Raw genomic sequence first — 70,614 nt, forward strand, 5'->3', positions numbered from 1 at the left:
TTGTGTCGCCACACATTAGCTGCGAAGATTCAAGCTGAGCGTTGTCGCCGTTGGCTTCTCTGTGTTTTGTAAATGAACACGAAGAGCAGTTAGCAGACTTGAAACTGAGCATACTATGTGCTCAAAACGTACCCCTGCATTGTATTCCTAACATAGCGTTCAACAAGACTAGCATGTAGTCACCAGGGCAGTGTTTATTGTGTTTTCCGGGGTGCTGTTCAGCTGTGTGCTGTTAATGTTTAGTTGTTTACAACGATCTACAATCTACATCTTAAATGTCAGACATTATAAACTGTCCTCACCCAGGAAACAACCCCTCATAATGTGTGCTGTTGTCTTCACCTTGAGTTGGGAGAGGACTTTACACCCTGGTATCCTAGAAAAATGACATTTCTAATGCTTTAATGTTGAAAAAAGCTACTTTAACCCAAACTATGATCTGTTTCTAACCTTTAGTTTAGGTTCCCACCTGTCATAGAATGAAGGGCGAGGTAGATCCTGGACTGGTTTCCAGTCTGTCACACGGCCGACCTAATAAAACAGAGTGGAAATCTGGGCATTAGTCAACCAATATGATTGTTAAGTTGGAGAACTTGTCGGGGTATTAACTGATTAACACTAAACTGTACAGAGTCGAATTTTGAGCTAACAGTGGCACAAAATGAAACGCTGAGAAATCACTGAAGTATAATCACTGTATTATACTGCGCCTGCTCATTTGCCATAACTGGCTCAGGAAGTGGGGCCTGGATAATGGGAACTGTTGAACTGGGAGTTGTTTAAATCTTATCTGCTTCAGCAAACCATGTAACATGTCAAAGTGGTCAATTCTTTATCCAGAGCAGCTCTTTAGTTATATTCTGCCCCCAGCATGTCTCCTACTGTTATTTATCCTGATGATTCACTGTTGTATCTTTCTTTGTTTCTTTCCCTGAAGCTCCACATAATCCAGTACAACCTTACTGCGGTTACATAATCATCCCCCATTTCCAAAGGCTCCAAATGAATTGAACAAACTAATATGAGCACTGTTTTAATGCTTGGATGAAAACCCTTTGCAGTCAATTGAATGCCTGACATGCAGAAGTCATGAACAAGACCAAATGCTGTGTTTCCCCCCTTGAGATGCTCTGCTGGGCCTTCACTTCAGCCTCCTTCAGCTGCTGCTTGTTTGTTGGTCTGAATTTAGCCTTATGAAATTTCCCCTAGTGGGACTAGTAAAGGTATATCAAATTCAGTTTTGTTTTTAATAATTGAACAGCATGTTCTATTGGATTGAGATCAGGTGTTTGATTTGGACACTGAGGAATATCCAATTTCTTTGCCCTTAACAATGTTGGGTTGCTTTGGCAGCATGTTTTCATCATGCATTTTTACTGTGAAATACTGTTTTCTCATCCCATCATTCCATCATTTTTCCAGAACCTGGCTGACTCTTTTAGATGTTTTTAAAATCTTATCTGGCCTTCCTGTTTCTGAGTGTACCAGTGATTTGCACCGTGCTATGAACTCTCTATAGTTCCATTCTTGAAGCATTGATTGAGTGTAGATTTTGACAGTGACAAAATTACCTCCACAAGTTTGTTATCAACTTGTTTCAACGATGCGAAGACGTTTTTCTTAACCATGTAAGCAAATCTCTGCTTTGATCTTCTAGGCCTATTGATTTAGGTTTCTTCCTGTTAAATGGGAGTTTCTTTTTACAATACAAAAGTGACTGATGCTGTGAGTTGGTGCTATATAAATAAAATTCAATTAAATTGAACAGACTGATGATTTGGCCACTCTTTGAATTTTGCCATTTCTGATAGGAGGATGTGTATGTATGTGTGGCGTTGATATTTATTTGGAACTCAAGTTGAGAGTTACAGTGAACAGCTACCAAATGAAAGTTCAGCTAATTGGGCACTGTAAGTAAAAATTTATGTAATTCACAAGGAGGTAAAGTAATACTCTTGCTAAATCCCTGAATTGAATATAAGTCTGCACTTAAATCACATCATGATTGCTTGATTTACGATCCACTGAAGTGGTGTGCAGACAATAAAATACAAAAATGTGTCATTGTCAATAAACCTATGAACATCATTGCATATATGGCACAAAAAGAAATGCATTTTTGGCTGGCCACTCCATTTCCTTGGCTCATGTGCAACCCTGCCCCTAAATGTATTATGTGAAAACTGGTACTGCACAAGAGTTTAAACACTGTTTATAGTAATTACCTGTTTTGCAATGTAACAAACCAGGTATTAAGAGCTTTTCGTGAAATAAAAATCATTATCCAACTTAAGTAATGTAACAATACTCATTTCTTCAGCACCAAAATATGCTTAAACTATCTAAAGCAGGGATGTCAAAACGATTTTACATCATGGGTCACATTTTGTTCTTTAGTGGGCCAAACCAGTGAAAGTCCCCTTTCTGTCAGTCTAAAGTTATTTAAATCCTCATTTAAAGCCAAATTAAAATAATAAGAAAAAACCTGCAATTTCAGAGTGACATAAATGTTTTACAGTTGATAGTGAAAAAACAGGAAGTTTTCTGTCATTTAGTTGTTTATCTCTTACATGATTAGTTGTTGTAGTATGAATAGCAATGGCAATGACAGAGGTCTATATCAGTGGAGAACGCTGTAAATAAAATACATTTTAAACTTATGAAATTACAGTTATATGTAGTCAAAAGTCCAAAGTCCATGCTCTCCTTCATATATTCCTAAGCCATTTAGTGGGCCAGCTTGGCGTCCTTGCTGGGCTGATTTTACATTTGACACCCCTAATCTGGTGTTTAAGTCTGACGTCATTAGCCGTGTCTGGGCCCAAACTCCGCTGCAGATCACACGATCACTGCGGCATTACTGAGAGTTTAAAACTGTCTAAATTCTTTCATCTGTAATAAAATGATCACCAGGTGTAACAATTAAGTTTAACATCCATTCATCCATGAAAACCAAATTTATGAAATTTAACAGAGTTAAAAGTTAGCAGGAAGTTAGCTTGCTAGTTTCCATCTAAATATAATATAGCATATTCTGACTGAGGAATTTCCAAAACAAATTAAGACGTACATCTCTGCTATCACTTCTGACATAAATGAAGACACGAAAGTAAACAGCAGTGACGTTTGTAAGGTTACTGAAGTTTGGCTAGCTGGTTTATAATAATGTGCTACGTGATTGCCAGTGACACAGCTATGTTAGCATAACAAACACTGAAGCTGGAGGATGAACGCCAACCTTCTTCCACTTGATAAAAGTTAATGTGAGGGTTCCCGAAGGTTAGGGGCAAATGCAATCGTATGGCAGGATGCTATAAACGGACCAAACTTCAGTTGGGAGAACAGCTGAGATAATGCATCCACAATATGAGAAAAGTGCGATCCCCCTTTGTTTTCAAACGGGTCTGTGCAAAGTATAACAAGATACAAGCACTAAAACATGTTAAAAACACAACAGCCTTATTAAATGCAGAGTAGTTTGTGCCCAGAAGCAGGATTCATCACATCATCACTTAAAGACCCCATAGCAGTAATCTGGGGGCACCAGAAGAATATATTGTATTCCAGTGGGGGTAGTGCCAGCCCATGCACACACACCCTCTGGACCCGCCCCTGTTAAGGATGATAAACTTTTCACTTGTCAAACGTCATAATTAAGAGAAAAACGCGTAAGTTTTCCTATTAATTATGGAAATGGAGTAACAGCCACTTTGTCTCTACTGTGTGCAGTGCTCATGCTTACTGTGGTGTTAACCCGCCCCTTTAAGTGCAGAAATCACACGTGTAATAAATATCATGGAGCCCGTTACGCTGCTTTATCTCGCTTACACACGTGGGGGCGTGGCTATATCGCCCGCGTCATCTTATCAGGAAGAAAGGCTCCAGTTTACAGAAAGCTCTGTGGAAGCGTGGAGCCTGAACACCTACACGCGAGTAAACAGTGTGCCTGTAAGTATTCACAGACGATGTATTATGTCAGACAAGCTGTTATTTTACCAAAATGCTCGTCTTCGTTTTGCCTGCGTTGGCTTGTGTAACTTTCTTCGGAGACAAAGTTTCCCCGAGTTGACTCAAGGGCATCAAGCAAAGTAGCTTTCTATCCTCTTTTCCGTTTTCATGCCAGAGTCTGTGCGGATTTCAGTCTGTTTAAGTTCTTATCGTTCTCCGAACCACTTTTAGCAAAAGATACACCATTAATCGAGACAGCCTCTGAAGTATTGGCTTTTTAAAATAAATTCGGCATGTATCACTGTGATCATTAGGTGATTATTAAAGTGCTTCAAAGTGTGTTTTCATATTTTTCTCGAATCCTTCCGCGTGAGATAATCCCATCAAACGTGTTTCAGTAAAGTTGAAATAATTAAAGTGAAAGCTTCCTGGGTTAAATGTTTGTGATTGTTTTGTTTTTAATTAATTTTTTTTTAGTCAGCGTGTCCAGGAGTAGCAGCAAAATTCGCAGTTGCTATATTTGGGCTGCCATAACATCCATTTACGCTATTATTGGACAGTAACTTTGCTTTGATAGTGCAGAGTTGTGGATCTAGGACATGCCAGCTGAGATTCACAGATAATGGGTATTAGACATCTGTGCTCTGCAAAGGTGCAGCTAGAAAGCTACCGTTAAATTCAACCTGTTGTAACTCTGTTATTAAGATTCGTGTTTGTTTTAGGTCTCATCTGCTGCTCTCTCTGCTGGTTTGTCAGTGCACTATGCCTGATGATATGGCGAGGCCTTTAATCCGAGAAAGAGCTGGGGGCTCCAGACACCTTGAAGCCTCCATGATGATGCCCAGCACCCTGTTGATTGGCATCCTGGGCACCGGCGACTTCTCCCGCTCTCTGGCCAGAAGGCTGGTGGCCTCCGGCTATCAGGTTGTGGTGGGCAGCCGAACCCCCGCGCGCTTCACGGCTCTGTTCCCCGAAGAGGCGGAGGTGACATATGCAGCGACACTGACACTCACGTTCACACTCACAGTGTAATTGGTGTTTTTGTTTCCGTCCCTCTGGTGGTAATTATACATTCCTTTGACTTTTCCCCCAGCAGTGATAATGGATGTTGTTGCTTTACCTCATAAACATAGCTACTAGATAATCTCAGTTGATTGAGAGAAGAAGATGAGAGGCAGTATGGGAGGAGCATACAGCAGTCAATCCATCAGCCTGCGCCACAATACATTTGCACCACAAGATGACTTCTTGTCAGCCCCTGATTAAGTTCCCATCTGCAGCTTGAATCATTTTTTAAGGTGTCTTCACCACAGGCATACAAATATGGATGAGGAACAGAGAGTGCTATTGTTATGTTTTTCACATGCTTACAATGGCTTCTATCAAATGCGTTCAAGTAATCCCTCTCAGCCAACAGCTTCAATTTAAGTCTTCTCTCAAGGCTCATTTTAACACAGTTGTCTTTACTCTTATGGGGTGTGAGCAGAAAGCCCCACTCAGCTGCTGTTAAAACCCCTCTGTTAGTGAAGGGCAGCCAATCAGAAAAAGGTTGGCTTAAATTGAGATGAAAGGCTGCACCAAGGTCCAATATCCCCTTATCATTTGTTTCGCTAATTTAGTGTTAGTGCCTCCTAGAATTCATGCTCAGTAATCAACCTGTCTTTTATAGGATCTGGAAGTTAGAGTTGGGCTATGTTGTAAACTTTATTGTTGCTCTGCCAAAAAATTGCTGACTAAAATCCATAAGATTGCTCGAGTTATGGTCTCATGTCAATGTTAGGTCTCACACACTATTTGACTAGATCCACTTCCACTACTGTCACCAGTGTGGAGCCTTTTACTAGTGTGTTTTCAGCTCAGTATAGGCACCTCGAAGCCACAGGGGGGGAAAAAAAAAAATCTAAGGGTCAATTCTTCTTTGGAGTCAAGCCATGTGATGAAAATGTGTAACAGCTGAATAACCTTTAACGTTGCCTTAAAAGCTCATGTATGAATATAGGGTCAGAAATAGCACTTGGGAATTTAAGTAAGACGTGTATGTAATTATATACTCCTTTGCCACATGGAGTGTTTAATACATGGTCAAAGCACACTTAAAAACCACACACATACATTCATCCTAGTAATGCTACACCCCCCCCTTCTTTAAGGACTTTCAAGGCTCTTCTTTGGATGTTGGCTACCTTTTCATCTGCTCACTGTCAAGGTGATCCCACACTGCTTCAATGATGTTGAGGTCTGGGGAGACACTCCATGATTGTCATAGACGTTATTGTTGCACTGCCAAAAACAGCACTGACTAAAATTACAGTAGATCCATTTAGCCATGGTCTCATGTCTCACCCAAACCGTGACACGAGACCATGACTGTTGTGTTCAATTGTATGTTCCTCTTTTCAAGCATTGTTTAGCACTGTGTTTGGGATCATTGCTGTCAAATGAAGTTGTTGCCATTCAGATGCTTTTTAAACTTCTTTAAATTCATAATGTCATCGATTTTGTCAAACCAGTGTCCAAAGAAAGGGTTTGATAGACATTCAGAAAATCTGGAGAACTCTTGCTTAAGACTGCTTTTAATAACTACAAGAAGGTCTGGTGAAGAGTTTTAAACAGAACTGTAATAGCATATATTATTACTGCCTGTTTATTCATTTGCAAGCTGCAAGAAAGGACTTCCTGGCTTATTTGAGTTTGAAATTCAAATAATCCCAATAAAGCTTTTTGGAGGTTTTTTTTTGGTTTTCTTTCATGGCGGTTTTCAGTAAACATAGTTTGTGGTTAATGGGAACTGTGCAAAGCATTCGACTGAGACTGACAGCGGTGAGCTACAGGGTTTTAATTCAAACATACAATTTATCTGTCGCGTTCAGAGGTATGTTTTTAGAGCCAAATATGTATTAGGGTCAAGGAGATGCTTAGTGTAAATACTGTAGGCAGAGGTCTATGCTATGCTACGTTTTACTAATATTTGACCAGGCTGTATTTAACAATACTAGGAAATCAACTAATGAAACAAGCTAAATATAAGGGAAAGTTTTGATATCGAGCGTGAACGTTTCTGTCTTTGTCCGTCAGGTGACCTCGCAGATGGAGGCTGCAAACCAAGCAGACTTGCTCTTTGTTGCCGTGTACCCTGAGCACCACTCTACATTGTTCCACCTGAAGCCAGCACTAGCTGGAAAGACTCTCGTGGATGTCAGCAACGGTTTGCAAATCAAGCAAGAAGGGCCTTCCAATGCCCAACAGCTGGCTGATCTATTTCCTGAGAGTTATGTGGTCAAGGGGTTTAATACCATATCAGCCTGGACGCTACAGGCAGGACCACGGGATGGGAGCCGACAGGTAGGGGACGTCATCACCACTCTAAGACTATTCGCATTCATGGAGGTCTGGTGGTATATGCGGTTTCAAATGAAATCGGTTTCTAGCCTCTAAACATGTTTGTCTTTATGTCGTCTTTTTCTCCAGGTTTTCCTCTGCAGTGACGATCAAAATGCCAAGAGCTCTGTGATGCAGCTTTGCCGCAGGATGGGCTTCATCCCTGTTGACATGGGCCTCCTCTCCTCTTCACTAGAGATCGAAAACCTCCCGCTGTATCTGTTTCCATCTTGGCGCACCCCCATCATCTGCGCTCTGGCCCTCTTTGTCTTCTTCTACCTGTATAACTCCGTCCGTGATGTCTTGCATCCCTATGTGACTGCGAAGAAGAACAATTTATACAAGTTGCCCATTGAGATTGTGAATATCACTTTCCCATGTGTCGCCTTGGTGATGTTATCACTGGTCTACCTGCCCGGTTTGATTGCCGCCTTCCTCCAGCTGTGGTGGGGCACCAAGTACAACCGCTTTCCTAACTGGCTGGACCATTGGTTGATCCAGAGGAAGCAGTTTGGACTGTGCAGCTTCCTGTGTGCAGTTCTACATGCGATTTATAGCCTGTGTCTTCCCATGAGGAAGTCCGCCCGCTTCCAGCTGATCAACAAGGCCTATGAACAGGTTGGATGAAGAAGAAGAAGAGAGGTGTCGGTTCAGACGTTCCATGAGTCTAACAAACAGGACAGAATAAATATAATATACATATATATACAGAATAAATATACATAGTCTGTAATTAAATTTTCCAACAAACGGATGTATTCTGGTAAACTTATATTTAATCTGTTAAAATACATAGCAGTGGGTGTGCGGTTTGTGGAAGCAACAATGTTCCCCCATCACATTTGAATACAATGACCAGGAAAGACGTCTCCCTTTGTGCTAGTCTCTAGCCAAATATGCCCAAGGCAGAGGAGAAGGGAACTCATAGGCATTTTGTGCTGAAGAGGGGACATTTAAATTTGTGTCTGCATCTTACATCAGGCCTACGCTTTATTGTTGGACGAGGAGTCCTCTTCACCAAAGAAATGAAAATGCAAAAGAAGTGACACCATCTGCATCTTAATAAGATGTAATCTTCCTCGTAACCTTAAGCTTCATCTCCTGAGCTAAAGTCAGGGCTCTAACACACGAAACATTCATAAACCTCCTTATTTATTTATAATAACAGATAGTCATTGATTACTCGGTTATTATCTGCCCAGGTAGGCTGGTTGCTCTGTTTGTGGCAAGTTACAAAGCGCCCCCTAATGGACAAACTATGCAACATCAGCAATCAGAACATGGTTGAAGGGTGTTTGTACCGTCTTATTAAGTGCTTTTCTTCAACACTTCTTTAGCACTTGAGAGTTAAAGGATCTGAAAAGGCAGTTGTCAGTTTCACATTTTTGTCATGCTCTTGAATATGTTGCTGTTACCCTTGCATTGACTGCATGTCTATCAATGTTGCTTGTTACGCAGGTGAATGCTGGCCACCCAGATTCGTGGGTTGGGGAGGAAGTTTGGAGGATGGAGCTGTACCTGTCCGTGGGCATCATGGCTCTCGGGCTGCTCTCTCTGCTGGCTGTCACCTCGCTGCCCTCAGTGGCCAACACTGTCAACTGGAGGGAGTTCACCTTCGTTCAGGTACGCACCCACACATACAGTGGGGCAAAAAAGTATTTAGTCAGCCACCGATTGTGCAAGTTCCCCCACTTAAAATGATGACAGAGGTCAGTAATTTGCACCAGAGGTACACTTCAACTGTGAGAGACAGAATGTGAAAAAAAAAATCCATGAATCCACATGGTAGGATTTGTAAAGAATTTATTCGTAAATTAGGGTGGAAAATAAGTATTTGGTCACCTCAAACAAGGAAAATCTCTGGCTCTCACTGACCTGTAACGTCTTCTGTAAGAAGCTTTTCTGTCCCCCACTCGTTACCTGTATGAATGGCACCTGTTTGAACTCACCATCTGTATAAAAGACACCTGTCCACAGCCTCAAACAGTCAGACTCCAAACTCCGCCATGGCCAAGACCAAAGAGCTTTCGAAGGACACCAGGAAAAGTATTGTAGACCTGCACCAGACTGGGAAGAGTGAATCTACAATAGGCAAGCAGCTTGGTGTGAAAAAATCAACTGTGGGAGCAATCATCAGAAAATGGAAGACATACAAGACCACTGATAATCTCCCTCGATCTGGGGCTCCACGCAAGATCTCATCCCGTGGGGTCAAAATGATCATGAGAACGGTGAGCAAAGATCCCAGAACCACACGGGGGGACCTGGTGAATGACCTGCAGAGAGCTGGGACCAAAGTAACAAAGGTCACCATCAGTAACACACTACAACGGCAGGGAATCAAATCCCGCAGTGCCAGACGTGTTCCGCTGCTGAAGCCAGTGCATGTCCAGGCCCGTCTGAAGTTTGCCAGAGAGCACATGGATGATACAGCAGAGGATTGGGAGAATGTCATGTGGTCAGATGAAACCAAAGTAGAACTTTTTGGTATAAACTCAACTCGTCGTGTTTGGAGGAAGAAGAATACTGAGTTGCATCCCAAGAACACCATACCTACTGTGAAGCATGGGGGTGGAAACATCATGCTATGGGGCTGTTTTTCTGCCAAGGGGACAGGACGACTGATCCGCGTTAAGGACAGAATGAATGGGGCCATGTATCGTGAGATTTTGAGCCAAAACCTCCTTCCATCAGTGAGAACTTTGAAGATGAAACGAGGCTGGGTCTTCCAACATGACAATGATCCAAAACACACCGCCCGGGCAACAAAGGAGTGGCTCCGTAAGAAGCATTTGAAAGTCCTGGAGTGGCCTAGCCAGTCTCCAGACCTCAACCCCATAGAAAATCTGTGGCGGGAGTTGAAAGTCCGTGTTGCTCGGCGACAGCCCCAAAACATCACTGCTCTCGAGAAGATCTGCATGGAGGAATGGGCCAAAATACCAGCTACTGTGTGTGCAAACCTGGTAAAGACCTATAGTAAACGTTTGACCTCTGTCATTGCCAACAAAGGTTATGTTACAAAGTATTGAGTTGTATTTTTGTTATTGACCAAATACTTATTTTCCACCCTGATTTACGAATAAATTCTTTACAAATCCTACCATGTGGATTCATGGATTTTTTTTTTTTTCACATTCTGTCTCTCACAGTTGAAGTGTACCTCTGGTGCAAATTACTGACCTCTGTCATCATTTTAGGTGGGGGAACTTGCACAATCGGTGGCTGACTAAATACTTTTTTGCCCCACTGTACTTCAGCCAGATACTTCATGCTAGCATGTGCTGTCAAATGGTTTTGTTCTCCGTGCTTGTAGGATGATGGTCAAAGACGTTGGAGACAGGCAGGACGTTTGAGTCGCACGCATACGAACAGACAGGCGTCACTCTGATGTGCAGACAGATGCACGCTGTGTCTCTTACACCACATAGTGAATGTGTGGCAGTAAGACACATATACAAACACTGACTCTTAGTGTTTGCAGTCCCGCAGCTGCCCCAGATTTGCTGTTAAACTTGTGCTGTGACAAAGCCGTTAGGAGGGTTGTGACTCAGTTTGTACGCACACTTCCTCCTCTCCTTAACCCCCCCCCCCCCCCCCAATGGCCTCCAGTTTTCCAGGACGTGAAGTCTGTTTGTGCCACTTTTCCCATTTCATCTTCCTTTAATTCGGTGGCCTTTAGATTAGTCACATGTCAACAGTTTGTGCGATTAAAGCACTTCTAGACTTGTTGTCAACAGCATGGGTGCACAATTAGTTTGTTTTTGTTTTTTTTCTCTCTCTCCTCTTTTTTTTTTTTTATAAATGCATAAACACTGTCAGAGCTAGCAACTGTCAAAGTATCCAGAACCCTGTTTTTGGGGTCTATTTTTAGTTTCTGCTTCAGTGTGGGCGCTCTTGGACAGTTAAGGAACCGTTGAGTGATCTAGGTGTTTAATTTATATAAATTATATAGTCAATTGTGGTGGCATTGAGTTGCTATATCAGTTCTCAGCTGGCTAATATTTTAGGTGCTTTAGATGTAAAGTACACTGAGTTCTCGGGTAGAGCAGAAAAATGCTATATGTAAACCAGTCCATTTATAAGTTGCTGCTGTTACCCAGGCATATGCAAATTGTTAAGCCCAATGTGTGACCCACCTGCCACTGGGACACTAACTTCAATATAAGAGCAGTAAATTTAGGTCATAGTAATGAGTCAGGCTAACCACCTCCTATTACCAGTTTAAATTCCCTTTTTTTAAATAAATAAATGTATGTAAATATGTAACCTGCCAAGGGATTGTAGATGCAAATTAGCTGTAAGATAACAGTGTTACAATGGATCATGGCAGCCTTTATGTTAATTTTGCACAAAAAAACAAACAAATAAACCTATGCGTAAGGAATTTTGACTTTCAGTCCCGATCAAAAGTTTAAGAGCACTTGAAAAATGGCAAAAAATTATATTTTGCATGGTTGAATCTCAACAAGGTTCCAAGTAGAGCTTCACATGCAACTAGAAGAAATGGGAGTGAGACAAAACATATTTTTGAGCATGCAATTTATTGAAAACATCTTTTGATCGGGACTGTTTGTTATTAATGTGGCTTGCCTGCAGTACCGTTACAGTCCACCAGGGCTGGCCACACTTTGGGAATCACTGTTTTAGGTGACACAAATGCAAATAAAATGTTCTGGGTTTAAAAATAATGTGTTTTTTATGGTTTAATTTTTAGTATGTGTGTTTGTGTGTTTAAGCACCGAATGAAGACCACCCTGACCTGCATGTTTCCATAAATTTGTCTTTGCTTTCAGCAGTGAGGATAAACTCAAGCAAACTTTGAAGTTTGCAGGACGTCACATGATATAAATAGAAAATTATTCATCTCTTGCCATTGCAACTCACTTGGTGTTTAATTCACCTCGAGCTGAGCTGACTACAGGAGCACTTGGAGAGCACTGTTTCTGTTGCTGAACCTGTGGAAGGATTCATAGCAGAAACCTGCAGCCGCCTTTGGCTGTTGGCTTTGGCTCTCTGACAACCCCCCACCCTCCCGTCTGCCCTTGCACGATGAGTTTTACGGTCAAAAACAGCCTCTAGTGTCAGCCTAACCCTTACTGCTACATGAGTCTTTGTTGCCGACCATCCCACCACTCTTTTTCTTTTACGTATTTGCTTTTGAATTGAATTAGATTTAAATTTCAGGGATATCCCTTGTAAAAAGTTTCAGCCTCAATAAATCTATTATGTTTTTTGCAACTAATTAGGTTCACTGGCAACAGGTCATCAACATGAGTGCGACTAAAAACAGCTTATTAGAAGTAAAGGTTGGCAGAGTGTCATTATTCTGCGAAGAAACTGCATCTACGAATTGTGAAACAAGAATAATTTAGAATAATATCCCTTAACATAAATTTATGAAGTCCTTGAATATCTCATCATCTACAGAGTCTCTGTATGTGAGGGACAAATCATTTATTAATGCCTGTGATCCTTTGGCCCTCGGGAGGCACTGCAATAAAACAGACACGTGTCTGTCATTGAAATGAATGCATGAGCTCAGAAACACTTTAAAGCTCTGTCAAACAAGGAGGAACTCGTATGTTAACATGATTCAGAAATGCTGCTGCTGTCTCAGGACCTAAGCTCTTTTATACAAAGCAGAACTACCCGGCTTTTTATCAGCACTCTGTTCAAAAGCCTGCATGACTGATGGTACGGCAGTGTTTCAGTGCCTATTTGATTGGCAGCTTGGACGTCTGTAAAGGCATCATGAATGCTGAAAGGTATATACCAGGGGTGCCCAATCCCGGTCCTCGAGAGCTACTATCCTGCAGCTTTTAGATGCATCCCTACTCCAACACAGCTGAATCAAATGGTTTGATCTCTTCAGCATGCCATCATGTTTGGCAAAGGCCTGATAACAAGCCATTCATTTGATTCAGGTGTGTGGGAACAAGGATGCATCTAAAAGCTGCAGGACGGTAGCTCTCGAGGACCGGGATTGGGCACCCCTGGTATATACTGTATATACCTTTAAAAGGTATATACTGTATATACCTTTAAAAGGTATACGCAAATGTTCAATTCAAGTTTATTTATATAGCACCAAATCACAACATTTGCTTCAAGGCGCTTTATATTAAGTAAGGTAAAGACCTGCAATAACAGAGAGAAAACACCAACAGTCAGACGACCACCATATAAATAAGCAGTTGGCAACATTGGGGAGGAAAAATTCGCCTTTGACAGGAAGAAACTTCCAGTAGAACCAGTAGAGTTCGATTAGAAAGTGTGCTAACTAAAATGTAGCTCATTTTTAAATCTATGATGGAAACAGCGATTTTTAATATTGCATTTTTTTTAATTGTCAACACAAGGAAGCTAAAAAAATTCAATCAGTGTTGTAAGATTTTATTAAAGGTATTATCCCCTTTATTCTGTCTCCTGCAGTCCACACTCGGCTACTGCGCCTTATCCATGGCTACCCTCCACACCCTCATCTTTGGCTGGAACCGCGCCTTCCTCTCGGCCCAGTACTACTTCTACATGCCTCCCACCTTCCTCCTGGTCCTCATTCTCCCCCTCGCGGTGCTGCTGGGCCGCGTGGCCCTCTTCCTGCCCTGCGTGGGCCACCGGCTCGGGCAGATCCGCCGCGGCTGGGAGAAGAGCCGGCACATCCGCTTCATCCTGCCAGATGACGACTGCTGCAACGGGCTGGAGAATGTCAGTAATGTGTGAGAAGCACCGTTTTCAGCAGCGTGCATAGAAAACCCAGACTCATGAATATAAAGCACATGGAGGATAAAAGATTTATACACTCTTTGAGCACTTTGGAGGATCATCTCTGGCCTTTTGAGGGGGTTCAGAGAGGATCCTCTTCAACAATTAGCTGGAAGACTCTTTGAGATTTTTAGAGCGGTGGTGCCACCTTTACTGCTCGATGCATTGGTAGTTAGACTACTTAGTTAACATTTAAAGTGTTTTATCGATCTCTTTTCTGTTAATCCAAAACTGAAGAGCAGTATTCATGCAATCAAAATAGCCTCTGTAACCTTACAGCTGATAGTCGAGCTTAAATGAGGTTTACTATGAGCATCAGAAGTGCGCTTGGCTTTCCTCACGCTGTCTGCATTCCTCTCTAGGAGCATTTGGTGCTGTACAGATCTGTTTCTATTTGAAGTCATTTGAAGGTTTTCTTTTCTAATTTCTCCTTTTCTTCCCTTGACAGTGATCAGCACTGTGTTAAAACTATTTGTTTTGGGAAAGGCATATCTCAAAGAAAAACTCCTTCCCAGAGTTGACACTATGTTTTGAATCCTCTCCTTTACAGAGAAACACTGCAACAGTAAAATATTAAACTATAATATTTAAACACTGAATATCATCATAATCACTATTTTTCACAATATTTGACACGAGTGTGTATGTTTGAATTAAGCCATTTTCTCAAACGGATCAGCCGCCTGCCTTGTCGTAACTTAGAGGTGCTAACTGCTCATTTTCCAGATCGATGCACGTAGATGCAGCATCCAGGCCAGCGAGATGCACGTCTGCTGCTGCCATCTCGCTCAGGGGAATCTCACCACGGCCTCTGACTTATTCAGATGTAAAATGTCAGATGTTTCTGCTGCTTTTTTTTTTCTCTCACTCTGATGAAGTAAACACCAACACAGGCAGTAATATTTCAGTTAAGAAGCTGTATTACAATATTTTACTGTCATTCACTGTTTTACTGTTTATCCAACTGGAACTGGATAAATCTAAATAAGAAATTATTTATTTAAGCTTACTTCATGTCAGGTGACAGTCCTGACACTAAACTAAGGTACAGCTAGCTTATATTGGGTAAGGTAAGAGGCCATAGTTTAAATGTAACCAAGCATCGTGTGACATTAATACTTGTTACACACCAAACTGATTGAAAATAGAACTCAGATTCATTTTAAGTGGATATATCTGCATGTAGAAAGAAATGCAATTTCAGGTGTATTGCTCTTTTAGGAAGCGTGGCACAAAATGAAGTCTTTCACATGTTCTAAATAATCTGTCATACGGAGAAGGCGGAGCGGAAATATAAAAACCGATTAAAAAGGAAGTTTTGACTCTTCAACCAACTTTTTCTTCATTAAAAAAAACTCCCAAAACAACACCTTTGTACATCAGCCCTACGTGCACTCTCATTTTTCTGCTCTTGCCAGAGATTTTCATTTATATGCTGGATGTGTTAAGTCTGTGTCTGTCATCGTGACAACATGATGATTTCAAGTGTTAATTTATAAAACATGGAATAAAGTTTTCTATGACAGAGCGAGCTTTCACATCTCTGGTGTTTGTCGTCGTTTTTGGAGTTCTTCAGATTAGATTAACTTCTGGATTCAAATAAACCATCTTCATGTTTTAAATATTACACTTAATGCCACCAAATCTACACACACACACACACACACACACACACACACACAGCCGAACATGTCATTTTGTGCTTGCTGCCATCTTGTGGTGACTTTTTCTATTGTCTTGCACGACTTGTCCTTTGGATTTTTTTCCCCCACTTCATGGCCTCCTCAGTCAACAGATCCCAGTCCAGTAGAGGATATTTGGGATGTAGTGGAAAGGGAGAGTCACATCATGAACAACCTGCTGACAGAGTAATGTTTTCAGCTCCTTGTTGAATCTGTGCCACAAAGAATCAAGCCAGTGCTGATGGCAACAGGGAGTCTAACCATGCAACAGCAAACTACCTAATAAAGTGGCCAGGTACTGAGTTTCTATGTGTGTTTATATGACAGGGACGGAAAGTGTGTTTACCTTACTCTGCCGTCATAACTAAAATATGCCTTTAAATCCACATTTCCTGCTGATGAAGCTGGACCACTACAACAGGGATGATCTGATATCCTCGTGTTGGTGTTGTTCCCAGACCATCATGAAAATGTTGTTCCAGGATCAACATTGCAAGTGACCAATCACATTGTTGTGACGTTATTCTTTTGCGCGCCAAGCCATTCGTGCATTTATGAAATTCCAATGTTGCAAGGACAATATCAATTCTGCTTACCGTTTATAAAAGGGTTATGGTTAGGGTCAGGGTCCGTTGATCGGTGGACAGAGGCGGTTTCACGCAGCTTAAGTAAAGTTTTTTGTTTTACGCCGGTTTTTCCCGAAGTCGCAAAAGTATGACGTCACAACATTCTGATTGGTCACTTGCAATGTTGATCCTGGAACAACATTTAGTATGATGATCTGGGAACAACACCAACACGAGGATATCAGATCGTGCGCTACAAGAGGTCTGTTCAGCAGGACTGACTGGAAGAAGCGCACATAGATTGATATCTGCGTGCTGCCCTCTTGTGGTGACTTTTTCTACTGTCACACAAAACCACTCCCTTGACATGTAACGATTAGATCTTTTGTAGGAACGTTTATAAGTATAATATATATAGGTTTGCTATAGTGGGTGTAAAATATCTCACAGATGTGGATAGATCGATCCAATTATAAGTATCAGTACAAGTATCGATACTGACACTGGTATTAGTATCTGATTGATATTTTGTTTCTATGCTTCAAGATCAGCATGTTGTCCACTGATATCTGTTAAAAAAATTGGTTATGGAAATTAAAAATACACGCCTCAAACACACACTATGAAATGACAATCAATACTTTGTTTTAATTGTCATGTCTACTTTAGTGCATCAGTGACAGATATGTTTACATTCCAGGTCACCAAGTTTCGAAACACATGATAAGCATAAAGGTGTGTTTTACCAACTAGTTATTGATGAAAGTAAAAATCACAGTGATCTAGTGGTCATTAAAATGTGCCTAGAATTAGCAAATTGATGACGATTAGTCTCATAAATCATGACTGTAAACTGCCTTTATAGGTTAAAAGTATCGGGATTGGTATCGGTACTGACAACAGTGACTGTATTTACTTGGTATCCAATCAATGTCAAACCCCCCTCCGCACCCCCTCCTAAGAAATCCCATAAACCCTCCCACTTCCTTTCTCTCAGCAAATCACAGCACAGCTGACACAACTGCAGCGAGTTGGACGAGCAGGCCTTTGAACAGGAGCAAAGGTGTGCCCCAGTTTCACCGCAGTCATGACTGTAAGTATGACCTCTTTAGTATTTAAAACTTTCCTGGAATCTTATCTAAAATATTAACATTGTTTCTAAGTGATTTCTCTGTAATGTTGACTTACGTATAAATCACAGGGACTGGAAAGAGGGGTTTTTTTGGTGGGGGGGCAGGAACCAGACCGTTTAGCTCGACAGGTTCTTGTAGTTGTAACGAGGTGTTAAGTTTAAACTCGTTCCTGGTTACTGAGACGAGCATTCAGGTGATAGTGAAGATGGGCGAGTGGATATGATCTGAGGATATGCTGTGACTTGTCCTAACCAGGACGCCTTTGACAAAGCGGTAGAGGAGGTGAAGGTTCTGAAGCAGAAACCAAACCAGCAAGAAATGGGCGATCTGTATGGCTTATATAAGCAAGCTACAGTCGGTGATATTAACACAGGTGAGTAGCGTGACTGTGGCGTGTGTGTGTTTGACATATGGAGCCACTAACTGCATGTGCGAAAGCGGAGACGGGTGGTACTGAGAAAAATCAGGTTTGACGAGTTCTGCGTGATTTGCTGAATAAGTTCCCACAAGTTTTTTTTTTTTAAACTTCTGATGTATATCCCAAACGATATATATATATTTTAAACCTCTGATACCTTAAAGGACTTATTATGCTGATGTTTTTTATTCTCCATCAGTGTTGTCACTGATATATATTATACATACATACATACATACATACATACATACATACATACATACATACATACACACACACATATGTATGTATCTATGTGTGTATATATATGTATTAGAGATGGCACGATACCACTTTTTTATGTCCGATATCATAAATTTGGATATCTGCCGATACCGATATGAATCCGATATAGTGTGTTTTTTAATCAATAAAACTGTTTTTTAATATCTTGCTGCATTTTGTATAAGTTCATACTCAAGTTTAAATAAACAACAACACTAACGCTATTCTGTTATACCTGTATGTAAAAAATACACTGCACCCAAAATATTTCATAGTTCAGCAAAACTGATGAATCTAATAAACTTAAACCTGCTCCATCCTTCCTATTCTGGTATTTCAAAGTGTACTTAGCAGAAATATTAAGCAACCTAACTTGCAAACTCCCAGCAAAAACCCCCCCCAAAAATAGGGAACCACCCCCCACCCTCCACCTCATGATGCTTAATCGAAGTCATCAACTTTAATTTGATGCAGTGTGAAAAAAAAATGCACAGAAATCAATTGTTTTTCAAGAATAATTAAATAGATTCAACATCTTTCTTCAACAAAATTGTGGACTTCTCAGATGGTATCTTCCCAAAGGAAAAAGTACTATAGCTTACTAGGGTACATTAGACTTAACAGTTACTATATACAGTAATGAACTTCTATACATTTTACATCAGATTAAAACTTTGGGTGTAAGATTCTGATAATTATTTATTAAAAGCTTGACATTTTAAATGAGAATAAGAAAGAAAAGTATGTCTTTGTGCCCCCTTTTCCCTGTTAATGCCCTATCGGCCCCCCTGGCTAAACTTTGCTAGATCCGCCCCTGCATAGCCGTCAGCTACGTAGAAAAAGATCCTGGTGTACAAAGTAATATTAAATAAATTCTAACAACAGCTTATCAAACTTAAACGTGCTGCTGCTGTTCAGCCGCTGGTTTCCTCTTTCTGGTGCAAAGTAGGCCAAAAACAAACAAGAGAAACGGGAGTAGTGACAGAAAAGCAGATCAGCTGATCATTAAGCAGTTTCATGATTGAAGTAGCAGCAGAAGAGGGAGGGAGAGAGAAGAGGCAGTCCCTTCACTTAAGCTCAATGTGGGAATGCTTTACAAACATTCAGAGATGAACTTACACACTTGCTTTACTTCTCTCTGGGATAACTTCCTCTGAGTTTGGTAGGGAGGCTCCAAATACACACAGTCGCTCTATCACGTGAGCATACTGCTGCGACGTGCTAAGGTTATGAGCCGAGTTACGCCATGTCGCAAGTTTTGTGAGGTGCTTTTTTGATATTTAATGGATCGGATTACATTTCTTATTTCTCTCCGATATCCGATCCAGTAATTTATGTCAGTATCTGACCCATACCGATACGTAATATCGGATCGGTCCATCTCTAATATGTATATATGTATATATATATATATATGTATGTATGTGTATATATATATATGTATGTATGTGTATATATATATATATATATGTGTGTATATATATGTGTATATATACATACCGTAGTGATCGATGTAGCGGTTCCGAATGACAGCAATATCAGGAAGAAGGAACACGAGAAGCTGGAGAAATACCAAGGGCTCAGAGAAGAGCTCGAGAGGATGTGGAGGGTGAAGGTAACGGTGGTCCCCGTGGTAATCGGAGCACTAGGTGCGGTGACTCCCAAGCTAGGCGAGTGGCTCCAGCAGATCCCGGGAACAACATCGGAGATCTCTGTCCAGAAGAGCGCAGTCCTGGGAACAGCTAAGATACTGCGCAGGACCCTCAAGCTCCCAGGCATCTGGTAGAGGACCCGAACTTGAAGGATAAACTGCCCGCAGGGGCGTGCTGGGTGTTTATATATGTGTGTATATATGTGACTAACTCACAGTTACTTTTATTTTCACAGAGCGTCCAGGGTTCCTTGACTTTACAGGAAAAGCAAAGTGGGATGCATGGAATGCAAGGAAAGGTCAGAGATATGAAGCCTTTGAAAACAAATCTCGGCAATGTCACATTTTTTGTGCAGTAACAAACTACTTTCTCCTTTGTGTCTGTTTCCTGATCGACAGGTCTGTCCAAAGAGGAAGCAATGGCCAAATATGTTGCTTTGGTGGAGGAACTCAAGGAGAAATATGGAATCTAGAGTCTGTGTGTGTCATCATTGTGTGCATTCAGATGATTGAAAGAGATAAGCCATCCTTACTGGAACCTTATTTGTTCATGTTGACAACAAAATGGGACTGGAAGTGCTCTGGTTTCTGTTTTATGAGTTCTACTGAACCAGTGAGTGGGCTTTGGTTAAATGCACGTAAACCGTCCTTTTTGGAGACCCCCCCCTGGTACCACTTCATACTAAACTAAACCAGCTAGTTCTAGCTTCATACTGAGGATAGACATGAATGCAGTATTGGGCTTCTTGCATCCTATCGAGACAGCAAATAAGTGTTTTGTAAAATGTCTGAAAAATAAAGATATAAAAATAAAAATTTGTTTCTGTTGTCTTCGGGAAACTCTTTCCTCGCCATCAGCCTTGCATGTTTGCCACAGATGGCTGATCTGTGTTCAGTCTGGCTTCGTCTAACAATCTCACCCCGAGCTTCCTTCAGCTCTGGAACACATCACGGGTGGTGGTGCTTAATCTCAGCTGACGTCTTGAGTCAGAGGGCAAGAAGGAAGCGCTCTTGTGTGGTTGAGGGCAGTAGATGTGTGGCTAAAGCAGCGGCCTGAGGTGCCACTTCTGCTCCATAGAATAAAACATACTACAATGTCAGCGTGGTTATCAAACTGAATTAGTTTAAAAAACTTGTATTTGAAAAGATAGCGCTGAGTGCTGTTATGGGAGCTGCAGGACATACTCAGGAGCTTCAGCTATGCTAATGACAAAATCAGGATGCCTTTAACTCGGTTTTGACAATTCCCTGTTTCTAATTTCCCATCTTTAAGAAATTGATCAAAATGTCACTAAAATAACTACAGCAATCAACATGGTAAATGGACTTGCTCTTATATACTGCTTTCTGCTTAAAGACCTTCATACAACATGTCATTCATCCACTCACACACATTCATACAGGCACTTTTTTGACATCTAAATGCTTCCTCACATTCATTCCTTATCGAGTCGTGGTCAATCAACAGTATGTTGCACTCTTGTGTAATACTCACTCTGTGCCACAAGATGGTGTTGTGACCAAAGTTATTATAGTTAACTAAACCTGAACTAAAAATAGGAATTAAAAGCGTTTGAGTTAAGTAAAATAAAACTGTAAAATTTATTTTTTAACAATGTAAAGTGAACTTAAAATATTTTTGAACTTGGAGCACTGAAATCAAAACTTCTGGGGGGAAATAGCCTTAGTTTTAGCATCTGTTGGTTTGGTAGAAAATTGTACCACAAGTTGTCTGATCAGGGTGTAGATGTGGAGTCTTGCAATAAAAATCCAATCTGGAAATGAACTTAAAGCAAATTGAAAAAAGTCAAAACAAAGTAAAACTAAATGCTAAAACATAACTCTGGGACTGAGCTGATGTAAGCTTTATTTAACCAGGCGAGTCATTAGGAGCAAACACTGATTTAGCACTGTCATCTTGCAAGAGGTAAAACCTGTATAAGGAAATGGGGGGTAGGACAATAAAAAGTAAAAAACATAAAAGAAAACATTTCAACACACCCACTAGTAAAATTAAAGCTTAGTTACAATGTTACATCCATTAAAAAAAAAAAGAGCTTATTAAACGTACACCCTGGACAGATGCCAGGGTAACAGAGGGTAGCTACATTTTGCAGAAAGTGATTAAAGAAAGTAGCTTTTTGTTCACCGACTCCTAAAATCTTCCTGTCAGTACTTTAAATCTCCAAACAAAGCGTCCGATGCTGTTTTAAACAGCCAAGCTGTCGACTGTCGGCACTAAGTGAGAGTCCGTCATGCTATGGATGAGACGAGCGAGAAAATGAGCTGATCCCAGCTTGAGTCACATCTCCACAGTGTCCACAGGGAGCCCGCTTGTCAACAGGCTGCCTGGAGAGCAGGGCAGCAGGGACACCTGGGTGTGAGGGGTCCCGCTGTGGCTGATGGAGCCGTGGCGCTGGCTGCGTCTGGTGGGCAGGTGCTGAGTCAGCCTCCATCTCCTCCACCGCCTTAGAAATTCATGCTGCACCTGAATACACACATGCACGTTGGTCCGCACGTTCCAAACTTTCCTCTGAATCTGTTTATTGTAAAAGCGGAAGACCTCTCACCTCTCCGTTCACAAAGCAGTAGAGGACAGCGACCACAAAGCCCTTCAAGAGACAAAAGTCAGCTGATCATGTGGTTACATTTGTCATTGAATTGAGTGAAATAGTCAGGGTATCACCCTGGTTTACCTGAGTGGATGACAGAGCCAGCTCTACAAAGGTCCAGATCTTAAACATAGAGCTGCTGACTTCAACGGGCAAGAACACGAACAAGATGTAATGCACGCCGAACAGAGCAACCAGAAAAAACGTGGATTTGATCAGCCTCCTGGGTGAGGAGAAATCAGCATTTTTGTTTAAGTGACAGTAAAAACAACCTATTAAAACTATTAAAAACTAACTTTTTAATAGTCAAAATATGTACTACATGCTATAGGTTTCCCTGGATACAGTCACCCATCTGTGTTTGGACTGCACAAGTGTCTGGATCTGTTCTTGTGGGATTGAGTTCAGTGTCCGGCTGGTCATTGGTTGTGGCTGCCTCTGGGACATTGACCCAGCCTGTCCCAGGCTCATGTTCAGTAGCAAACATACCAGGACTAATTGCTAGCTAAGGAAGTGTCTGGATGTGCTCTGAGTCCTGATCCAGAAAGGCCTACTTTGCTCTGGCAGCGTGGAGATGGGCGATGTTGTGCTGAAACACGAGAACAAGGAGGGGAAGGGGTAGTGCTGCATCTCTACTCCACAGTTTGTCTGTGTCCTCTCTTCCTCCCCTCAACCCCAGATGATGGCAGATGGCTGCTTCTCCCTGTGCCTAGTTCTGCTGGCAGTTTCTTCCTGTTAAAAGGTAGTTTTTCTTCCCAATTTCGCCAAGCACTTGCTCATAGAGCACTGTGTGATTAGCCTTAAAGGTACTTTTTGTAACGACCCTCCACAAACTGGAACACTCAAAATGTTTAACAGGGGGCAGCAGTTTCATTGTTAAGTCTATGGAAATGTTTTTGGATGTGCATTGCTGTGTAACTTTTTTCTTTTTAGCCCTACCACTATTCCTCAGGAGGAATCACATTTAAGAGTCTCTTAGATGTATGAAACATAAGGCCCAGGAGGCTAAAATTGGCCAAGCAAAGACTCCAGTCCTGACCACAGCTTATATATATATATATATATATATATATATATATATATATATATATATATATATATATATATATATATATAAAACACCCAGCATGCCCCTGCGGGCGGTTTATCCTTCAAGCTCGGGTCCTCTACCAGATGCCTGGGAGCTTGAGGGTCCTGCGCATTATCTTAGCTGTTCCCAGGACTGCGCTCTTCTGGACAGAGATCTCCGATGTTGTTCCCGGGATCTGCTGGAGCCACTCGCCTAGCTTGGGAGTCACCGCACCTAGTGCTCCGATTACCACGGGGACCACCGTTACCTTCACCCTCCACATCCTCTCGAGCTCTTCTCTGAGCCCTTGGTATTTCTCCAGCTTTTCGTGTTCCTTCTTCCTGATATTGCTGTCATTCGGAACCGCTACATCGATCACTACGGCCGTCTTCTTCTGTTTGTCTACCACCACTATGTCCGGTTGGTTAGCCACCACCATTTTGTCCGTCTGTATCTGGAAGTCCCACAGGATCTTAGCTCGGTCATTCTCCACCACCCTTGGGGGCATCTCCCATTTTGACCTCGGGACTTCCAGGTTATACTCGGCACAGATGTTCCTGTACACTATGCCGGCCACTTGGTTATGGCGTTCCATGTATGCCTTGCCTGCTAGCATCTTGCACCCTGCTGTTATGTGCTGGATTGTCTCTGGGGCATCTTTACACAGCCTGCACCTGGGGTCTTGCCTGGTGTGATAGACCCCAGCCTCTATGGATCTTGTGCTCAGAGCTTGTTCTTGTGCTGCCATGATTAGTGCCTCTGTGCTGTCTTTCAGTCCAGCTTTGTCCAGCCACTGGTAGGATTTCTGGATATCAGCCACCTCCTCTATCTGCCGGTGGTACATACCGTGCAGGGGCCTGTCCTTCCATGATGGTTCCTCGTTTCCCTCCTCTTTCTTGGGTTTCTGCTGCCTGAGGTATTCACTGAGCACTCGGTCAGTTGGGGCCATCTTCCCAATGTATTCTTGGATGTTCGTTGTCTCATCCTGGACTGTGGTGCTGACACTCACCAGTCCCCGGCCCCCTTCCTTCCGCTTAGCGTACAGCCTCAGGGTGCTGGACTTGGGGTGAAACCCTCCATGCATGGTAAGGAGCTTTCTTGTCTTGATGTCAGTGGCTTCTATCTCCTCCTTTGGCCAGCCTATTACCCCAGCAGGGTACCTGATCACGGGCAGGGCGTACGTGTTGATGGCCCGGATCTTGTTCTTACCATTCAGCTGACTCCTCAGGACTTGCCTGATCCTCTGCAGGTACTTGGTGGTTGCAGCCTTTCTAGCGGCCTCTTCATGGTTCCCATTTGCCTGCGGGATCCCCAGGTACTTGTAACTGTCCTCTATGTCCTCTATGTCTGCAATGTTGCCTCCTGGTAGTTCAATCCCCTCAGTTCTGACTACCTTCCCTCTCTTTGATACCATCCGACTACACTTCTATATATATATATATATATATATATATATTAGGGGTGCAACGATACACAAAATTCACGGTTCGGTTCGGTTCGATACTTTGGTGTCACGGTTCGATATTTTTTCGATACAAAAAAATGTTCATGCATTTTTAATTTGTCATTTATTAAAATTATAAATATATATTTTAACTCAAAAGTACAGTTTTTAAATTTAACCCTAACCCTTGTGCGTGTTTTTTATTTTGACAGCGAATGCGCACCTGCGGACCACTTATGTGCAGCCCTGGTTATTTAGCTTGTCATATCGCAGCCACAGAAATTCTTTTGTCCATGAAACCATAAAGCTGCACTTTCTTTTTGCCTTATAGTCTGATTTGTCATAACTTCTCCGTTTTGTGGTAAGCTTTTCTTTGGCTGTCACTTCTTCACCCTGACCTGTCTTATTTGGCTCAGCAGAACTGAAATGCTTTTACACGCTCACTCACATAAGCTCAGCGATTCTCTGCGCGATCAACCTCTCACATGTGTAAGCTGCGGGAGATTTCACTTGTCATGTTTGCATAGTAAGCTAACGATTAATAAGACGATGTCAGAGGAATTGGTGCACAAATTATCATCACTCACAGATCAGTGCTGTCGCTCTCTATACACAGTTCGCACGATTGCAAAGTGAAAGCAAAAAAACAAGCACAAATTCAAACGCGACTTCAATATGTCACATATTGACAGTGGCTCACCGATGCCAATGACATAATTACCCAGCTACATTTCTGAAAGAATGCAAAAGCATTGACATATATTTTTCCTACAATAGCCCGACGGGCAGGGAAGAGAAAGATTTTGGTAGCCCGACTGAAAAAATCGCTAGCTCCAGGACGTCGGGCTAGCGATATTGCAAGCCCTGTATCTGATTGAGGAATCACTCATCTTTGGAAAAGAGAGTTTATTACAGAGAAATGGCTCTTTCCAAAATAAAAGCTATACTATCCGCTTCTTCTGGGCTATATTCTCAGCAGCATAAGGAGAATCATGTGCTAACAGCTGTCTAAATGACTCGGCTAAAGTTAGTAGCATGCTTGCTTTTTTTTGTCTGCTTCCACTTGTCTTTGCACTAGGATGATGTCGGCGTAAATGTGCAGTCATATTCGTTGTGTTCCCACTAGTGCTTTCAGGTTAATCTCGTTGAAATGACCTTAACGCCACAACACGGCAAATCTCCGTTAACGAGCTACCGCCGATCACTCCGTGCATGGGGCTAGACGGCCAACACGTTAACGAGCTAACTGCGCTAACACACTAGTTCACACTCATGTAATTGAGCATTGCATGGCACATCCAACATACTTCAGGGTCATACGTCACATGAAAACCAAAATAATTCCAAACGCCAGATCTGAATGAGGTTCAATTTGCCTGTTGCAAGTAGAGCTTAACTTCTGTCTCGCTAGCTTGCCCTGCGCTCTTCCTTCTGACTATGCTGTCTGTGTTGAGCGCTCAGTGGATCTGCGCTCGACAGTGCAGCCTAGGCGGAGTAGTCGAACACAGATTCACTGAGCGCTCAACACAGACAGCATCGTCAGAAGGAAAATTGATAAAAGAAATTACAAATGTTGTATTGTTCGATACATATGCATACCGAACCGAAAGCACTGTATCGAACGGTTCAATATCGATACGAATATCGTTGCACCCCTAATATATATATATATGGCCCCAACTGACCGAGTGCTCAGTGAATACCTCAGGCAGCAGAAACCCAAGAAAGAGGAGGGAGACGAGGAACCATCATGGAAGGACAGGCCCCTGCACGGAGATCTCTGTCCAGAAGAGCGCAGTCCTGGGAACAGCTAAGATACTGCGCAGGACCCTCAAGCTCCCAGGCCTCTGGTAGAGGACCCGAGCTTGAAGCATAAACCGCCCGCAGGGGCGTGCTGGGTGTTTTTATATATATATATATATATATATATATATATATATATATATATATATATATATTTTTTTTTTTTTTTTTTTTTTTTTTTTACTGTTGATGTATATTCAGAATGATATGTTTTTTAAACCCCAGACACCTTAGGGGGACTTATTATGCTGAATATGTTAATCTACATCAAGGGTGTCAAACATAAGGCCTGGGGCCAGAAACAGCCTGGCAAAGGCTCCAATCAGGCCTGCTGGACAGCTTTGAAAAATATGATTGAAGGCATACAATTTTAAACTTTTAACTGTATTTTTTGATGATGACTGATAAAGACCTCCCCCATCGTCATCCGTTATACACCAACATGATTACGTAACAGACATAACATGTTTTTTTACAATGGGTCCACCGTTTAAAAAAAGCATTTTCTGTGAATTAACAAAAACTTCCACTTTTATACTTACAGGGCAGTCTTTGTGGCCAATGAGCTGCCAGAAAATTTTCTGTAATTTTATATATTTATTCCTTACATTTTAAGCCCAAAGAACCGTGCTGACAGATTTCTTTTGTTTGCAAAGCATGCAGAGCATGCAGACACACTTCTTTTTCTTATATTGAAATATTTCAGGATTTAAACGTGTAGGTAAAGTTCTTTGCACTTACAGAACAGGGAGTTTCACAGGTTAAACCATGCAAAATGAGTTTGACATCCCTGACTTGCCTGGCTGAATAGAGTTTGCATTGACTTGCCGCATGTTATGTCACAGAGCAGTGTGACTGAGCTCTAGTTAAACTTCAGTTGATAACTCTTCAACACAATGAAACTGTTGTTTTTATCACATTCTATTGACAGCTATATATTTTAGGGTTTTAAACTCTTTTTGAACTTGTGAATTTACAAATTTACCTTTAGGTGAACATATTAGTATAAGTATAGGTCCATCAGTATGAATATATCATAGAAGTATAACAGCAAACATTACCCTGTATGCACTACTCACTTATACTGGCTTAATTCGTTTCTCTGTGCATCTGGCATTCTGAGTTTGCTCACCAGTATCCTCAAAATCCCCATGAAAAAGATGAGGTTCATCTGAAATGATAAAAGCAGTGCAAATGATTGTTTCTCCTTCTGTGCTTCTAGTCCCTTCTCAGGTAGACATTGCGTCAGAGTTGTCCGCCATATTGGACATGATACAATCAATGATTTCTAGAAAAAAATGCGTATTTTCCTGGGTGGCAGTGGTTCATGGAGGTTGTGGGTTCTCGCTGGGTGAAATTGGATTCTAAGAAGGTGCTACTAAAAAAAACACTCCCAGTAATTGCTTTTGTTGCCACCAGTGTTGGGGAGTAATGGAATACATGTACCGCCGTTATGTATTTAAAATAGAAAATATGAGTAACTGTATTCCATTACAGTTACTGTTTAAAAAGGTGGTATTCAGAATACATTTACTTTGTTGAAATAAATAATAATGGCAGACATTTTCACTTCATGTGGTTAGCTAAGTTGTTAGCTAAGTTAACTTGCTGTTAGCTTCAGATTTAGCTTACACATGATACGTACATCTGTCAATCTAAAAAGTATGTTCAAAATGTAGAATGTTTAAAAATAATCTTTCAAATAAGAATGAAATGTAAGTACAACAGAAAACCAAAGTTTTACAGATATAGTTAGAAGAACTGGCACTCGAAGTATCCACCAAATCCATTCATGCCTCCTGGTTTCCCAACATCTTTGAAAAGAGAATGAGAAAAAACTGTCAAATAATAATACATGACATGATAATATCATAACTGCAAGGCTGAGAGAAACAGACCTTACCCTTCATCTTCATAAAAATATTTTGCACACCCCCAGGAGATGATCACAATCAGTGGCAAACCTGTGTGATGAAATAAATCAGTGACTATAGATCTGAGGTTGAGTTTTAGGAAAGGAGACACCACAAGGTGAAGACAGTTCTTCCCACCCCAGCTGAGGACGATGTACCAGGCCAGATGTTTCTTCAGGGAGAAGAAGGAGCGGTTAACAAGGGTGTATAGGAAGTGGCCCTCCACCAGCAGCCAGCTGTAGTTTGCAAGGATGGAGTAGTTGGAAAACATCAGCACGACCTTACACGGCGCCTGCCCCACCACAATTACACAAAAGAACTTGAGTTAGGCTTATTGTTATTCCAAGTTATCAAAAATAGTTTTAGTTCTAGAACAAAACGACTCCGCTAAAATGATGCCTATGCTAGATTTCAGTGAGTCCATGCAGTTTACATCACAACCTCAGTACCAAAATAACGCCTGAAGATTTCTACTCGCTGCCAAAAGAGCATATTACTACATTCTTTCTTTTGCCTTTACTGCCAACATTTATGCTAAGCTAAGATAAGCCAAGAACTTCTTGGATCAGTTTAACTGAGAAGAAATGACAAAACAGTAACACATTTTTAATCCTATTAAGCCTCAGAACTTGGGTTTCATCAAACAATCGCTGGTCCATCGCTACCGGATAGTAGTCACAGTGATAAATCTCTTCATCTGTAAAGAGCAGAGCATCTCGGATGAAGATGAAGATGGCTCTCAGGCTGAAGGAAATGAACAGTTGAATGTGAATGTAGTTCCTGGTACAATGAAGTTTCCTGAAGGAATATAAACACGGACAATTCGAGGTTAGGAACTATTCATCATCTTTAAGCACAGGGTTGACAGTTATTCAGGCCAAGATGTTGCTCACCTAAACACACAGAATATGGTGATGGCAATGATGAGAGAGATGAGGGAAATTGTGTATCCAACTGTGTACATTGTCTTCACATAGGAGAAATACAAGTGGCTGTCTGAGGACTGAATCAAGAATAGACGATATTCAATTATTTTCCTAAGCAGCAGGATATGAGAATGCAGTATGATATAATATAATGACGGAAACTAAGAATACACTGATAATTTGTCTTATTTAACTGCATGTATTCTGTGCAAAGGTTCATGTCTTTATATTTGGCTAGTTAAACGGAAATAACCACAGTGATTTATTGAAATGTACTACAATGCACGGAAATGCAGTATGCAAGGCAAAAACTAATTATACGATTCTAGCGAGCTTGAAAGTCAAAATTTGATATGACCGCCATTATTCTTCAAAAGAGCCTGAACTCTCTTAGGCAAGCTTTCTTGTAATTTCTTTAAGTGGTCAGATACTGTTCATCTACTGTAGGTACTTTTGTTTGTCTGATACTCCAGTCTTTTTTTTTATAGATTTAACACTCGAAGTGGGAATAAATGATGTGCTTCTGTGACAGATGGTAACAAAGTGTCTAAAGATACAATTTTAAATGGGTTCTTTGCTAAATTATTAGTTATGTGTAGACACAAAACTAGTTTATCCCTTGAGTTAGGTGGCTTTTTTATGTTTGAATAATTAATAAATCAGCGTTCAGTGGTTTAAAATACAAAAACAAAAAGACATAATATCAAGGAGTCCATGAAAAGGCAGATTTACATGTTTGAGCAGAATTAGAAGTTAGCGGTAAATTAGCTAGCTAGAATGTACTGTAGCTAGCATTTCTAAATAAACCAAAAATGTACAGCAATGCTCTGACTTTGAACATAAGCAAAATGGAAAAGTAAAACTAAGTACTGTTTTAAGGGTCAGTTCATTTGGGCTAGTTGGCATTGGCAATGGCCTGCTATCATGAGCTAGCTTTAGACTATATCAGCATATTACCACAGGAGCAGCTGGGTTAGGTTCAGCGGTTAGCAAAGACAAACACCATCATATATCAGGAAGAAGACACTAAATATGGGTATCACCTTAGTCATGAGAATACCTGCATAACTCCATCCACAACACGAGCTTAGTCGTTAATGTTTGTGCATGGTCTCTATTAAAGTTGTGGCCCTCATGCTCATAAAAGTGTCGAAAATGACAATGAAGGAGCCTCATCCAAAGCAGTAAATGCGTGGGTCTGGAAGCAGAGCTGTTTATATCATCACTTAGCAAGTGAGATAAGCATTGGCTTTTAGAAGAGTTCCCATGAGGCACTGTTTTTTCCCTTCAGACTTGAGCCTATCTATCTATCTATCTATCTATCTATCTATCTATCTATCTATCTATCTATCTATCTATCTATCTATCTATCTATCTATCTATCTATCTATCTATCTATCTATCTATCTATCTAAACACCAACCTCTCCAAGAAATAAGAGACTTTCATTGAAAGAGTAGCCACAAGCATCTTCGTGTGGAATCAGCAGGTCTGTCCAGCCATTGTTTGTGCAGTTGCGATGCACTTTACCTGTAAAAAGCAATAAAATAACACTTGAGTTTTGTCTTGGTGTGCAAACTGCACTGCTATGTACACACACACACACACACACACACACACACACACACACACACACACACACACACATATATATATATATATATATATATATATATATATATATATATATACGGCCGTAGTGATCGATGTAGCGGTTCCGAATGACACCAATATCAGGAAGAGGGAACACGAGAAGTTGGAGAAATACCAAGGGCTCAGAGAAGAGCTCGAGAGGATGTGGAGGGTGAAGGTAACGGTTGTCCCCGTGGTAATCGGAGCACTAGGTGTGGTGACTCCCAAGCTAGGCGAGTGGCTCCAGCAGATCCCGGGAACAACATCGGAGATCTCTGTCCAGAAAAGCGCAGTCCCGGGAACAGCTAAGATACTGTGCAGGACCCTCAAGCTCCCAGGCCTCTGGTAGAGGACCCGAGCTTGAAGGACAAACCGCCCGCAGGGGCGTGCTGGGTGTTTTTTTTTTTATATATATATATGTATGCTACTTTGGGAACCTGTGTGTACAAAGAAAGAAAAAAAAAGAACCTGACATCTGTGTTTATTGTATAATGGTAAATAATCTACCAAAAGAAATGCAGAACTTTTTATTTCCCTCTTCAGGCACTTCAGAATTTATCAAAGTTATCTCCCAGAGTAAACCTACCACTAAAATGTTACCCGGTGTCTTATGTACACATGTATTTTATGGCGTAGTGTTTGGATAGAGACCCTGAGAGGGAGTAGGTGTTTAATTTCCTTATGAAAACAAATTAGGTTACTGGCAAATATTTAACAGGTGCAATGTAGTATAAATAATAGGTGCAAGTGAGTGCTGGTGTGTGTGTGTTTGCATAGTACCTCCTGAATTAAAAAACTCTGGACAAGGTTGTGAAACAGTTTCCCCAAGAAAAGCCAGTGGCCAGCAGTTCAAGTCGTCCCACATCCCCTTGCAGTGCATGCTGTTATTTTCTTAGTAGATCAAAAACAAATATATATTTCAATTTTATAGTAGGTTTTGTTTCCATACAAACAATGGAGCCACATTTTAAAATGTGAAAAGCAATCCACTTCAGGATTAATATTTGTTGCAGTATGTTATGTAACCAGCAGGTGTCGATAAAATACCGTTAAGTTAAAAAAAAGTTTAAAAATGTCATTAATTTCAGATATGACTAGTATTCCCTCTTGGCACTTTCCACCAAGCAGCGGTCCTTGACATGTCACGACAGAGCGGAAAGAGACAATTTAGAAACCGTATTGACTTACCAGCTGTTTTGTGTGATGTTGAAAGTAGCAAATCTTTCATGCACTTTTCTTCCTCTCTCATAAGGCGAACATTAGGATGACAGACTGGTGACGATTTTGCCTGTTTTTAAGGAAAGATTACATCGGGCTCTGCTGATTTTTCATAGATTAAAAAAAAAAAACTAAACAAGCATGCCTCTTTTTTCTCACCTGTGGGAAAAGTAAAACCCAAATAAGTCCAAGTTTTATCATTAGGTCAAAAACTGTGATTTTCTCCATTAAAATGTGTACTTGCGTCCAAATCCCAGGGTGTTTAAATGATTAGAATGAAAAATTAGCATGGCTGCTATACAGCAAATGCGTGAAGTCGGAAAATCAAACATGCGCCTCTTTGGCTTGATAATCACGCAGGGTATGCCTCAGGACAGTGTGATAGGGGTTTTTATCAAGGTCGCGCTAATACAATGAAAACGTCCTTTACGACTTTCAAAGTGTTTATTTATTTACTGTTAAACGTAGTGATAGGACATCTGCGAATATATTTAGCAACATATCCATAGAAAATCTAAGTTTTAATTAATTTATATATATTGATTTACTGTGTAGTAAACGTATTCAAACAAATAACAACACGTAAGCTTGAAGCTTGACTTTTATTTTGAAAGTAAAATGTTTAGCTTCCCGCCTAACATCGGATTGTTTACGTGTGTAACAACACAGGCAGCCGACGAATCAGGATATTTGTCCCACCCCTTCAGAGTTTGGTGGTCACCACGGTAACGGCCGCGTTTGACAACAGCAGTAAAAGGTGTTGAAGCGAAAATACACGAAACACGACTGCTGTATTTGAATAAATAAACGCACCGCCTGTCTGTTACATAAGTAAGTCCTGTTTTTTTAAGAGGCTTTAATAAAACTATTTATATGAAGCTTTTAAAGTTATTTCGAATTATTCATATTAATAGTCAACAGTACATGGGTCATTTGCAATTTTTAGCATTCCTAGCGTCGCACATGAGTTTGTAATTTCTCACTTTTATAGTGAATGCGTCAATGAGTCTAACAGAAAGTGACTTTATTAAATTAACTCTATTTTTCCTTACATAAAAAAAGAAAAGAGAAAATAATCGCCGTGTTTCTTTCATAACCCTCTGATGATGCCTTCAGATGTCGCAGTGAATGTCCTCCGACCGTCTGTCGTCCCTCTCGTGAGGAGCAAGGGCTCATCTTTTGCCAGGATGGAGGTGGCTCTGTCTGGGCCACAGACGCTCTCAGAGCCCCTGAGGAGGAGGGCATCTCTACCTCTGAGCCAGCTGGTGGAGGCGACCCAGAGCAGAGGCAACATCCCCAATCATCTGCTGGAGTCAAGTACATATTAACCATGACCTCTGAAATCCTCGATAGAATTCATAATTGTAGTTTTCTGGAAGCAGTGATACTAAGTACTTGATTTTACAATGACAACTTAGGTTGAGATTTCTGTTTATTTATTTATGTATTTCTTGTAGAAATCTATGCTAACCTGAAAAGCAACAGCCTGATCCAAGCAGAGCCCTCTGAGCTTCACTTCAGTGGCTTTGAGCTCGGCAAGGATTATGTAAAAATCCTGGTGAGGAAAGTCCTGCTGTTTTCCTTTACTACTTTCCAAAAAGCAAATGATGTAGCTAAATCACAGGGCAGGTGTTATGTGGTTTTTGTCTCTTTATTTTGGAGTTATTGTAATAGGAATGTACTTGATAAATGTGACATGTGACACCTCATTTGAGCAGGTAGCTTAATATTAATGGTTGTGAAGACACTATATAGATATGATTGAGAAGATAGTGCTCAGAGCTCCTCTGTGGATAATTACCACAGCTGTGTCAGGCAGACAATAGAGATGGTGTTGGGTCAAGGCCTCTGGTTGTTTTTGTTGAATTTTGCAGTCAGCACTAACCAGACCTCAGTTTTGGCACCCACCAGAGATGTGGAGTTGCTTTGTGTCTTATTATGCAGTCAAACACAAATGTTTTACTGTAGCTAAAATAAGACTGTTATTATAATGTGAATCATGAGTGGGGACCTACAATGAAATATATGAAGTATATGAGATTTATCATTACCAGTTTCAGTAATAGCAAGCATGTTGCGTCCAAATGAATGCAGACTGTATTTGTTTGACAGTCTGTTATATTTAAATAGGCCAAAATACGTCTAGCAGCTAAAGGATGACAAATACTCTATTTGAAACACTAGTTCAAAAAAGGCATTCTGGCTATTACTGAAGTAGCGATTAAGTGTAAATATGCCTGCAGTGCTTTTCTGTTTTCACCAACCCCCGTTTGTATTTTCCATCAAATTTCTCCCACTTATTGGATGTCACCAAGCTGCCAGCTCAGGGACAAATACAAGTTTGTGATTCATCAATAAAACTTTTTGATTTAAACGCAAACAAAGATTTCAAAGACATTTTTTGGATTTGCAAAGAAAATTTGCAAATCCAAATTTGATCTCAAAGGAAAATGTTTGAATTAATTGGATCCACAAGCAAAAACAAAACTTTAGACTACAAAAAAAATTCTGGGGTTTCTAGTTAAGCTTTTGGATTCACACACAAACATTTATGGCAAACAGAACCTTTGGATTTGTAAACAACAGATTTGCATTAATTAACATTTTTTTTAATTCAGAGACAACAATGTTTTATTTGAAAACAAAAACTTGGAAGGTTTGGTTTCTTATAAAACCAACTCATTCAAAAACATTTTGAAACATTTTGTTTGCTAATAAAGTTTTTATTTCAAAGGAAAACTTGCAAACAAAACTTTTTTGGATTCACAGACAAATATTTTTGGTTTGAAAACAAAAACATTAGATTAGATTTTGATTACGAAACAAAATATATAGCATCTAATTAAATCTTTGGATTTGAATCAACTTTTTTTCTACAAATAAAACATTTTTAAAACATCGTCAGTACTTTTGCTCTAAAGTTTCTTTTTGATTACAGACATTTTGTGCTTGATTGCATTTTAAAGAAACAGTAACTTCAAACTCAAACAGATTCAATTTGTATTTTCTTTACAAAACATTAAAATAATTTTAAGAATCCTATCGCATCATCAAGTCCTCTCATTTGGTTTCCATTAGGGTAATTTAAAGTGAATGGGGGACTGATTTTACACACTGTGAGCATGGTTGAGCACTGTAAGCACCAGGAATATGGAAATGGCTTTCTCAAGTGCACATTTTAAGTGGAATGAATGATTTTTTTCCTCTCCTCTTCCTCTCCATCAGAAATTAATCAACATCTCATCTGAAGTTATGAATATTCATGTAATTCCCACCCAAACCAAGTACTTCCAAACAACTTATACCAAAAAGGTATTTTTTTTTCATCGTTCCAAATTGCTGACCTGAATATAAGATTATAACTCCACTTGGCCATGAGTGCAATCAGTGTTGTTTCTGATGATTCAGTCTTGTTCCATCTGTTTTCCTTCCAGTATCGACTCATCCCAGGCCTCGCCTACACGCTGAAGGTCGGATTCTGTCCTGATGAGTGGCGTTACTTCTATGACTGCATTCGAGTTCACTGTAAGGTTAGGTTCCAACAGTTTCTGTGCCATTGTGGGCACTCTGTTACTGTTTGGCAGGGAGTCAGCTGCAGTGTGCTAATGCTGTTTGTTTTGTGCTTAAATCGTTCCACCAAAGGCATTAAAGACAAGTTGATTTTTGCAGAATTTACACTGTGACTCCCTGCAGGAGCTAGCTGGTGTAACATGCATCTTATCTTACTTATGGAGTTTAGCAAACATTTAAACAAGCAGGATTTACTCTCTGCTTTAACTTATCTACCTTGATCTTTACTCTGAGAACTGTTTTCATTTTTCTCTGTGCTTCTTTCTCTTGATTTTGTTCATTCAACCTGCCTACACCCTTTCTCAGGGGGAAGATAACCTGTTAATTCCAGTTCATGCTTACCCTGTCATCGATGACCTGCACATCCCTGCTCATATCGACCTACCAGCTGTAGCACTCAGACAAAGGTGTGTGTGTGTGTGTGTGCTTCATGTTAGTCTCTATGATGGACTGGTTTATTTTGACCTCACGTCTGCCTGAGGTCTTGCCTGTCTCCTTGTATTCTTCCATGCAGCCAGCCATGATTTCATTCACCCATTGATGTCAAGTCATAAAAAAATAATATAATCTCTGTCTTTCTTTCCTTGTCGCTAGTGTTTGCCATGCTATTCCTCTGAGATGTAGCTGTCCCATTGGCTTTGAGTTTCAAGTGCATATTATTCAACCCCATGAGTCCTTCTCCATCCACCCCCTCACAGGTAACCATTCACTGAATGTTTTCTGTTGTTGACTGGGTTTTTTAACAATACAAAAATCTGAATGTTCAGATTAGAACATATAAGCAGTCTAATCTATTGAACAATTACTAATGGGCTGTAAAGCACCACATCTTGGGCACAGAAGGAGCAAGTCTGCGGGACTGGCTCTCAGTGACGCAAGCTCTTGCAGGTTCTGAAAATTCTGTGTTTAGACAGTCATGCTGACTTCAGATAAAATGTTTCCCAACTTTAAAGCTCTGGCTGAGGAGTTGCAGGTAATTCAGCCTTCTGAGCCTTCAGAAGAAAATCAAGCCAGACTTGTGAAGTTATCAGTCCCAGTTTGGTCTCTCCAATGTAGAGGTCTGAGCATTCCTCGCTGCACTGTACAGCATACACCACGTTGTTAAGTTTGTGTTTTGGAGTTTTGTCTTTCGGGTGAACCAGATTCTGTCTGAGTGTGTTGCTGGGTCTGAAATGAACCGGGATGTCGTGCTTGGAGAAAACCCTCCTGAGTTTCTCTGATACACCGGCTACATAGGGGATGACAATGTTGTTGCGTCTGTCTTTCTTATCCTCCCTCGCTGGTGTCTGATCTCCTTTTCTGTGCCTCTTTGCTGACTTTATAAACGCCCAATTAGGATAACCGCATGTTTTAAGTGCTTCCTTTACATGTGTGTGTTCCTTCTTTTTCCCTTCAGGCTTAGAGGGAACATGTTCTGCCCGGTGGTGTAGGGTCCTAATTACTCCAAGTTTGTGTTCCAGAGGGTGATGGGAGTCAAAGAGGAGGTACTGGTCCCTGTGTGTGGGCTTCCGGTAAACTGTTGAGGTTGCCATTCTCTTCAATGTGCACAGCGCAGTCCAGGAAAGGCAAACAGTCGTCCTTTGTGTCTTCCCTGGTGAACTTGATGTTTTTATCCACAGCGTTAATGTGAGCAGTGAAGGATTCCACTTCTTGTGTTTTGATTTTGACCCAGGTGTCGTCTACATATCTGTACCAGTGGCTGGGTACTCTTCCTTTGAAAGAGCCAAGAGCCTTTCTTTCCACTTCCATCCATCCCATCCCATCCCGTCCTTTTCAAGGTCTTGAAGGCAACCTATAACTTTCTTTTTGTAGCTGCTTGTGGGGTCTCGCTTTAGGGCTTTGTAGGTATCATTGTCACTGAGGAGGGCGGTAATCTTTGTGTGGTAATCCGTTGTGTTTAGGACCACGGTGCACCTTCCCTTATCAGCTGGTAATATAGTGATGTTGTGGTCCTTGCTCAGGGAAGCGACGGCCTTCTTTTCTTGTATTGTGAGGTTAGACGGAGGGACTTTGGCACTGGAGAGGGTGGTTGAGACTTTCATCCTGATTTGCTCTGCTTCTGTCTGTCATAATTTATTAATCCGTATGGCGGTTTCTGTGGCTGTGATGAGGTTTTTTTACATTTATGAAAACAAATGTAAACAATAATGATAAAAACAATCAAAAATGAACACGGTTAAAGGTACTAATAAAAGTTACGGGTAACAGTATGATTATAAATCACATTAGCTAGGCTAACACTTGCAGCTTGTGTCTCAAACAAACATTGAAGATTCAAAGTTCCATAATTCTGTATCCTAGATGAGTTCAACTAGGCGTCAGATATTCACCATTTTGATAATAATGGTAGACTTTTTAAAGAGACGTTCATACTGAAATAAATGTACAACTAGGCTGGCTTTTGTTTAATTTTTCTCCTCTTGTGGATGCAACCCATAATGTGGGTTTCTTCTGGATAATTTATCAAACATGGTTTTGTGTAAATAACATGAGAATGAACTATGTAAATATTTCTTTTGTTAGATTTTTTCTACAATGCCCTGTGAAAAGTGTCCCTAATTAATGAACAGCGGTAAATGTCTGAGTTTTACCGGGAAATAAAAGTGTAGGGAATTACAGTATCATATTTAGGCTAATAGATTAAGGATAAGCCTCAGCAGAAAAAAGCAAGTGTCCTGCACTTCCTCAAAACCTCAGCCCAACGTTGTGCATGCAGTAAGTCACTGCAGGACTTGAAAGATTTCTTCTGCTTCCACACGCTCAGAATGATCAGCATTCATGGTCTGGGAAGCTTCATAACGCAGGGTGAAAAAGCACTTGGATCTCAATCGCAGCTGAGAGAAACAAATGAGTTTCTCCTTTTGGAAATACTTTTGTGTATTTTCTCCTTTACGTTTACGCAAGAAACAGGTCCACTTCTCAACAGAGCTCAGCATTTGTAGTATAACACAACATACATAATACAATAACCTTAATTCATAATTTCTTCCCTTATGATGGATTGTTTATTCATAAATTTTTAACTCTCAATCCTAAAAAACTACTGGACTATTATTATTATCAGTTTATTGTAAAAGCTCCCTGAAAAGCAGAGAAGACCATGTTTGTCACTATATTTGTCACCAACGAGACAATATTTGTCCTGTGTTGGCTTCATTTTATTGCATCCTTGTTGGAATCCTGCTCCTCACATTCACACACACTCTTGTATCTTTTAAGATTAGACTCAAAACGTTATTTTTTTGATAAAGCTGATAGTTAGGGCTGGATCAGGGTAACTGGAACCAATCCTTAGATGTACTGCTATGGACTCGCACTGCCTGTGGGACTTCGTGTGATGAACTGAGCATTTATTTTCCACTCACCTCCTTTGACATCCCACGTGTTTATATACCACTGCAGCATGTCACTAAATTTTAGCCATCACTCTCCCTTAGTCTGTGTTTTGTCCTGTCTCCCTATGCTCTTTTTTTCCCCCTCACCCCCCACCAGAATGCTGCCCCTCCGTGAGCCTGATTCTGCTAGAGGTTTCTTCCTGTTAAAAGGGTTATTTTCCTTCCCACTCTCATCAAGTGCTTGCTCATAGGGAGTCTTTGATTGTCGGGGTTTTGCCTTGTCATCTTGAAGTAACTAATATTGTGATTTGGAGCTATATAAAGAAATCTCGCACCTGTCCTTTTGTCCAATAGAAAAGTAATACCCATATCCACGCTGGAGACGACGTCATTATTTTTCCTCCTCCGGCACACGAACTGAAATCAGCTGATTGTAGTGCAAGTGCGTAGGAAGAGAAAATGCATGTTTGTTTGATTGTTTTTTTTTTCTTTCTATCCATCTGGTGGGCAGATAACTGAAGAACCTTTGTAACACATTACACCCTATTTGGGCTCAAGGTGGGATTAAATCAGGGATCAGCTCTGAGCTCCTTCTTGTTTGCAGTAGTGATGGACAGATTGACAGATGAGGTCAGGCAGGAGTCTTCATGAACTAAGATGTTTGCAGACAACATTCTGATCTTTAGTGAGAGAAGGGAGCAGGTGGAAGAGAACCTGGAGAGATCGAGGTATGCTCTGGAGAGAAGAGGAATGAAAATCATTAGAAGCGAGACAGTCTAGATGTGTGGGAATGAGATGGAGACAGGTGTAACAGTGAACCTGCAGAGATCAGAGGTATAGTGAATGTAGACGAGTTTAAATATCTGGGGTCAGTCATCCAAGCAAGCGCACAAGAGAGATAAAGAAGAGAGTGCAGGCTTGGTGGAGTGGGTGGAGACACATATTGGGGGTTATTAACAGCAAGAGTAAAAGGAGAGATTTACAAGTTGGTTGTGAGACCTGCTGTGATGTATGATTTAGAGAAGGTAGCACTGAGAAAAAGGCAAGAGGGTGAACTGGAGGTGGCAGAGTTAAAGATGTTTCATGAAAGATTTTCACTGGGAGTGACCAGACTGGACAGGAAAAGAAATGAGAGCATGAGAGGGACAGCTAAGGTTGAGCGTTTTTTGGAGACACAGTTGGAGAGGCAAGGCTCAGATGGTTTGGACATGTGCGGATAGTGGACAAAAGATACTGAACATGGAACAACAAAGCAGGAGGAAAAGAGGAAGACCACAGAGAAGATCATGGACGTAGCGAAGAAGAACGCGAGGACAGGGTGAGATGGAGGCAGATGATCTGCTATGGCGAGCCCTGAGAAGAAGCTGAAAGAAGAAGATTCAAATTTTAACTATTTATTCAGAAGCTATGGAAACACTTAAAAAAAAAATAATTTAACTGTCCAGTGCTCTTAGCTAAAAAATCAACAAGTGCAAGTGTTAAGTTCACTTATTTTGTTTGTAAGACCTGTCTAATGTTATGTAGCTGGCTTTCTGCAGTAGAAAGCCTTAATGCAGTCACCTGTGGTTGTAAATCACTGACCTAGGTTAGCCAAACACATAGCTCCATTATTAATATTTGTTTTCTCCCTCTTCCAGGTGTGATACCAGCCAAAGGTGAGGCAAAGATAACTGTGACCTTTTGTCCACTCCAGTTTGAGACTTCTCAAATCACCTTTCAGCTGGTCATTTCACAGTTCAACACCAAGCCTTACCTGTGTACCATCACTGGGAGCTGTGCACCGCACATAGCTCTCAGGTAAAATTTCACAACTGAGTAGAAATACAGTGTTGTGTTAGAATGTTTTTACAGATGAACAGTTTGACTAATCAAAATGTCAGTTTTACTTAGCTGTTGGTGTTTTGTTCCTTTCACAGTCATGTTTTACTCTATTACTCTCAGTTGCTGTCTTACTGTCCTATCATGTGCTTTTGCTCATAACAGCTGTGATCCTCAGCCTAAGTACAACCTCAAATTCAAAAACACCGGGATCTCAGTTATGCTATCAATGTACACTATGTAACAAATTGAAGTCTTTCCACCAGTGCTTTATTCTTTTCACGAGCATCCGGCATCCTGAATGATAGCTTGGTGAAGTTTGCTGTTTTATGGTAAAAAACAGTTCTCAGCTTGTGGGAGTAAGTTTACCGCTGAACCACATGGGAGTGAAAACATCCCCCAAAATATCTGGGGACAATAACTAACTGGGTTCAGAGAAAATGGGCACATGTGCAGATCAGAGGTTTTTCAGCTGATATTAATTTGGTTCCCATGAGAAAGAGGGTGCTATCCATCACACAGCAGTAGCTCCTGACTCCATCCCCTGCACTGTCTGGTGTTATCTTGGCCAAAAGTTAATAATTCATGAAAATAGCTTGGTAGCTGCTGCAGTGATATAAGGATGGATACAGCTCCCAATGGATGTTTAGCATATAAAACACTCTCCCTCTGTTTGTTGTTCCTCACGGTGGAACCAAATAAAAGATGATAGATATGCAATGGAAAGATTAAGGAATATATGCTAGAGCCAATGTTTATCCAGCTCGAACCAATGTCTGACATGTGCTTGTTACTGTGTTCTCTGCCTGACTTCTCTGACATAGAGGCTGCTCATAATACAAACAGTGACTTGAGTGATTTTGCTTCTGTGTTGCAGAACGTCATCAGTCTGATGTGATGCTTGGTAATAAATCTAGTGCTTCTTTGTGACCGAATGTTCAACTCTTGTTAACTCCTTTTTAGCCGAAGGTTGCAGAGTCAACTCAACTGTGATTTAAAGCTGTAGTTGGCTAGTTCTCTGTCTTGGACTGCATTGCTAAATTAATAGCCATTTTGAATTAACTGTTTTTAATTGTAATTATTAGGCCCTGACTCCCAGCTACCCTGACACCGTGTATTCTCTCTCTGTTCATATATCATTTGATAAATACTCAGAGTCTAGAGCCATTCCTACTCTTCTGAAATAACTATTTCTGGAACATTCGTAAAGGGATACCTTGACAGCTAGCTTCTTCTGATTGAAACCCATCTGTTTAGAAATGATCCAAACAACAACTTCAATGTTTCATCCACTACTTGGGGGCTAGGTTTGCAAAGTTTGCTTTTCTATCCACTAATTAGCCATTTTAGCAGTTCATAGATTGCTTTTAGCTAACCATTTATCCACTGTTTTAAACAGTTTCAGTTTTAGTCAATTCGTTACTATTTCAACACTTTCCCATGTTTTTTGTTTTGTTAATTATTTCAAAAAATGATATGAAAGTTTTTCACTATTTCAGCTAATTATTTCAACAATAACACCATTACTGTGTTAAACACAGCTCATTTTCTGCTTAATTTGAAATCGTTCTCTTTTACTAGGGGTGACCTTTTAGTGTGAGATTATTACAAAAATGTAAGTTGTGCTTACTTTAGCAGTGAGCTAATTAGCAAGTATTGAATCAGTTTTGGTATACTAATATATATACATTTTTTCACTTTTTTCCCTTCCATCTTTCTGTTAGTGAACTGGAAAAAAAGTTCAGTTATGAAAGTGCAGTGACTGTGAAACACAAAGGAGCCTCACCTTCTACCCTAGTGCTTCCTCGAAGTAAATCCAAATACAGGGCAAATAAGGAGGCTGACAAGTCAAAGGTATGGCCAACCGATGGTCTGACTGATTAACTCACTAAACTTTCATAATCCTGTTTAGTTATATTTCGACAGATTAATTTCCCTGACTCAAAAGCAATGAAATATTTTAATAGTTTTTTTTTTACATAAAAATTATCTTTTCTGTAAAACTGTATCTGCAGTACCTCTGTTTTGGGAACTCTGCTGGGAAAACAGTAGCAAGTAGTAGCAAGACCCTAGCATAGACACACAAGGCATCAATAAGAGCAAATATGATAAGACAGACAGAGCTTGAATAGGAAACACATGGGTTGGAGGTGGGTTGCAAAGTGGTTTGCAGAGTTAGGATGTTTAGAAGGGCATCAGATGGGATTAAGATCAGCTGATTTTCTGGGATGGCATCTTGACTTTATGACTTTTCTTAACTAATGCTACTCTTTTTCCTGTCCTATAGGCAATCAGGGATCCAACTAATGTGAAGTTTAAATTGCCAGTAGATGTCTGTACTCCTGCAGGGGTGGCAAAGATGCTGATCAAAGACTCTAATAAACTCAGCTCTAAAGACTTGAAGCAAGGTAGATGCAACCGAGTGTTTTTACTCTTGACGCTGATATGCATGTCAACATTGTTGGCATATCAAATCAATCACCTCTGTTCAGTTTTTGTTGAATTACATGCATGCATGTCTCTTTTCTGTTTGTGCAACCTTCACTTCAGCCATGTCCTCTGGCAGCATGATAGCACGGCAAAATAAGCAGATAAAAGAAGCCCTGTTCATGAAAAAGGTTCAACAAGACATGAAGGAGGAGCAAACAAATCACCTCAAATGGTAGGTTTGATTAAATATTAAAACTCAACCAAAGTTACTGAATGTTTAATAGATGTGTTTACTTTATGCACCCCCTTTGACTCAGGCAAGTCCATCTGGGTATGGACCCCATGTCAGAGCATGCAACAAGACAGATACTGGAGGAGAGAGAGATTGCTCAGCATGAATATATGGTAAGTTATTTCAGCTCGTGTGGATGTAAAGAAACACTGTGCTCATTGATACTCATTGAAACCAGAGGGCTTGGCTAATACAGATTTTCCACCAACACAGTGGAAATAACCTCTAAAAAGTTCTAAAAAGGTATCAGGGTACAGCGGCACCAGGTGTAAAGCCATCAACACTGTGTTGATGGACAAGAGGTCAAAGTCTGACACTTACATGTCCCTTTGCTAGACTAAACTGTCACATTTGGGGGGCCCCACAACAATGTGTGGGTACTATACTTTGTTATTCTGAGACATGAGAAATTTGTGGGGGGAGAAATGTAAACAAAGAGTGTTGTATTAGGCTGTTGCGTAATGTTTCCTGAGAATTATGGACATCTTGACCAACCATAAACAAAAAGTGAATCAGAAAAATGTTGAACAGAAGAAGACATAAAAGTGTAGGCCCTGAGTTGTTTGAGTTCTTTTCCTGTGTTTTCTGAGAGGTGTTGGAGATGGTGACAGTTTGCTGTGTCTGCATTCGAAAGGGAAGATTAAAAAAAAAACTTTATAAAGAATTCAGAAAGTGTATTTAATCATTCCTTATCTGACCATCTTTGATTTCTTAACTTTATATACACCGTGTAAACTGGAAAGTTCTTTATATCTATATTTACTGATAAAAGTTTGACCTTCCATTAAATGGAGTTTTAATGCATGAAAAATATTTCTTGCTGAAATAACTGATGGGAGCCCAACTCACAGGATCATAGAAGCTACTGAGTCTTTGCCCCATGGGCTTGATGATGGCGGTACATAATTCATGGGAGGCTGTAAGCAGTGAACTACATAGTGGTGTGTATAGATTTTCAGATATCCCCATAATAAAGCCAAACTCTTTTCATCACACCAACACACCAGCATGTACATGTAATTCCTATCATACATAGTGAATATAATAACATATTGAAAGAAAAAAATACGCAGGACACAGGAGGACACAGACCTTGGGAGGATGGAAATGAGTCCTAGTTGGACAGTACTATCTTGCAGGGTAATTTTGATTCACCAAGTCCTCTCTTCTTGGTCAAGGTATTGGTTTTAGTAGAACACATTTTTTCTGTTTTCATGTAAGACCTTGGAGACATACTCAAATGTGCTGATAGCTCATCAGTGCGTTCCATATTCATACCGTTCACAGTACCTTATTCAGATGTAGAATTATTGGATCCACAGTGGGGTTTTGACCCTTTACATAAAAACCCTCTTGACTGTATGATTGATTTTTATTAAGTCGCCATGGAAATAGTGCAGAGTCAGCCAAACTAATGTCAGTTTTGAAATATGAGTCTCTCTATGTCCTCAGAAAGGTTGTTTGAATAGTTATCAGATCTCTCACAGACACTTAACAGCACTTCCTCCCCATCTCCTTTCCACCTGCACACTTTATAATGCAAATACACACACGCACACAAACACACAAAGTGTCCTCTGCCATACTCTTTCTGTTTTACAGCCTTGTATCACCACACTTTGTGATTTTATGGGAACTCTGTTGTTTTTATTATACTGCCACCTGTCATCATCTAATGTTGGCCCTCTGTGGAGTCTTGACTGGAGGCCAAAGAAATCTGTTTGTCTATTTGCTTCAGAGTTATGTAGTTTTATAGCTTTGCAACATTAATTTTTGCAACGTTATTTTTTCCTCAGCCAGGCTGTGATGGTTAAGTTTACGATTCTGAGAATTAAGCCATCAACCTTTTTTTCCTCTTTAGCCAAAGAGGTTCCAAGTTTTCCTTACAGAGGATATAGATGTTGGAATGTTTGTTTTCCAGTGGCCCTGCAACAGCTATCACTGCCACAGCTTTCCAAAAATAGATCAAATATATTTTTATTCCTTTTTATTCCAGTCAAATTGCAAATCATTTAAAGCCTTATTCACAGCTGTTCACTGAGCATCTCAGAGAGGCCAGATCTTTCACCACTGTAACAGAGTGGGTGTGATCAAATAGTGCAAAAATTAGGAATAATGTCTCAGTGCAAAGTTGTACTGAGATTGCATAGATTTTTTTTTAAATTTTGTCATCTACGCTACATAATATCATTAACCAGTATTAAATGGCTTTAATCTACACGCCTTGAGGCAGCATTATAAATAGACATGATTCTGAAGAGGAGCACCTCTGAAGAGCACTGACAGTGAACACAGTTCACAAATACAAACTCAAACTCTGCCAACTTCACTGGACTTCCCACCTCATTTAGGATGGACACAGCAGTTCTTTTGAAATTTGTTTTTCACATGCGCCAAGTTAGCTGGGTTAAGAGGACCATGCAGCATTAACCTATGCTGCCATCCACGTCGTGTCGTAGTGAATTAAGCCCCTGCTTGTTTCAGAAAAACCAAGCCAAATTTTCCACATCCGAGTTCAAAATTGGCCCGATTGCTGTCCAGAGCTTCCACTAAACATTTGGAGTTTTATGAAATACTCCAAAGAGCACAAAGGAAGTTTCCAAAACTGGACCAGTTTTTCTTTTATTTTCCAAACCACTTAAAGTGTTGCTGTGAACACAAAAGAAAACAAAAGAATTTGTGAATGATTTGCAAATGATTGCATTATGTATTTTATTTATATTTGAAATGGCATCAAATTGTTTTGGGAGGGGGGTGGATTCATACGATCTTTTACTGTACAGTAATTGACTGTTTTATAGGTGAAAAGGGGAGCTGTAGGGCAAGAAGAAACCTTTGCTGCTGGACCACCTAAAATGTTTTCAAGACGAGTGCTTTGTGAAGTAGGACAGGTATGTCGTTAACTTAGTTTTTTTCAATTCAATTCAATTCAATTTTATTTATATAGCGCCAAATCACAACAAAAGTCGCCTCAAGGCGCTTCATAGATACAGAGAAAAACCCAACAATCATATGACCCCCTATGAGCGAGCACTTTTTTTTGCTAAGATCCCCACAAGGAGCTCACCTTAATGGGAAAAGGCGCCGGCATGGTTTTTCCTTATGGTAAATGGTAAATGGACTGGTTCTTTTATAGCGCTTTTTACTCTGAGCACTCAAACCACTTTACACAACTAATTCATTCACCCAATCACACCCATTCACTCAAGCACTTTTTCTAAACTGTTTAGTGCTTACTGTCTAACATTCACACTCACACTCCGATGAACATATCGTAGAGCAACATGGGGTTAGTATCTTGGCCAAGGATATTTAGCATGGAGACTGGTGGAGCCTGGGATCGAACCACCAACCTTCCGGTTAGTAGCTGACCTGCTCTACCTTATGTGGGTGAACTTCTGGAACTTTTTCAACACGACTCAGTAAAGTCTCAGGCAGCACAATGTGCCTCCACAGAAAATTCTGAAGCTTAAGTCGCTGAATTGAAAAACTGCTGCATGATGATCTTTAATTAATACTAAGTATATTCTGTCTTAGTGAATGTGTGGATATGCTTCTACCAAGTACCAGAAGATCTTTTATTCTTTGTACAAGAGCAGTTTCACGCACAAAAGAAAAAAAAGAATCAGTTGCTCATAGCTCATTTCCAGTTTAATCCAATCTAATATTGACTTATTAGTATTCCACTTTCTTTTGTCATTTAAATACTCCTAGCAGAGGCCTAATAAAATTAAACTTTATGCTTTTTTCATGTACACTAAATGTGCAGTTAACTGTCGAACACGAGCAAGTGAGATTTAACAATGCATGTGTTTCTAACCTGTTCCAGGCCCCTGAGGGAGTCCCGGCTTTCCAGTTTTACACCACTTTTCAGTGGGAACTGAGACGAAGAGTTCTCAGACTGTTCCAGCAGGCAGCTCACAAGGTACAGTCATCCATATACTGCAAAGTCTCTGAGGTACATGAGCAAGTACACACATCCATGAGCATTTGCTCAATGCATCGTTCACATACACATCCCTCAGGGGAGGGCTGTTACACCAGCACCTGTCCCTTTTGTTTAGCTATGTGTAGCTCAAATGTATCTTCTTTACAGTATAGTCAGTTTTCCTGTGTGAGGTGCGTCACAGTAAAAGTAAAGAAATGTAGTATTGTCCACTCTATGACCTTGATGTTCTTCTTTAGCTACTGCTATGCTGACTTGGTGGTATGTTTTGGGTCGTCATGCTGGAAGAACAATCCAAGGGCCATCGTTCAGTTTCTGGGCCAAATCCTGACTGATGGCAACCCATTCTTTCATAATCAGTGCTTGGAGTTTGTCACAATTAGAGGGTTTTTGTTTGTCCACCTGCCTCTTGAGGATTGACCACAAGTTCTCAATCTGATTAAGGCCTGGGGAGTTTCCTGGCCCTGGACCCAACATTTCAATGTTTTGTTCCCCAAGTCTTCACTTTGACCTTATGGCATGGTGCTCCGTCATGCTGTTCTTCAACAAAATGTTCTTGGATGGTTGAAAGAAGCTGCTGTTGGAGGATGTTTTGGTGCCATTCTTTATTCATGGCTGTGTTCTTTGGCAAAATTGTGATTGAGTCCACTCTTTTGGATTAGCAGCAGCACCCCACATGAATGGTCTCAGGATGCTGTTGGCATGAGACAGGACTGATGGTAGCGCTCACCTTTTCTTCTCCGGACAATCCTTTTTCCAAATGCCCCAAACAATCGGAAAGGGGCTTCATCAGAGAAAATGACTTTACCCCGGTCCTTAGCAGTCCACTCACTGTACCTTTTGCACAATATCAGTCTGTCCCTAATATTTTTTTGGGAAAGAAGTGGCTTCTTTGCTGCCCTTCTTGAACCCTGGTCATCTTCCAAAAGTCTTCACCTCACTGTGTTTGCAGATGCACTCAAACCTGCATGCTGCCATTCTTGAGCAAGCTTCGATCCCACAACTGAATCATCTTTAGGAGACCGTTCTGGCCCTTTCTGGACTCTCTTGAGCACCCTGATGCCTTCTTCACGGCAATTGAACCTCTATCTTGATGATCCGATAAATGGTTGATGTAGCTGAAATCTTAGTAGCAACAACATCCTTGCCTGTGAAGCCCTTTTTATGCAGCGCAATGATGGCTGCACGTGTTTTCTTGCAGGTAACCATGGTTAACAGGAAGAACAATGATTTCAAGCATCACCTTCATTTTAACGATTCCAGTCTGCTATTCTAACTCAATCACCACGACATAATAATCTCCAGCCTTGTTCTCGCCAACATTTTCACCTGTGTTAACGAGAAGATTATTGAAATGATCTCAGCAGGTCCTTTTATGGCAGCGATGAAATGCAGTGGAAATGGGTTTTATGGGATTAAGTTCCTTTTCATGGCAGGGAAGGACTTTGCAATTCATCTGATCACTCTTCATAACATTCTGGAGTATATGCAAATTGCCATCATAAAAACTGAAGCAGGAAACTTTCTCAAAACCAATATTTGTGTCATTCTGAAAACCTTTGGCCACGACTGTAGGGGCTCAAATACTTATTTCACTCATTGACATTTAATTCAATTTCTGACTTTTAATGTGTTTTTTCTGGACTTTTGTTGATATTCTGTCACTCCCCATTAAAATGAAACTACCAAAATCAGGTTCATTCGTTGGAAGTGTTGATACTTACAAATTCAGCAGGGAGTCAAATAATTATCTCCTCCAATGTACCCACTGCTCCTTCTTTGTCCTCTTCCCAATGCTCCCCCTCCAGGGCTCATTATTGAATAAGAGAAAAACCAAAGGGCTTAAATGTCAAAAAATAATTAGAATTGGAGTGAACCTGAAATCTCTGTCTGACATGTCTCCTGAAATCACAAGTGTGAGTGAGAAGCTTTAGCAAAGCAGTAGCACCCTGCACCACCCTCGTCTCTCCCTTCCAGGTTGTGATTCGACGTCGCATGAACCGGAGACTGGCTTCTTTGAAGAAACTGGCAGACAGTATGAAGAACCTGCCCTTGGCACAGAAAGGTTTTCATTATCCTATGATCTCCTCATTCAGAAATAATCTCATTATCCGATGGCAGTAAGGCACGCTTTATTGAATTTATTCCTTGAGGAAAAAATGAAATGATTATGAGGCTCATAACACATATGCAAGTGTCTGGAACAGAGTTCTGAATGTGAACACTGAAAATTGCAACAAGTCTGGAGAAATTAACTTTTATTTATTCTTTTTTTACATGTCACCTCCTCACGTTTGCTTTAGCTGATAAAGAGAAGACATGCGACCTAAAAGTGTCTGCAGACAAAGTCTTTCCATCTTCATCCCCCTTTTTCTCTAATGAAGATGACCCCCTGGTGAGTACCGTGCACAACTGGTAGTGGAAAATAAAGACTTAACACAGATTTTGAACTGTTCTTGTCCAGTGTTGTGTAAATTAATGTAATCATTAGCAAAAAGTGCGTGGTAATTTATTTCGAATCAGTTTACCTTTCAACCTAACTGGGAGATGACACCCAAAAGACAAGAAACCACTGACAAGTGGGCACTAGCTAGTGTCCTGCACTCGAAACAATTTTCATCCATTATTTCCTGTGAAAGACGTCCTTGATCAAACCGTGGAAATCAATGAGGACGCTCACTTTCCCATACTTTGATTAAATCTTTCATTTCCTACATGCCCCACAGAGAGAGAGAGAGAGATGGGGTAGCCTCTGTGTTCACTGGAACAAATAATGCCATTTGGTCTCCTTCATATTTCTAGGCTAACATTAATTTGCCTGAACTACCGGTGGATACTCTTGATGTGACTGTGACATCGCACATTCCTTTCTTCAAGCTACAGGTAGTTATTTACATCATACACAGCACTTTCAGATCAACAAATTTCACCCAGCAGCAGTGTTGATAAGGAGTAACATAACCATAAACCAGTATAGACCGTATATATAGATTAAACTGGAGCTCTTTCTAACCTTTCTAGCTTTTGAACAAATGTGTTTGGTGACCCTGTGGAGGGCTCAGACACCTAATTTTCACCTTCACCACCGTCAGCGATGCCAAATGCCTCATACAAAGTGTCAAATTACTATTAGTCAAGTCAAGTCAAGTCAACTTTATTTGTCAATTCTGCCACATGTACAGGACATACAGAGAATAGAAATTTCGTTACTCTCAAACCTCTCTATTAATACTGTCATGTATGAGAGCATTTGCCTGTAAAACAGTGCTTTACTTTTCAAACTGGGATATATTTTTCTGAATACTCCTAGAATTATGAATGTAAAATTTTGACCTATAATTATTTTTATTGTTGTTGTACTATTTTATAGTGAAGCGAACATGTAAAGTGCATAAAGTGCAAAAGTCTTATTTGTTCGCTAGAAAGATGGGAAATAAGTGCAACAATTTATTGAAACACGCAAACATAAATTAAAATGTAAATACATGTAATATGAACACCTGTTGTCTTCAGCAAAGTCTGAGCTTTCTAAGGAAATTTCTTCAAGTGTTAACAAGCAAACCAAAAACATTGCTCTGAAAATGGTCGGGTACAGGGACTGTACTGAAAACAAGTGAAAAAGCAGCCAGTTTCCAAAGAAAAATTCAGAAAGAGCTTCAAAAAGCCCAAAGAACTATTGATCAAGACCACTTAATAAAAGACAAGTGCTCACCTAGAGTAGCTTGTACCACGCTTCAAAATAATGCACTTCCTCTGACACAGGTGACGAGTACTGTTAACACAAAATGTGACAGTGTAAAAAACTACATTTTATGTTATCTGGGTCATATTCTGCTTACCTTATAAAAAATCTCATCCTTTGAGTGTTTGACTTTTGAAGCTAGAGTGGATTAACAACCACTGTAGCATCATAAAAATTAAAATTAATCGACCTAGGTAGTGATAGAAGTATGATTTCCAGCGGAAACCATATTTTGGAGCAAATTTTACAACTGTTTTGTCTCAATAACCGCTGAGATTAGAGTTCATTGACAAAATGCTTCATTAACTAGGATGGCTATAGAGAGACAGCACCTCTAAATGGATTGTGATGGTAATAATGGGGTCATAGGGACTCCTTGTCCTTGTTGATGTTATGTTGTAACCATGCTTTCTGTTGATATTATGCAGGTCCCTCTGCACTATAAGCTTATGGGCTACCAGGCTGTGTCAGCTTGGGAGGCATTTAACTCTTATATTCCCATGACTTTGGCTAGGCCACTGCGTACTGGAGCTCCGGTAACTAAGCACCACATGTTTATTTATAATATATCAGCTATGTATTTATCCACTTATTTGCTTTAAAAATTCTCCTTTTTTTAGGACAAGCTGGAACCCAACAGAGCTCATTTTCCCATGACAGAGGACACCACAGCAGGAGAGCAGCATGATGAACAAGACAAAGATGCAGAAACAAAGGATGATTCCAGTCTCTCTTTCTGCGCCCCTGAAAATCTGCTCAGACCTTTTCCAGCAAACCCACTGAGAATCTTTGTAAGGCAGTATTAATCAGGTGCAAAATAGAGGTGCTTTTCTATTTATGATGAATGTTATTATTATTATGTTTCAGAACCCAGCTCCGGGATTTCAGACCTTTAAAACACCCCCTAAATATTTGGAGAGTGATTTGGAGTTTCATCTCTGCCCTCTGCCCAGGTAAGTTATTCTCACCTTTATGATCAATTTATTTCTACGAAACGTCAAACAGCTCATTCTGCTTTCAGGTATACGGTCCCTGAGAGCACATTGTGTGGCATAAGGACCCAAACGCCACACACTCAGAAGAAGTTTCTCAAATGCAAGGTAATTTCCCCCTCATTGTGCAGTTCACGAGTTTCTTTCAGATAATTTTTGTGTCCCATATAGAACATGTCTTCGGAGATTTTTGGTAAAGCATGTTAAATAAACTTGTTCTTACATATTGAGCTTTATACACCATGTCTCATTCACAAACCACTATTTTCTATGTCTAAGTAGAAAAGTATCTTGCCCAAAGATATGTTTGCATGCAGAATGGAGCAGCTAGGGATCAAACCACCAACCTTCCAATTAGTAGATGCACTGCTTTCCCTACTGAGCCATAGCCATCCCACAAAACATAGAAAGTGCTTTTCACTTGTAGTTGATCTATCAAAAACGGCTCCCGTTTTCTGTCTGAAAATTGACATGTCCAGTGTAGCTCAGTGTGATCCCACCAAATCAGCTGATGACTCAGCTCTTACCCTTCCTTCTACTCATCCAAGTGGAGGATTTTACGTAGGCAACACTGTTTAAGCTGCTGTAGCCATGAGCAACAGTTGCTGTAAATCTGCAAGCCACTTTGCAACCCATCTACATCGCAGCTCCTACTGTCACGCTGGATCTGACCTAATCAATATCATATCTGCTGTCAGTGATGCCTGATCTGCTGTGTACTGGGCCTGGCTCCTGCTCTCTCCACCTCTGGCTTTACACATATGCACACTAAAGGGCGGACAGGTCCCAGCACAGAGCCATGCCACCAAAAATAAATTACTGCAAATGGGAAAATCAATCATCTTCTGACTATAGTGGTCCTGACCGAAATGTTTCTTTTTTTCATGATTTATAACAGGAAGTGATCCCTGGGGTTATGAAGTGGAAAAATTTGGATTCTATCACCTTGAAAAGTCTTTCAAACCAGGCCGCTCTCACCAGTGACTGTGCTCCACGCAGGTTGGTCAGAAATATTTTGTCCTCTTTGCTTTACAACGTGAGCTGTGTGTTGAGAAGAGTTCAATCTGGCCGCCGACACGAGTGAATCAAAACCTGCAGATGAACTTTTCCACTACATCACTGTTTATGAGATGTGTCGGGTCACATTTTTCTTCTTATCTGCTAAACTAGGCGGCAAAAAATGACTTCATACCAAGAGCAGATACCCAAAAGTTAAAGAGAAGGTTCTCATGTTCTCAATAAGAGTGTCCAACTAGAACAGTGTCGGTTCATAAGTTTGTTTATGGTACTTGTTTACAGAGGAGAAAGTGGCTCTTGTCCATTTCCTATGTGAAAGAATTTGAACTTTTGACCCACTCGCTGCCAGACCACTTGAAAGACAGCGTTTTCACAAACTACATCAATATATTTTTAAAAAAGACAAGTTACATAAGCCACAGACTCATATTGGTAGTTAATAGTTACCTACTCGGATATAATCCTCTTTCTGCAGTTTGGGATTCACTCTATCATCTCAGTATTCCAGAAACACGACTTCTCACTATCTTCCAAAATAAATATGTCATGTCACATCCACACTGCTTCCAGCTCCTGCCAGGATGCAGGATGTCAAACTCTCCACTTGTAATCGAGATAGCGGAGTTCCTTTTACACGCAAAGAGTTGGAGAAGATGGTTGTACAGTATGTAGGTATTGAAGCACTTATGATTTTGGAGTTAAAATGCTGGGCGCCATTTCCAGCTTTATAAAACAAAGTGCTGTTATTTTAAAACTGTCCATTTAACCAGATAGTTGAGAATAGTGTTTTGATCAAATCAGAGGTTCTAAACGCTGGTGGGGAGAAAAGCCCCACTCAAATCTTCTTTTTCACTTAGCTCTAGTGTAAATAGCCAGATTTAGGGGTTTTTACAGCTGCGGTTATCCATTATTTTTACTTATTTTGAGGTAAAATCTGAGTGTCTATCTGTAAAGATAGAAAGCTTCTTCTGATTCTAAATGTTTTCTCCTTTGCTATGTATATCTGTGTGCGCATGGAATCTAGGTCATACAGTATGGAGGCTTCCCTCACGCTGCAAAATAATGATTTATTCAATCCTCAGTCTAAATGGGCAGTGAATAAATGATGATATTTTTCATGTAGTGTATTAGTGAACACAGCATTGGGCTGTCCTGTTCTATTTGTGGTGGGCTGTGTGCTTCTGTCTGCGCCCTGTCATAACTGATACCAATCAGGTGTGCAAAACACTCTGTGTGTCTGACCTTTCTCAAGCCTATACCGCCATGTGCATTGTAATTTGTCTAGCATGAGAGAGTTTCTTGTTTAAAACCAATTTAAGTACCAAAGTGAACATTGGAAAGCTAATGAAGCAGCACTCCTCAAGAGATCCGAAGTCATCTCAAGTCTTTGTTTGACAAGATGCCTGCATAATCTGGGCAACCACAGTTCACGTGGTGCATTTGGGAATGTGTGGGTTTGAATCTCTGCTGCAACTCTGTCTTTTTACCTTTCTGCCTGCTATCCTTTTTTTCCCTCACATGCCTTGTGCTGCGCAATTAGAGCCAAAGGAAAATATTTACTTCATACTTGTCAGTACCTACCTACCTGAAAAGTGTAGATATATAATTGTCTGTGAAGGTTCTCAGTCATCCAGGTCATCGTAGTCAAAGGAGCTTGCAAAGAAAAGCGTCTGGACTTCTTTAAGTTGCTTGAAGACGTTTCACCTCTCATCCGAGAAGCTTCTTCAGTTCTAAGGTCAAATGGTGGAGAGTCCCAGATATAAACCTAGTGGGAGTATCCCCCCACAGAGGGACAAAAGGACCCCCTGATGATCCTCTAATCGCCTGAGCCAAGGTATGAAACTGGGCATGGGTCCCAATCAGCCAGAGTTTCGGGTGAGCTCATTGTGAAACCTGGCCCCACCTTGTCATGCGAATTCCTGAGGTCAGATGGCCCAGGATGTGAGTGGGCGTTAAGGCGTCTGGGAAGGGATCTCAAAACTGGATTATAGATGGTAGAGAGTTGGTGTTGTAAACCCCCGCCTCTGTTCAAAGATGGTCGCTCACAGTGGACATAGATGGCTTCTTTCACTCCTCTTTCAAACCATCTGTCCTCTCTGTCCAAAATGTGAACATTGGCATCCTCGAAAGAGTGTCCTTTATCCTTAAGATGCAGATGGACTGCTGAGTTTTGTCCTGTGGAGGTGGCTCTTCTGTGTTGTGCCATGCGCTTGTGAAGTGGCTGTTTGGTCTCTCCAATGTAGAGGTCTGGGCATTCCTCGCTGCACTGTACAGCATACACCACATTGTTAAGTCTGTGTTTTGGCGTTTTGTCTTTCGGGTGAACCAGTTTCAATAATGCATGAGAGTAACTACCTCTTACAAAGTGTAGTATTAAGTATTTATACAGAGTAAGTGCCAGGTTAACACACATTACAGTTAGCTAATTATCCTACGCTCGATAATGTTAACATATGTAACATGAACAGTAATAGGAACACAAAAAATGCAGATACAGTCCACAACTACTGGGTGTAAATATGTAGTACTAATCATATATTTATATGCATTCAGTACTAGATGTAACACATTTTACATCTAGCTAAAAAGGCTATCTAACTAGCCTTGGCTTGCTAATCTTTAACCAAAATCTTATTTCACAAAAACATAAATGCAACCCAGGCCAGGTCACAGAGTCTTTATTTGTACATCCTTTGCCCCATCATTACAAAGTTGCTCTTTAATATTTTTAAGGAATCCCTTGTTATTCTGTGGTATCACTAACATTTGGCTTATCAGTGTTCTTTTTTTTTGCCCCTAAGTGGTTTCAGCTTTCACTAAGGAGCACCTTTATCAAACATGTTTGAACTGAGATATGAAACCACCTTAAGCACTCCTTTCATCTCAGTGAGACTGAGGAGCTATCTGAAAATTATCTCAATTCATCTGATGCACGGTGGTCCAGCTCTTCAGGGGAAAAAGCGCTGTATGTGTGTGTTTCCTGTATAGATCTGTCAACTACAACACAGAGATACTTCCACTCACCGCAGCTTCTCCTCTCGCCAACCTCCCTGATGATGATGTGGCCCCGCTAATGGACACACTGTAAGTAGATGAGGAACTATATTGATCTTTGTGCTGGGAGCTTCTTTTTTTATGGGTCTCATGGGAAAGTGCTCCTTTGATTATTTCACTGTGTGTGTGTAACCTCATGCAGGTGTGAAGGCTCAGGAGTCCAACTGACACCCGAGATGATCAGAGCAGAATTCTTGTGTGGAGAAGTTCTCGTCTCCATTAGCAACCTCGACGCAGGAAAGACAACCGTGTAAGTGTAGGGATCGTGAGCGTGCAGCAAAGCTAAAAGATTACTCATACATACAGTCTGGAAGAGATTCAAGAGATAGTTTATGGCATGATGAATGGATGTTTACATGAAGGAAGCCCTTCACAAGCAATAAAAGGGATGAATGCTCCTTTGCACACACATAGATATTTTGGAAAAGACAAAACACATGTTTAGTTTGAAGAGGGGAAGTTGTCAGGATATACCAACCATTAAGTTAATAGATTGAATCAGTTCGTGTACCTAAAGTTTGTTCCAGCAAAAGCTTCCTGGGAGCTGGGAGTTTTTTTTAAGTGTTGTCATAGCAACGAAACTGATCTTTAATCTATTCAGCTTATAATCACATTAGATGTAATATATTGTAGCAAATATGTTCTTATATCACTGGTCTATGCTGATAGCGCCATTTCTCAAAATTTAATTTAGAGGCCAAAAAATATTTGTTTAGGTTTTCAGGATTTTATGAAAAACATAAACACATTAAATAAAATAAAATATATATATATTTTAAATAGTGATGATTAATGAGGTAATAATGATACTGTTAATACTACTGAGTAGGGCCCAACTAATATAGGAATAGGATTAGCCCAGTAGCGATACTGATATTTGATTATATGAGAATAGCAAATATAAACAAAAGCCAACCTACTAGTGAACAGCTTTTTTTTTTTTAATCATACAATTAAAATGAATGGTAATGCTTGAGTTGTTTAAACATTACAATATTAAACATTTTAACACCTGTAGATGGAAAAAAAATCGTATTTTGGAAACTTATTAGCATATGCTAGAAATCATATGGGTTTTCTTTTTTGGGTTTCACCAGTTGTAAAAGAAATTTAACAATTTGCTCAGTACCATTTGCCTCAGTCTTATAATGGATTTATTCGTGCTATCTCTCCTTTTGTTAATCTTTTTACAGATTTACTCAGTGCAAAATTGATGTGACATAATTGATAACTATTCACATTTTAAAAAGGCAGCTGATATGTTTTTGTTTTTTAAGCTTTAATTTAGTTTTTATCATTTCTCATCATTTTTAAGGTTTTTTCTAAATTGTCGTTGAGAAATTAGGAACGATACGTGTTGTACTCGCTACTACAGCTGCTCTTCTTCCATCTGTAAAGTTAAATTGTTCTGTCCCAGGCACCAGAGGCAGCATCACATTGAGGCGACCTACAGGTCTGAGTTTAACCAGATGGGAAAAAGAGTGATGACTAGACTGAAGCAACTTGGAGTCACTGACAGAACTTCTCATTTACCTGAAGAAGACCGTGAAAAGCCGAAGCCTGTGCACACACATCCTATACACTCACATGAGTAAACACCACTGCAAGACTACAGATAAGCATTATACCCATCCTACTCACTCATACAACACTCTCCTTTGTTGGCCCTGACATGTCTTTGAAATAAAACCTGGTTACTTTCCCACCCACTCATAAGCCTCCTTTCTACCCACTCAAAATTACCAGTGAGCTCCCCTACTGTGCTTTTACAAAGCCTGAAAATTTGTTATCCCTCCACCTACTCAGATTCATATATAAGCATGGCTGCATTTTACACACCATTACCTACATTAAATGAAATATGATCGTTCTGCATTTTATATTTGAATTCTTTTGTAAAAGTTTATTACAATTAAATCTTATTATGTTATCCACCAACATATAATGCTTGATGTTTGACCACTGACTCTGACTCTGTGTATTTTCCATGTTCCTGCTGTAACATGACATTTAGATTGAGCCTGCACTGATTAGAGTCAGCTATTTGTCTGATGTGTAGCTACCTGAAGAAGAGATATTATTTCTGTATTTATTAGGAACATCAGTTCAACATTTATATTTTTGTGGCTCTTAAAGAATAGATGCTTAGGTCAGTAATTAGTTACCAAAACAGCTGACTGGCTGTGAACTCACTGGGTTGGAGTCCAGTTCATACGTGTTCTCCGACCCCTAGAGGGAGCTCCAACTCTATGAGTGTTATAAGGGTCTCCACATTTATTTGTCCTTCAGTGAGTATGCTCGCTTGTAATGACTCTGCTGTAGAGAAATACAGTAGAAGTGCAGTATATGAACTTGTTTTACAGACATGCAAAAAAAGGGTCAGATTTTTTTGACATGGGGTTAGGTGCAGTGTACTAAAGCCCTTAGCCATGATCCTTCACTGTCAGAATGCATTGAGGTGACAGTGAAGCGTGGTCCTGATTTCGCCTCAGCTTAAAAAGGAGAATTCGACTCAGAGATTAAGTGAATTATTATCACTCGTGTTATTATAGTCCTATTTCACTCTATAGCTTAAACCGAGATATGAGCCGTCTGCCTCAAAAGAAGCCTATAGCCACAGATTAAATGCATGTCTGTCTCAAATGAAATATGTAATAGACAGCATAATAATAGTAACAGGCATCATGATGTGTGTGTCTGCGAGTAGGAAATAAGGAGTTGCAGTACACCAACATATTACAGTTTGTATCAATTTTTCACCCAGCAGTCTGCATCTACCAATTCCACAGAAAACACATCTACCACAGTGCCTTTTATGGCTCACGTTACACTAAAGCTTTCACCCCGTGAATACAGGTGCTTTTATTCGTGTCTCCATTCCAATTGAAAAATGGGACAAAACACTCAAAGACTCAACAGTGAAAATGGGAACTCTAGCTTCAGCAAGCTCAATTTGTGCAGCACCCCGTCGTAAGAAAACAGCTTCACCCCATTGACACGCTGGTCATGATGACCCGATCATCCCCTACAATCTCCCAAAGAGGACAGAATCAAAGCAAGAGGTCCTTTCGGGGGTAGAATCTCCCTCTCTCTGTAACTCCATCAATCACAGTTTACAACCTGCAGCAACAGCCTTGTTCTCTGGTTTCTAGAACATTCCCCTTCATTTGTGCATACTTGTAGCTGCTCTTCTTCTTGTGGAGGCTTTTCACCTGACATGTTTCACTGAGTAATTTGCCAACACTTAGGTGAGAAATTGTGCTGGGTTTTTGCCTCAGAGTAGTGGCTCCTCAGAGGTACAACATTCTCCCTCAAATTCTTTGACAGGGCAACCGCAGCAGCTTCTGTGAAAAGCTGAACAGTCCTTGTCTGTTGCTTGGAATGGCTTCGAGGACCTGAGCTGTGCAATATTTATTTTACCTCATACTGTAGTGTGCAAAAGAATCTCGAGTCACACCTCATTTCTTTGTATTTTTCTTGGAAAAGACAACATGGGTCGTTTATTGAAATGTGTGCAAACTCACGGAAGTAGTGTTCTTCTTTCAGCTGCTCTCACAGCAGGTCATGCGCCTCCATCTTCCTCCTTAACTACATCCATGAACCTCCACCAAGAGCCTCCTCTTTCCCTCCTGCCTGGAAGCTCCATATTCAACATCCTTTTTTCAGTGTATTCACTATCCCACATGCCCAAGCAATCTCAGCCTTGCCTCCCTAACTTTGTTTTAACCACCCAACATGAACTGTCCCTAATATATCATTTCTAATCTAGTCCAACCTGGTCAAATCTCCACACACGCAAAAATAGTTTGTACAAGTCTGGTATGACCACCTTTATTCTATTTGTTATTATTTATTCTAACACAGCCTAAACTCAGATAGGCAAGCTTTCTTGGAATTTCTTTAAGTAGTTGAAAGGCATTCAAAGCTTTTCTTTGGATGTTTCTGCTTTTTGTTCTGTTCTCTGTCATGATGATCACACACTGCTTCAACAGTGTTGATGTTGGGGTCTGGGGAGGCCAGTCCATGACTCATTGTGTGTTTTTCTATCCAGCTATGCTTTTACTGCACTGGCAATGTATTTGGCATCATTATCATGCTGAAACATGACATCATTACTATCAAGCACCTTCCAGATGGTATTGTATGCTGGGTCCTTTGTTGCAATCATAATTCCATCAGTTTTGCCAAGAGCATCATTGGCTGAAACGCAGCCCCAAACCACGACAGAGCCTCCACTGTGTTTTTGCAGCACTCACTGTTGTACTGCTTACATGAACACTCATACATACTAATGATGACCTGAACCAAACATTTGGCATTTTTGTCTGTGAAGGTTCTCAGTCATCCAGGTCATCGTAGTCAAAGGAGCTTGCAAAGAAAAGCGTCTGGACTTCTTTAAGCTGCTTGAAGACGTTTCACCTCTCATCCGAGAAGCTTCTTCAGTTCTAAGGTCAAATGGTGGAGAGTCCGAGATATAAACCTAGTGGGAGTAACCCCCCACAGAGGGACAAAAGGACCCCCTGATGATCCTCTAATCGCCTGAGCCAAGGTGTGAAACTGGGTGTGGGTCCCAATCAGCCAGAGTTTCGGGTGTGTTCATTGTGAAACCTGGCCCCACCTTATCATACGAATTCCTGAGATCAGATGGCCCAGGATGTGAGTGGGCGTTAAGGCGTCTGGGAAGGGATCTCAAAACTGGATTATAGATGGTAGAGAGTTGGTGTCGTAAACCACCGCCTCTGTTCAAAGATGGTCGCTCACAGTGGACATAGATGGCTTCTTTCACTCCTCTTTCAAACCATCTGTCCTCTCTGTCCAAAATGTGAACATTGGCATCCTCGAAAGAGTGTCCTTTATCCTTAAGATGCAGATGGACTGCTGAGTCTTGTCATGTGGAGGTGGCTCTTCTGTGTTGTGCCATGCGCTTGTGAAGTGGCTGTTTGGTCTCTCCAATGTAGAGGTCTGGGCATTCCTCGCTGCACTGTACAGCATACACCACATTGTTAAGTATGTGTTTTGGCGTTTTGTCTTTCGGGTGAACCAGTTTTTGCCTGAGCGTGTTGCTGGGTCTGAAATACACTGGGTTGTCGTGCTTGGAGAAAACTCTCCTGAGTTTCTCTGATACACCGGCTACATAGAGGATGACAATGTTGTTGCGTCTGTCTTTCTTATCCTCCCTCGCTGGTGTCTGATCTTCTTTTCTGTGCCTCTTTGCTGACTTTAAGAACGCCCATTTAGGATAGCCACACGTTTTGAGTGCTTCCTTTACATGTGTGTGTTCCTTCTTTTTTCCTTCAGGCTTAGAGGGAACATGTTCTGCCCGGTGGTGTAGGGTCCTAATTACTCCAAGTTTGTGTTCCAGAGGATGATGGGAGTCGAACAGTCTCCACGGCCTCCGTGATGGGTATGTAAGTGAAGAGAGAGACTACATCAAAGGACACCATGGTTTCATCTCGCTTTAAGGCTTCGTAGGTATTGTACCCCTGTTACGTCTGTTATTGTACCCCTGTTATTGTACCCCTGTTACGTCTGTTAGGAGGGGATAACACAACAACTCCGGAAACTCAGTACAGGTGTTATGAAAAAAATGTTTAATGGCAGCGCTCTCCCAAAATAAACAACCCAGACTCAAACAACAAATGTGGGGGGAAAAGGGACAGTTAGGTTGTGCCAAAAAAAAAACAAACACCAAAAAGACAAAACCAAAACTTAGCTGAGCTGAGCTACTATCCTAGAAAAGCAACAAACATGAGAGAAAGATCCTAAACCTCAACTTAAAACAAGCTCAAAATTACATGGGTGGCACCAACCTACTTACCTAGTGTTTCTAACACAAAGACTCTACGTGAGTAAGTGTATGGGGTCCCCAAACTTACCTAGTCCACTTTACTCCCACCACAATCATCAAACAAAAGAAAGACAGCAGGAAAACGTCACACATGTGTCAAACAATTCAAGGAGGGAAGAGAGCCGCCCCCAGCCACAGGTGAGTCTCCTTATCAAGGGTTTCACTCCTGGTTTGTCCAATCAGGGCCTCCCTCCTCTAATTAGTTGGACGTCCCCAGATTGACATCAGCCTGCAGTCTGCGACCTAAGGGAATGGCAAACAAAAGGGGAGGGAAAGAAAACATGCAGCCTGCAGACACGTAACAACCCCCCACAAGCAGCTACAAAAAGAAAGTTATAGCTTGCCTTCAAGACTTTGAAAAGGACAAAATTATTGACCGCCTTACATATCACTGCCTTTACCCAGGGGATGCCATACCCTGCATTTACGGACTTCCTAAAATCCACAAGGAAGCTGTCCCACTCAGACCCATAGTCAGTAGCATAAACTCAGCCACTTATAACATTGCTAAACACCTTGCTACCATCCTTGCTCCTCTCGTGGGGAACACCCCACACCACATCAAGAACTCCACCGACTTCACCGACAAGGTCCAGAAACGTACCCTGGATCCAGATGAAACCATGGTGTCCTTTGATGTAGTCTCTCTCTTCACTTGCATACCCACCACGGAGGCCGTGGAGACTGTCAGAAAACGACTACAAGAAGACAGCTCCTTGGAGGACAGGACCAACTTCACAACCCGATCAAATTTGCACACTGTTAGACCTCTGCCTCACCACTACATATTTCAAGTACAACGAAGGCTTTTACAGACAAAAACGTGGCTGTGCCATGGGCTCCCCCGTGTCACCTATTGTAGCCAACCTTTACATGGAGGAAGTGGAAAGGAAGGCTCTTGGCTCTTTCAAAGGAAGAGTACCCAGCCACTGGTACAGATATGTAGACGACACCTGGGTCAAAATCAAGACACAAGAAGTGGAATCCTTCACTGCGCACATTAACTCTGTGGATAAAAACATCAAGTTCAACAGGGAAGACACAAAGGACAACTGTTTGCCTTTCCTGGACTGCGCTGTGCACATTGAAGAGAACGGCAACCTCAACATCGAAGTTTACCGGAAGCCCACACACACGGACCAGTACCTCCTGTTCGACTCCCATCACCCTCTGGAACACAAACTTGGAGTAATTAGGACCCTACACCACCGGGCAGAACATGTTCCCTCTAAGCCTGAAGGAAAAAAGAAGGAACACACACATGTAAAGGAAGCACTCAAAACATGTGGCTATCCTAAATGGGCGTTCTTAAAGTCAGCAAAGAGGCACAGAAAAGAAGATCAGACACCAGCGAGGGAGGATAAGAAAGACAGACGCAACAACATTGTCATCCCCTATGTAGCCGGTGTATCAGAAAAACTCAGGAGAGTTTTCTCCAAGCACAACATCCCGGTGCATTTCAGACCCAGCAACACGCTCAGGCAAAAACTGGTTCACCCGAAAGACAAAACGCCAAAACACATACTTAACAATGTGGTGTATGCTGTACAGTGCAGCGAGGAATGCTCAGACCTCTACATTGGAGAGACCAAACAGCCACTTCACAAGCGCATGGCACAACACAGAAGAGCCACCTCCACAGGACAAGACTCAGCAGTCCATCTGCATCTTAAGGATAAAGGACACTCTTTCGAACATTTTGCCAATGTTCACATTTTGGACAGAGAGGTCAGATGGTTTGAAAGAAGAGTGAAAGAAGCCATCTATGTCCACTGTGAGCGACCATCTTTGAACAGAGGCGGGGGTTTACAACACCAACTCTCTGCCATCTATAATCCAGTTTTGAGATCCCTTCCCAGACGCCTTAACACCCACTCACATCCTGGGCTATCTGATCTCAGGAATTCGCATGATAAGGTGGGGTCAGGTTTCACAATGAACACACCCGAAACTCTGGCTGATTGGGACCCACACCCAGTTTCACACCTTGGCTCAGGCGATTAGAGGATCATCAGGGGGTCCTTTTGTCCCTCTGTGGGGGGTTACTCCCACTAGGTTTATATCTGGGACTCTCCACCATTTGACCTTAGAACTGAAGAAGCTTCTCGGATGAGAGGTGAAACGTCTTCAAGTAACTTAAAGAAGTCCAGACGCTTTTCTTTGCAAGCTCATTTGATTTGGCATTTTTCTTATATTTAGTTAAATCTCTCCCTTAATATTGGATTCTTGACAGCCACCCTTCCGCTGAGACTACTTCTGAGGAGACTTCAGTGAGTAGTGCATCTCTCGTGTCCTATGTCAGGTCCACCATTTGTCCAAAATCCAAAAACACCATGCTGAGATATGGTAAGTTTTTAGTCAATACTTCTTTGAGGGTACTTTTTTATGCCTGTCAAACTGAGTTACCTTTGTACTTTTTTCAGATTAAAAAGAAAGGGAACAAATTTTGTGTTTGGCTAGCAAGTGCCAAAAATATCATGTACAAATGCTTCTTTGCTTAGTTATCTGTTATATGTAGCCAGGAACGTGGCTTAATAAACAAAAAAAACATTTGAAAGTCGCCAGGTACAAACGAATGAATGACAAATGAAAAGGCGTTCGGAAACCCTGAAGAACTACTGCTCAAGACCACTTTAAAAATAAATTACAAGGAAGTCCGTCTCCTTGGAAGTACAATAGAAAGGAATGAGGAGTGACTCAAGACTTTTACACAGTGCTGTATATAAAGCCCTAACTGAAGTCTGTTTGAGACTAAAGCTTATTTTATAATTGTTTCTGACTTTGAATGGAAATGACATTCATGTCCGTGTCTTCAACTAGAGAGAACAGGAGGTCCTTGATGACAGAGAGCTTTAATGGCAGTGGCAGTGGCAAGATGCCCTGAACAATTTGCTGAGTGAAGTCACTGAAAGGTCTGTCTAAATTAAGGGATGTTGTACTTCTACCTCTGTCAAAATTGAGTGCATTTAAGTGGGAGGAACAGCCAAGCTGGCAAAACACGGCATGTCTCTGAGTCGCCCTCTGAAGCGGGCTTCCAATGGAAAAACTAACAACAGGTAATTTGTGGTCATACAGTTATTGCTGCTTTTACATCAGAGCAAAACTAGAGTTCCATTTACCTTTAGTGGTACATAGAGAGCCTGACATTTTATCATATTTGCACTTTTGTTTTTTCCAAATGACAATTCATTCTTTCTACCGGCTCAATGTTGTTTGATGCTGTTTTTTTTTAAAAAGACATTAAAAAAAACATGGTTACCAAATGGTTCATCTTTTGGTTCAGTGATTTCATATTTGAATACCAAAAACAAACAATAGACATACATGTAGCAAAAGAGATGCTGAATTCTGTCAAAGTTCTGTAGTAACAAAGATAAAGTTTGATTTTTCAAACAAAATGGATAAAAAACTGAAAGAATGCAGTTTATTCCAAAAGAATATCCAACCACAGATCAAAGCCATTGCTTATTGTGAATTTTGTACATTTTATAGCCAATATTTAGGGCCTGAAATAACCACGATGATCTTAGTTTTTTAGACTAACATTGCCACATGAGTAAAAGATGCTATCTATTTTCCCAAAAAGCCAGCTTCATGACTTTTGACTAGAAAATGGAGCCAGATTTGGATGACTCCTTTAAAATTGATGGGTTAAGGAATTATTTGCTGCTATTGCTGGGTAGATGTATAGAGAAATGGAAGATCAAGGAAAGCCAAAGTGGAACCTTAAACTGTGATTTAACAACTTCTACTTTTGTTAAAATTGGTTCTATGGCATCTGAAAAAGAAAAAAGTGCTACAGATTGGGTGCTTTCATTGTATCGATTGGTTGCTCAATTTAAATTGCTGCTCACATTTTCCAGTCTCCAAACCTGGGGTGATTTTTGTCATGCCTGGGAAATTAACTGTAGTTAATTTAATTTAATTTAATGTAAATATGTAACAAAAAATTGTGTATGTTTCTGTTCTGTGTCCTGTGTACTGTTTGTTTGGCTGACAACCAAATTTCCCCTTGTGGGACAATTAAAGGACTATTCTATTGTATTCTTATTCTAAAAAGCTAGAATCTCAGGATCGTAACTTTGAGCCAGAGTGCTGTGTGATTTTTAAAATTGGAGTCTTCCTCGCTTGCACACTTATCATTGTGGTGCGAAAAGCATTTTATTTATTTATTTTTTTAAATGCCAGACTTGTCATCTCTCTATAGCCAGCAGCTTTTATTCATATTCTTGCGAAAATTATGAATCATCTCTTAAGTGAGCTATACGGAGCATCAGTGTTTTCCACGTTTGACGCACTTAATCTCAAATTATTATTTATTGAATGAAATGACAGAAATGTGAATGCCATTCTGCTGTCTCATAAGTGGGCATAATTACCTTTCCTTTAAATGTCATTTATGTACTTTTTGTCGAATGTACGGAAGCTTTATGAGCCTTTTTGTCTTACTCAACAATATCAGAACTTCCACTGCAAAATAAATTACTTCTTTCTTCTGCAGTGGCTCAGTTTTGATTAATGCACATTCTCTACCTTAACAAGAGAGAATTTTCTCTAAATAACCTTTATCACTGACTCACTTGTGTTGGCAGTGTTAATATGTTGTGTTTTGAAATGTCACTGGTCTGCAACCCCTGACACAGCCTCAAGCAATGCAAAGTTGCTGCTGGATTCTCTGAGTCATCTCTGAGTGGTGTGGTTGCACTGTTTCTGCTGCTATCAGTCTCTGCAGTTTGTTAAACAATTACTTCTCACTTTTCAAAGCGGCTACACATAACTTTTAAAGTTACTGCAACCGGATAAGAGATAGTTTTTTCAACTTTTAGTTGCATCATTGAAGTGGCTGCCAGTTAGATGCAGACAAGCAAACTGATGCCTCCATGGACGTCCCTGAAGATGCCTGGTCTCTAGGGTACAATCAGGGCTCCGATTGTCTGGTAACCCTTTCCAGGTAAAACCAGTTTTATTTACATTATACATGCTTCCCTTAGGCAGATCATAAATCTTCATTGCAGTTGAGGCCCAGCTCTATCTATGGCACACACCAATTAGTTAAACTGAAGGAATGATCTCTAATTTCCTGCTTCCGTGTGTGGTGGGGCGTGGTCTGCTGTGCCATGCCTGTCCCCACCGTGTTTGCAATGTTTGCAGCAGTATTTGTAAAACCAACTGTGGTTTAAACAGTTCGCTGCTTACTAATTTGCATTTTCACACACACACACACCGTCTAAAAATAGCAAGCAGTCAGTGCATTGCTGACTCGACACACAGCCTCCTCTCACACCAAACTCTTATTTTATATTACAAAGACGTCTTATATTTACAACCACTGTCAGATCTGTCAGCTTTAGCGCCTAACCAATTTCAACAAATTTAAGTTAACGGTCCAACCGATAAAGTCCAACTTTTTTGTGATCAATTAACCAGTATCAGACTCTAACTGTTTCTGGCCTCATCTCTAAAATCCCTAAGTTAATTTAAAAGCGTCAACCAACCCAAACTTTGCCTGAAGCTCTATTTTTTGGCGTTTCACAGCCAAGGCTTACCCCGAAGTTTTAAGTTAAAGTTACACACCCGAAGTCCAACTTCTGCTTGCCAAAAAAGCGCAGACTACCGTTCCAAACGGTAAGGAGACTCTAACTCCTAGTTATTCTGGAGTGCCCCAAGCTCCACAGTGACCAACTGACTATCCCTCTTCGAGGACAATGCCTAACCGTCCTTGGCATTGGCAAGCGTTACCTCTGAGCACTGCGCTTCCTAGCAAATCAAATTCAAATTCAAATTCAAATTTTATTTGTTACGTACACAGTCATACACAGTACGATATGTAGTGAAATGCTTGGACAACTGCTCGTGACCTAAAGAAAACAAAAAAGGAAAAGGCTATGAATAAGATAGGAAATAAATATGAAAAATTAAAAAGGGTAAATTTAACTAGGAAGGAATAAAATATAAATTAAGGTTAAAAATGAAATAACTGTACAACACAAATTAGAATGAAGGGTAAATTTAACTGGGAAAGAATAAGATAAAATATATAAATTAAAGTTGAAAATAAAATAACTGTACAACAAAATACACAATATAGAACTATTTAAGAATGTATGAAGAAATATAAATAAATATATACACAATAACAGCAGCTGTACAAGTATTAACTGGAAATGAAGAATGTAGTGACCAGTGTTGTGCAATCCACATTATGTCTTGTGCAGTGCAAATATGCTTACAGTGATTTAAGTGATTTAGCAGACTCTAACTGCCGTCCTATAATAATTTATAACACTTTAAAACAACAGTTAACCCCCCAAAACAAGGGTCTGACTGAGGCAGGTGAAACCTAGTGGTCAATGGAGACTCAAACTCACAAAATGACCACTCAGGTCCACTCTTATTACCAATTTGGACTCTAACCAACAAAATGACCAATTTCCTACCAAACTACTTGAGACTCTAACTCTATTTCTTTGGGACTTCAACCCAGTATTTAAACTTTTCTTAGCAGACTCTAACTGCTTTAGCAGACTCTAACTGCTCTAACTCATGAGATTTTCATCAAAATCAAAACAGACATCCACCAGTAATTTCAGTGAGTAGACTTAAATTTTATCATGTCCAATTTGGCACACTTTGGAAATAATTCAACAGGTAGTGCCTTACCTTTGGATAAGCCGGCTTATGCCCACTCACTTCGACCACTGGCACTCATGTCTGCCCGTCCGACCACCTTAGACCACCGAATTTCTCCGTCTACACCTCCAACTCTCTCCCTCCTCAACCACCGGACGAGCCCCCAAATGTTAAGGTTCACATATTGAGGAAGGAGAGTACAAACAACCATTGGTCCAGAAGATCTTGGTCAAACAATTGATTTTTAATGAATACACGCGTGGGAAGACCACTCTGTACGCAGACAGGGATTGATCTTCGACTTAATCAAAGCATGCACAGATTTTTATAGCATCAGGGTTTGAATTAATGACGCCCCTTCATACGTCACAGACAGAATATATACATACGTCAAATCAAAACCACAATGACTTTTAACACGGTTTAAAAGAACATTGTCTTCTATCTTGTCTGGAACACGAGCCCCACATCCTGCCAGACGCTGTTCCTCTTTCCAGGTGTGTGTGCGTGTGTATATGTCAGCCTCAAATGCTCTCTCAATTCACCCGTTGCACTTCTGACCTTTCACCAGAACAGAGGCTCATCCTTATGTGTAATAACCGAACTGAAACTGTATGTACTATGTTGAATAAATGTTTTAATCAAGAACCTCTACTAAAAGTTTAATAAAAGAATATAAAAGTATAATAGACAATTTGAATAACCTAGTAATTCAAATAGCCTCGTCTAACCTGCTCCTCAGAATAACCTGTGCTTAGATTCTGCTTTCGGTTTCAGTTCTGCAAAGCCTGCAACTTCCTGTCAGCCTGCAACTTAGTCTTTCTGAAAGACACACACACTGTTTAAACCTCTGAATGCAATATCAATACTGTAAATTATATTATTAATGCAATAGTAATGTTGATGATTATTAACAATAAATTAACATTAAATAATAAATAAATAATTAACAGTAAAATAATTTCCCTGATCTCCACACTATACTTGGCCCTAAAAATCTTAGAAACATGGTATCTAACCATATACTGTACTTGCTTTGGATGGCATTACCTTGGCCTAGAGTAACACGGTGAGGAATCTTGGAGTCATTTATGACCAGGAAATGTGATTTTATGTGCATATTAAACAAACATGTAGCACTGCTTTCTTGTATTTGCACAATATCTCTAAAATTAGAAACACCCTATATCACCCTAACCTGTGGTGATATTCAATTCAATCTTATTTAAACAGCGCCAAATCACAACAGCAGTTACCTCAAAGCGCTTTATATTGTAAGGTAGACCCCAGAATAATACTTACAGAGAAAAACCCAACAATCATATGACCCCTTATGAGCAAACACTTTGGCGACAGTAGGAAGGAAAAACTCCCTTTTAACAGGAAGAAACCTCCAGCAGAACCAAGCTGAGGGAGGGGCGGGGCCATCTGCTGCGACCGGTTGGGGTGAGAGAAGGAAAACAGGATAAAGACATGCTGTGGAGATATCAGAGTTCTTTCCTGTTATGATGTTTGGAGATG

General features: G+C 40.6%; 4 protein-coding genes across 8 annotated transcripts; 3 read left to right on the top strand and 1 right to left on the bottom strand.

The window, feature by feature from the left end:
• Positions 1-3,878: 3,878 nt before the first annotated feature.
• On the top strand, positions 3,879-15,626 carry LOC146681613 (metalloreductase STEAP3-like). 2 transcript variants are annotated; one of them, XM_085447775.1, is made up of 6 exons: positions 3,879-3,948; positions 4,671-4,932; positions 7,024-7,290; positions 7,417-7,944; positions 8,785-8,949; positions 13,759-15,626. In XM_085447775.1, exons 2-6 carry the CDS (start codon positions 4,711-4,713, stop codon positions 14,044-14,046), a joined length of 1,470 nt encoding a protein of 489 aa, XP_085303901.1. In that variant the 5' UTR covers positions 3,879-3,948; positions 4,671-4,710; the 3' UTR covers positions 14,047-15,626. The 2 variants fall into 2 exon arrangements, with proteins under 2 accessions (XP_085303901.1, XP_085303902.1); XM_085447776.1 differs by having other exon boundaries at positions 4,705-4,932.
• Positions 15,627-17,337: 1,711 nt separating this feature from the next.
• Positions 17,338-20,633, top strand: LOC146681614 (acyl-CoA-binding protein-like). The gene is made up of 4 exons (XM_085447777.1): positions 17,338-17,429; positions 17,725-17,842; positions 20,039-20,101; positions 20,202-20,633. The coding sequence occupies exons 1-4, from the start codon at positions 17,424-17,426 to the stop codon at positions 20,273-20,275; spliced, it is 261 nt and encodes an 86-aa protein (XP_085303903.1). The 5' UTR covers positions 17,338-17,423; the 3' UTR covers positions 20,276-20,633.
• Positions 20,634-21,652: 1,019 nt separating this feature from the next.
• Positions 21,653-32,781, bottom strand: LOC146681615 (secretin receptor-like). 3 transcript variants are annotated; one of them, XM_085448738.1, is made up of 13 exons: positions 32,579-32,781; positions 32,390-32,489; positions 31,999-32,092; positions 30,993-31,122; positions 29,537-29,646; positions 29,309-29,441; positions 28,782-28,935; positions 28,634-28,694; positions 28,475-28,544; positions 27,810-27,901; positions 22,499-22,637; positions 22,373-22,414; positions 21,653-22,290 (listed from the first exon to the last, which is right to left on the bottom strand). In XM_085448738.1, exons 1-13 carry the CDS (start codon positions 32,645-32,647, stop codon positions 22,105-22,107), a joined length of 1,380 nt encoding a protein of 459 aa, XP_085304864.1. In that variant the 5' UTR covers positions 32,648-32,781; the 3' UTR covers positions 21,653-22,104. The 3 variants fall into 3 exon arrangements, with proteins under 3 accessions (XP_085304864.1, XP_085304862.1, XP_085304861.1); XM_085448736.1 differs by having other exon boundaries at positions 30,993-31,099; positions 31,982-32,092; XM_085448735.1 differs by having other exon boundaries at positions 28,634-28,935; positions 30,993-31,099; positions 31,982-32,092.
• A 332-nt stretch (positions 32,782-33,113) lies between these two features.
• Positions 33,114-58,324, top strand: cfap221 (cilia and flagella associated protein 221). Of its 2 annotated transcripts, XM_085448595.1 has the most exons (25): positions 33,114-33,250; positions 33,536-33,736; positions 33,877-33,977; positions 35,645-35,731; positions 35,854-35,949; positions 36,296-36,396; positions 36,584-36,687; positions 40,962-41,121; positions 42,867-42,996; positions 43,430-43,550; positions 43,693-43,804; positions 43,890-43,977; positions 46,666-46,755; positions 47,694-47,789; positions 49,788-49,875; positions 50,114-50,205; positions 50,613-50,693; positions 51,981-52,088; positions 52,173-52,343; positions 52,420-52,505; positions 52,574-52,652; positions 53,443-53,543; positions 56,550-56,645; positions 56,758-56,865; positions 58,033-58,324. In XM_085448595.1, exons 2-25 carry the CDS (start codon positions 33,607-33,609, stop codon positions 58,208-58,210), a joined length of 2,604 nt encoding a protein of 867 aa, XP_085304721.1. In that variant the 5' UTR covers positions 33,114-33,250; positions 33,536-33,606; the 3' UTR covers positions 58,211-58,324. The 2 variants fall into 2 exon arrangements, with proteins under 2 accessions (XP_085304721.1, XP_085304722.1); XM_085448596.1 differs by lacking the exon at positions 46,666-46,755.
• Positions 58,325-70,614: the final 12,290 nt, after the last annotated feature.

This window comes from Copadichromis virginalis, linkage group LG23, assembly GCF_057382275.1.
Source record: "Copadichromis virginalis isolate Kocher_CV1m ecotype Utaka linkage group LG23, C_Virginalis_male_GT1.1, whole genome shotgun sequence".
NCBI classification, from domain to species: domain Eukaryota; kingdom Metazoa; phylum Chordata; class Actinopteri; order Cichliformes; family Cichlidae; genus Copadichromis; species Copadichromis virginalis.

What these genes read in the sequence shown, in the direction of transcription:
- LOC146681613 (XM_085447775.1), top strand. Translation starts at nt 4,711, where the DNA reads ATGCCTGATGATATGGCGAGGCCTTTAATCCGAGAAAGAGCTGGGGGC. An exon ending in TGTTCCCCGAAGAGGCGGAG is followed by an intron (nt 4,933 to 7,023) that starts GTGACATATGCA and finishes TTTGTCCGTCAG; the next exon opens with GTGACCTCGCAGATGGAGGC. An exon ending in TCAACAAGGCCTATGAACAG is followed by an intron (nt 7,945 to 8,784) that starts GTTGGATGAAGA and finishes CTTGTTACGCAG; the next exon opens with GTGAATGCTGGCCACCCAGA.
- LOC146681614 (XM_085447777.1), top strand. An exon ending in AGTCGGTGATATTAACACAG is followed by an intron (nt 17,843 to 20,038) that starts GTGAGTAGCGTG and finishes TTATTTTCACAG; the next exon opens with AGCGTCCAGGGTTCCTTGAC. An exon ending in TGCATGGAATGCAAGGAAAG is followed by an intron (nt 20,102 to 20,201) that starts GTCAGAGATATG and finishes CCTGATCGACAG; the next exon opens with GTCTGTCCAAAGAGGAAGCA.
- LOC146681615 (XM_085448735.1), bottom strand. Translation starts at nt 32,647, where the DNA reads ATGGAGAAAATCACAGTTTTTGACCTAATGATAAAACTTGGACTTATT. An exon ending in GGGTTTTACTTTTCCCACAG is followed by an intron (nt 32,490 to 32,578) that starts GTGAGAAAAAAG and finishes CCTTAAAAACAG; the next exon opens with GCAAAATCGTCACCAGTCTG. An exon ending in GTCTCTTATTTCTTGGAGAG is followed by an intron (nt 29,647 to 30,992) that starts GTTGGTGTTTAG and finishes TTCTTGATTCAG; the next exon opens with TCCTCAGACAGCCACTTGTA.
- cfap221 (XM_085448595.1), top strand. Translation starts at nt 33,607, where the DNA reads ATGGAGGTGGCTCTGTCTGGGCCACAGACGCTCTCAGAGCCCCTGAGG. An exon ending in CAAACAAATCACCTCAAATG is followed by an intron (nt 43,805 to 43,889) that starts GTAGGTTTGATT and finishes CCTTTGACTCAG; the next exon opens with GCAAGTCCATCTGGGTATGG. An exon ending in AGAAGTTTCTCAAATGCAAG is followed by an intron (nt 52,653 to 53,442) that starts GTAATTTCCCCC and finishes GATTTATAACAG; the next exon opens with GAAGTGATCCCTGGGGTTAT.